Genomic DNA, 69,381 nt, shown 5'->3' on the forward strand with positions numbered 1-69,381 from the left:
TACCACCACTCCCTCACCCCAACCCTATCGCTCGATTTTCAATTAATCAGTGATTTTATCAGTAACTCGATGTGTAACTTCAGAAGTGCAAGATTTTTTTCAGTAAATATATATAGATATTGGACAATATGCGTGCTTTCGTGCAGCCGTCCGGCCGTCCGGCCGTCCGCTCGCCCGCCCGTCCGTCTAATTCTTTTCCAAGTTATAACTTTGTCACACATTGGGAAAATATATACTTTGTGCCTGCCTGGAATGTCACGAGCAAACATTAGATCCCTTTTTCAATGGTCAACGTAAAACTTTGCTGAGGGAGTTTGTCGAGGCTAATGTCAGACGTTATTGAGCAGTTACTTTAACACTCGTAGAGAAAATATTATTTGCTATTGTGGCTGTTTTTGCCATTGCTCTTTGTCTGTCTGTCTGTCTGTCTGTGTCTGTCTGTCATGAAAAATCTTGCTTTTTAAAAGTTACACAGTCATCGTGTCATTGAAAGATTCACTGATAGATTAAAGGAGATTAGGGTAGGGGCGAGGACATGGGGCGCAGATTTAATTAATACTAACATGTCATTTCGAAAGGCGAAAAGACGACGTTTAGCGAGGCTACGTTCGGCGGGGCGGCATTCGGCAGGGCGACGTTTAGCGGGACGACATTCGACAAGGCGACGTTTGGCGGGGCAACATTCAGCGGGGCGACGTTTGTCGGGGCGCCATAACGACATTCGGCGGGGCGACTTTTCGCATGGCAACGTTCGGCGGGGTAACATTTGACGGGACGCCATAACGACGTTTGTCGTGGTATTGCTGCGACAGAACGAACTAACGTAATGTCACAAATCAGCCACCATAGGCAATGGATGTTTTGGTGGTTGTAAAAAATTGTTGATGTACAGGGTCACATGAAGTAAACATAATGACATTCAACAAAATCATTAATGTAAGGGACTTAATCCAAATGTCAATTACACTGATATCAAACAATTACTTCCCATGAATATTAAGTGTCTGAAACCAAAAGAGGAAGTGATATTGTTTAGGGAAAATATAATCACCATCTTCGTAGACATTTAAATTTAAAACTTCTGTAAATGTACCAGGTAAGTTCTATTTTCATTAGAAATTTTCATTTTTAATATTCTATCAACTTATTTATCTAGTCAAAATAATTCGACGGTCAGATTATTTTATATTTTCGACGGGCAATCTAAGTGGAGATATTACCCATAGGAAAAATAACTCAATATTTCCTAGGATCGCGTGAAATCAGTTGGACTACTTATTAAGCCATCATATATAAGTTTTAATTTTATTTTAAACATTTAGATCTATAAAAAACTGGTCATATAAATAATGCAAAATATGTAATGTTTACAAAGCTGGACTTCTTCATACAGAATAAAAATAGATTGATTGAAAATACCAGTGCACAGGATATGTATCTATCAAGTTCGTCATGCTTAATATCACATTTCAGGATGTTTCATACGCCAGACTATTATCACAATATATCCATGAGACTATCTGAGGTCCTGGATGATATTGGAGTAAACGAAAATATGGTGTTGAAGAGGAGAAGGGCAACTTTATTATCTGAAGTCACAGGCACAATCACGGACAGAGCAACTGGTAGACAAGGGACTGTTTACAACTTCGGCAGCAAGTCTGAAGGTACAACAACAATAGGACTGAAGTCAGATACTGACACCCTTTACTGTCAAGATGATGCCATTGTGATACAGGACTGGTCTGAATGGACTCAAGGTAAAATTAACGTCCTGATGATTCAGAATAAAACAACCCCGCCTGGCTATTGTCATTTACAGGTTCTTAGATCTGATGCTCCACTTCCTGCTACAACTGAAATGGGCAATGTCTTTGTCAAGGATACAAGCGGACGGATATTGTGCAAGAATGCAGTAATTGATGCTGTTATGCCTGAAGGACTTCAGAGACAAGGACCATCGTCAGCATTAAAAGCACAACCAGGTTTTCTTGATAAGGACTTTATAACAGCATTTCTTTGTAAAGCATGGCCCCAGCCACAACAAGCTTGGCTGGACCAGCTAGAAACAAACACATGGCCAACAGCAGAAATGAAGAGATATGCTAAAACCACAACGTGTTTTGTTGTTGGTGTTGGCAGCAAAGTTAGTGAAAATGCAACATTTGAATGGAGAATTTCTACCTCACTAGCTGAACGTTGCTTTATGTTCAATTTAAATATTATTCAAATACAGTGTTATATCTTAATGAAAATGATTTTAAAAACATACATTAACATTGATAATGAAAGTTACATTTCAAGTTTCATGTGTAAAACTGTTTTATTTCATTGTATAGCAAGTAAACCTTCTAGTATTTGGAAGGAATGTTATATTTTAAACTGTTTAAGCCTCTGCATACTAACATTGAACCAGTGTATATTGTGTGGAACATGTCCTCATTTCATTGATCATGAGAACAATTTAATGGCAGGAAAAATTTCTGCTGAAGTCAAACATCAGTTACTTGAAAGAATGTCAAATTTGATACCATGTGACAGAATTTCACTTTTTGGAATTCAGATTGATGATCTTGGTGAAAGACTTCAGATTAAGCTTAATATGATAAATGGAATATATAATAATATTCTACAGCCAGACCAATACGCTATGGTCGTAGCAGGTACATTATTACGAAACTCAGCTTTAACTACTTTACGTAATACTAATTTTCTTATTCATAAAACAAGATATGAAAGTTTAGAAATGAAACTGAAAAGTTTGTTACAGATAGTGCTACGTTTGACAAGGTATTACATGGATGGTGGTATGTTAGAAAAGACGGCATGCGGACTTATAGCACCTCTATTTTGCACCTCAATAGGATCTCTCATAGCCTCACATAACATTCAAATATACAACACAGTTTCTCCTCAAGCTCTTTCCTGGCTTGAAGCAGGACAAGACTCAGATGTTGCTTCTGGCAGACTCAAACTTGCATCTATCATGTACTGTGTAGGCAACGTAGAAATGGCTTCTTTGATTCTGTCTCATGTCGAAGAACGATATAAAATTGAAGTTACTGAGCCTGTATGTGGCTGTTCAAGCTTCAGTAGACTTTACATCAAGAGTGGATTTGGTCGACTTACCAATCAATATGATGTAGAGATAGTAAAAGATACTGTTGCATTTTGTACAAGATTTTTTCCATTTGAAATAAATTGTGTATCACACGAACTTCAGTATGAAATGTTCAGATCAACACAGGAGGACGTTCAACATAGAGGTAGAGAGGATGACTGGATGGATTGTGCTGTTGCAGACTCACTTCCGCTCCTTTACTTTTTACAATACAAGACATGCGGCAATCTACAGAGACTCGAGCAACAGCAACAGGCATTAAACAAACTTGTTTGGGTCATTGAAACAGAAAACCTCAGCCACAGGGAAACGGCCCTGAATCTACTAGGACAGTGTATGGAGCAGAAGAACAGAACTGTCGATGCTTTAAAATGTTATATGCTTTCTCTACGCCTCAGGGAAAGAAACAATGCCGCTAAAATTCATATCTGCAGGTGTCTGGCTAACATATACTTGCCAACTTGAATTGACAGGCGATTCTTGTTTATCATTGCGTTACACAGTGATAGAAATAATTTCCATTTTGAGACAGTAGGTTTTTGCCTGCAGATAATGACAGTTATTATTCTGAACGAGTGTTATATTACCTACACATAATGGTAATAATTGCATGACGCATTTCTCCGTCTTATGCCTTGGTCACAAAACCGCACGTACGGTTTAAAAAAAATCGTAAGAGCAAAGAGTGTTAGAATTCTTACGGTCTCTGTACATTCGTAGCGTCTGGTCACAGTATCTACGGACCCCGTACGGTCTTTAGAGGCTGCAGTCGTAGGATATCCGTACGGACATCACAGACAAGTCATGTGGAGCTCGCAAGGAGCCCGGCCGTACCTAGTGCGCTGCTCGTGGGTTCGTACCGTCTGTGCGACAAGAATAAATCAGTTCGGCGACCACGCCCCGACAGTACTTAGTGGAACTAAAATTATATTCCTGTTTTTATACAACCTTGAATCACCAAGGAAGTCGTACGGAGCCCGTACGGCGATCGTAACACGCTGCGAGCCCCGTGCGGACACCGCACGTTCTCCGTACGGTGTCTTTAGTATCGTACGGACATCATACGTTGACCGTGCGAGATCCCTGCGATAGTCTTTTGAACATCGTCAAGCCTCGCAGTTTTCCAAATCCGCACGGACATCGTGCGATGCCCGTACAAGCTCTTCCGGGGCCGTGCGGTTCCCGTACGGTGCTCTTGCGAGCTGCTCCCGACTTCGAAAATCTCTACGAGCTCGTAAGAACTCGGGAGCTCGGTGAAACACTTTCACCGACTTTCCGAGTCCTCCACGAGTTCAAAAAATCCGTGCGACGCTCGTACGAGTCAACGACGTCCGAATGGAAGCCGTACGAGTTTTCCAAAATTTGACTGAAAACCTACTCGTACGGAGCTCGTAGCGTTCTTGTGACCAGGGTATTAGAAATAAATCTGTCACCTTTGCAATCAGCACATGAAACTGCACAAAAATACTGAGTACATCTTTAATCGGAGATAAAAAAAGATAATAATTGTAGTGTTTTAAACTTGTATTTAAAAATAAGTAAGTGTGGCCTTTGTCAAAACTCCCTGACACATGAGTTTTTATGAGTATAAAAGAAGTGACTTTAAAAGATGCTTTTGAGATCACAAATACAATCAAAATTCTGCATGCGATTTTACAAATATTTTTTATACTAATTTGTTTTAGCTCGATTGTGATGAAAGCTTCAAACTTATTGTAACCACACTCGAGTCCGCTTCCAGGAAAAACCAATACTGGTGTCATATGAAAAGTCATTGTCCTGACCCCAGTGGAGCTCGAACCCACGACTATTGGATTGAGCGGCAAGCACCTTCTCCACTAGACCACTGCCCCCCTTATATCATAACAGTTTCTTTTAACTTATTTTCCTCATGCCAGAATTACATTTATATCAAACTCTTTGTAAAATATTACGTGATCCAAGCAAGTTTTCAAACCCATGTTGGTGTGGGGCAAGTGAACCTGCGACACTATCAAATATAAAGAAAGTACTTTAGTCTTATGATATATTTACAATTTTGTATTACAATTTACAATTTGTTTTTAAATTATATATATAACTCAAAAATAAATAAATATTCCTGAGCATTTAAATGCTTTTTTTCGGATGCCTTACTTAAGGACTAACTGGTTTCAGAACTTGTTTATCCAGTACGATTCTCAATATTCGGTAATTCCCTGAGATGGTACATAAGTTATTGAATGGAAACCATTTTAAGTCTTAAGGCCACTGTAACCTTAGTCTTTGACCTACTGATCTCTAAAACAAAAGTGGCCATTTACCAGTCAAGGAAATATTCCTTTGAAATTTTGACAGCTGTAGACCAAAGTGTTATTTAGTTATTGAGCAGAAGCCGTTTTCAGTTTCAATGTCAGTGTGACCTTGACCTTTAACCTGACCCTTCCCTCCTCCCCCAACCCTAAAAAATAAAATAGGGCTCATCTACTGATCACAAGCAATCAGCGTATGAAGAATGACCATGGTAGGTCCAAACATTCTTTAATTATTGATGTTAAAACCAAAATAATGGGCTACAAATGGACAGACAAACAAATAGGCATACATGAGTGAAACAATATCCTCTCTTCTTCGAGCGGGTATAGCAAGCTAGGTATCCAACAGAATCAGTTTTTGTGCGCCATTGAAATACAGGGACTAGGAACGTAAGTTTGTTCCATGCAATAGAGTGTAGTTCACACTGTAGTTAGAATCAGCTGTGTTCATTTTAGATTCAGTTGCCGTTATTATAAAAGCTTGATTGATCCAGAAGACAAATTGAAGTTAGTAAGACAGCAACAAATAATGCATGATTGCAATCATATTTCTTGCATTTATTTCAAGCAGGCTGCATTTATTTCAAGTACTTGAATTACGAGTGTCAGAATTACTCAATTTTGACTTGACTATAAGGCCTACCAAGGACGATAATATATCAATTTACGTCTTTGACTATACTTATTGTATTACAAATCTTTTAGTATTATGTTTAATCTGTTAATGCATAGCTGATCACAATTCATTTGAATGACATAGTAAGTAGCGATATCAATTTAATTGTAATTAAAATGGTAAAACTGGCATGTCGCCAACGGAATTGTTCAATTAGTAATTACTTGTTTTTTTTGTCGTTGCAATGCTGAATTGTGATTTTTCACCGAAGACTTTAACTTTAATCAAAACTAACTACATCTATTTGTATATAACTTTTTATTGTCCATGAATTCAATCGTATATCGTCGCCAAAAACCTTTATCTGATACGTTACATTCATTTGGTAAATTAGTAGGAAGTGAAACAAAGGTGAAAACCTATTTTGAAAGTCTACTGAGGGTAGAAAAATAAAGTAATAGATGCCTATTACAGCCGTTGTTTATGACATAAATAAAATGTTACGATAAAAAAACCAGACATGTTACTGGAAGATTGCTTTATAATCATGCAATCAGGACCAAAATTCTCTTTTTCTCTCTCTCCCTCTTTCTCACACACGCACACACGCACGCACGCGCACACACACACACACACACACACACAGATGAAACTTTATCAGCATGTTTATATTAACATTAAATGTTGTACCTTTAATTTGAATTGTGATACCAGGTACGTGATGATCAGGTTAGTTACTAGTGTAACGATTACTGAATGCATAAAGGGAAGTAATTGCATTAATATGCAAATTTGTAAACCTGTCAATTGTCATTGGAGTAAAATGACAGTATATATGCACATTAAATCACCTTTGGTGATGAGCTAGCTTTTCACCGACGGGATTTGTGTGGCGAAAACGTTACAATTGGTGGCAGCGATGGGATGAAGTCAACTGCCGGACTGGAGTTGCCTTACCCATGTATTTCCTAGGCCAAATCTCGGGACGAGATTTCTCGGAGGGGAAAGTAATGTAACGATTACTGAATGCATAAAGGGAAGTAATTCCATTAATATGCAAATTTGCAAACCTGTCAGTTGTCACTGGAGTAAGATGACAGTATATATGCGCATTAAATCACCTTTGGTGATGAGCTAGCTTTTCACCGACGGGATTTGTGTGGCACTGAAACGTTACAAATGGTGGCAGCGGTGGGATGAAGTCAACTGCCGGACTGGAGTTGCCTTACCCATGTATTTCCTAGGCCAAATCTCGGGACGAGATTTCTCGGAGGGGAAAGTAATGTAACGATTACTGAATGCATAAAGGGAAGTAATTGCATTAATATGCAAATTTGTAAACCTGTCAATTGTCATTGGAGTAAAATGACAGTATATATGCACATTAAATCACCTTTGGTGATGAGCTAGCTTTTCACCGACGGGATTTGTGTGGCACTAAAACGTTACACTAGTTATGTTAAATTAAGAAAGTTCACTATGCTTTGTGAATGCATACGTGATGCATTTAAATGTCAAGTATTCCTTAAAGAGTAGTCTGTGTTCAGGCCCAGGAGATAATTCCTGAGGCTTTTCAACTTTAGTAAAGGTATGTCCCTTTTCTTCCCAAAACAATGGTAGATATCAGATCCAAGGAAGATCGGTTTGAATATAATAGAATAACGAGTGAAATTGCCTGTAATCGCCTGTAAGGTTTTTAACTTCGAGTATGAACACACGTATGTGTTACGTGTGGTAACCTGTAACGTAACATTTGATGATACATGTAGACAAAATGATCGGATGTGATCGATGTCAAAGCATGTTCGCAAGAAAAGACAAACTTGAACGGAAAAAGCTATTGTTCTATGCAAGTGTTACCTAAACATACGTTATTTTCAGTTCAATGTAGATTATTGTCATTAAGCTTTACACATTGAAATCATCGTTCATAATAAAATAACCAATACATATCAGCCCAGATCTTAAATCATTCTTATTCAATAAGCCTAAAGCTGATTCTACGTTTAGCTTTACCCAAGGTTAGTGTTAGTGTGATATTTTCTGTATTATGACATACAAGTACGCCTTTATCTTATTCCTTAAATGGAATAAATTAATGTGCTAATGTGCCAAGTCGTCGAATTATATTCCATGCAAGTACCTATCTTTTTTATAATATCATTCAGTACGCCGAAAACGGCCACTTTCTAAGCTCAGAATTAAGTAGTCATATTACTAGAATTCTCTTTCTTGTTTCGCATTTAATTTTTGGGAGTTAAGATATGATTTTTGTCTTCTTTTCTCAAGTATGTGATAAAAATATCACATTCATGCACACTACAGTTGCTTTAGTCTCTTAATAATAAACACATTTGATACCCTATAATTTGAGGTAAATCGAACTAGCCCGGCCTGAGGTCAACTAACTTCAACGTCCCGCCCCCTTAGCTCAATAGGGAGAGCGCAGATGTATGGATCGCGGGGTTGTGAGTTCGATCCGCGGGCGGGGCGTATGTTCTCCGTGACGATTGATAAAAGACATTGTGGCTTAATATATCATTCGTCATCTACCTCTGATTCATATGGGGGAAGTTGGTAGTTACTTGCGGTAACAGATTTGTACTGGTACAGAATCCAGGAACACTGGTTAGGTTAACTGCCCGTCGTTATATAACTGAAAACCTGTTGAAAAAAAAACGGCGTTAAACAAACAAAAACAACAACAACAACAAAAACAATTAACTTAATTCAAAATAGTCCGATCAAGAGTCGAACATTCACGGGCTAATGTATCAAAGCTGACTTTTTTAAGTCAATTTATTTCGAATAAGCTTAAAGGTAAATAACCATTATTGTAGGCGATAACAGTTGTTGAACATTTTTGTGATAATTGATGATGAGGGGTCAGTGGGGATCTCCCCTGTAAATTTTGAAATACAGGTATGAAATGGTGGCCTCTGGTGCATTTTTATGTCTAAAGTTTGAGGTAATGGAGGCGTTTCTCCACTTTTGATGTTGTGGGGTCAGGGGACTCTCCCCCTGGACAATTTTGAAATACAGGTATGAAATAGTGACCTCTTGTGCATTTACTGGTGATGGTAGTACCCTTAATCTTAAGTGGGAGGGGGGGGGGGGGTCAGGGGGCTCCCCCCTTTGAAATTTTTGCCCATACAGCCATGAAATGATAGCTTCTGGTGCATTTTAGGTTTAAATTTTGAGGTAATGGACGGGTTACTCCCTTCTTAATGGGGGCGGAGGGTCATGGGGCTGTCCCTTGGAAAAGTTTGAAATGCAGGTATGAAATGGTGGCCTCTGGTGCGTTTTCTGTGTCTAAAATTTGAGAAAATATTATTCCTTGCCAAAATAGTAGTGCATTTTGATGAGTTTAGGTCACTTCTCAGCCAGCTGGGTTGGGGGCGGGGGGAAGGGGCGGGAAACGGTCCAGTCCGGTCCAGGATCCTGGCCTGAAATGACTGTTCTGTAATTATTTTATGCCTATAATGGTATAGGTAGGTCGTAAACGTGATTGTTCTGTAACATTGATGCCATAATGATAAGTTGGCGTCGCAAGTTTGATTAATGATTTTTTGTTAGTTTTTATATAGATAGATATTATTTAAAATGGTTTTGCTAATAAAGAGATTACAGTTTCATACGTGTACAGATACGTGTAGAATTTCAATTTCTATTCTAGTAAACCTCTGAAGTTTCAGAATTCAGATATTAGTATTTTCAGTTTTGAAAATGTGGACTCGCATGTAACGATCAACTTAATTAAGTTATATGACACTGTTTAGCTGAAGCTCAGTATTTTGTATGTAGTCTTACTACACGCAAGCGTACAGATACACGTTTTGAACTAGAAATGTTTTTCTGGCTGGCCATTTCACTGAGTTTAAATGGATGCTGTACAGATGACTTTCCTATAGGCACTGCATAACATTGGTTCAAGCCGTCATGATTTGTATAGTTTGGAGATTGTCTGTATTTGACCATCGTATCACCCGTTCAGCTCGGCAGAGAGAGAGCGCAGATCTGCGGATGATAGAGCTATGAGTTCGATCCCATGGCGTGTGACGATTTGATAAAAGATATTGTGTCTGAAATCATTCGTCCTCCACTTCTTCTGGAACTCATGTATGTACTCCTACAGAATCCAGAAATACTGGACAGGTAAATTGTCTGCCCGCCATTACATAACAGAAATACTGTTGCAAAACGACGCAAATTGTCTAGACTGTAATTCAATGACTATAAAAAAGAGTGTTCTTTCGTTTCCTCCGTATATGAAACTAGACTTGGTGTAGCTTGAATGATGCGGTGGATTCAAATGAACAAAAATGAAACAACAAAATACTAAAGCTCTCTCAGTTTTACTTCTCTTTATTCAGCCTGTTTCACCTATCACAAAATAAAGTTGAAAGAAAATGGACCTATAAAACAAACATATTTCTGTATTTACTCGGTTACATGTAAATTTCTGTTATCCAAATTGTCATTATTAACCCTGATCTCTTCAGAATGTTAATATTTGACTCGTAGCACCCAAAAATACTTCTTTTCTCATGGGTCCATCTTATCTTTGTTTCCTGTCCTTGGCTTTCTCTGAGGCTTGGTCCATCATCTTCAAAGTCTGACAAACAAGTGGTTCCTGAAAAATATCTTCGCTATCTGAAATCTCTTTTCAGTCTTAAATATATCTACGTTAATTTTCTAACCATTTTTGTAGACAAAATGATATTAGTATATTCTTGAGCTTATAATAGCTATAGACACATCTATTGCTCTTCCTATTAGCTATAGTTCCTTCCGTTAATCTTTGTTCTCAGTATTAACATCTTATTATCATATATGGAGGATCAGAACTGAAAGTTTCTTTAACGTAACTGAGTATTTTAGATGAAATATTACCAATAAAAACACCAACGGAGCTTGAATCTTGGTTCGAATGACCTCATTACCTTCATACTGTATAAATTGTATTTAAAAACCTTAATCCAGTTGGCATACTTTTACTTTCATATACACTGTAAACTTCGGCGGAATCACCTACAGCTTCTACAATTGGATACACAGGCGCTCGTGATGTCCTCTTTTAAAAATACTCTGAAAATATGTGAAACACTTCTGAATATGTTAAAATTGTTACTAATGAAATTAAAATATGTATTTTCTCTAAAGTTTGTCGTCATATTATTTGAAAGCGGGACCATTATTCTATGAACGAGGTACTTTGAATGGAGGACAATGGTGTCATGATAATAAACAGTACGAGACTGAACAAAGATGAATAGTCATCACACTAGATTCTACTTGTGTTGACATTCTAGTTCAATAGTAAGATATAAATAAAATGGAAGCATAGAACGCAATGAAAAGTGCATTTACGAAAGTGGTTCTCGAACACCCTAACGTTGAATTTTAAAAAGTGCATTTCAAGGGCATAAGGAATACCACCGTCAAAAGTAAGTTCAGGAGCAACAATACTCTTGAATACAGAGTCTTTAGGTACCAGAGGATGGCTGGGTTACGTCGATATTGATAATGCGATGATAAAATATAAGCAATTTTGCATGTCTATTCTTCATTTAAACAGCACGCACCAAACTTTGTTGCGTTTTACTACGAAACCATTTGTTTTCTAGTAATATAATATATTTCGGCGAATGGAGAGATGGTGTCAATATTCCGTAAAACTAGTAATTTAAGTCGAATGTGTATACGATTGAAAATACAAGGGAAAAAATAAGCCTTACCTGAACTCCGTGGTCGAAATTCGCCATTTGGCGGTCAAATACGCTCGGTCTGACGTAACAACGCGAGTACTTATATCTCAGCTAAACGAAGATATATGTACTAAAAACGAACACGTACCAGGTGCACCCGTCGTTGTCATTTAATTCTGTATATAACGGGTAAACATTCCTACAAGTCCCGAAATATGCTATTTCGTCCATATTTTCCCGCTTGTTCTGCATAAAAACTTTACCACTCAAACAACGCTGGAACCATTTGATCTGTAAAGCTATGGCCAGTGGTGTGTGATCTGTAGTTGAAAGTTACTGTCTTGTCAAATATAAAGTACAATAAGAAGGTTGTTAGCATTACTCGTTCGGCTTATCGGGATGGCTTATTTCATGGTTGCAACCCCTTTGACGGAACAGCGACAGTCAGCAGTTATCACACAGACACTTGGGGTCAGAACCCCCTCCCACCCACTCTCAGCCGCACCTGCCTAAGTTTAGTGAATAGTTTTAGCATTTCAACATGTATTTAGCATAGGTGACGATCATAAAACCCATTTTGTGACAATATCAGCGTGTTTTAAAAATGCATTTTTACCATCAATGCTCTTAAAAATGCATTTTTAAAACACACTGAAAATGTTCAGTTACAAAATGCGTTTTATGATCGTCACATATCCTCAATACATGTTAAAATGCTAAAAATATTCGCTTAACCTAGATAGGGGCGGAGGAGAGTGGGGGTGGATGGGGTCCTGACCCCAAGTGTCTGTTAGTTATCACGTTTTCCCTAAATGTCCTATTATTTGGACTATTGTTTTGTAACCTCGCCAAAACTGCTTCAGGCATACTGAAGAAAAACCAGGCAGTCTTCAGAAAAAAAGGTTTTTTTTTTATATATTGGAAAGTAAACAAAAGGCGATAAGTAAAGATTCAGATAGTAATGGATGTTTTGGTGGTTGTAGAAAATTGTTGATGGAACAAACATATGAACCATTAATGTAAGGGACTGAATCCAAATGGTGGTAATTACATTAATAACAGACAATCACTTCCCTTGAAAATTAAAAAAGGAAGTGTGAAACCAAAAGAGGAAGTTATATTGTTAAGGCCTAAAAAAAAAAATTCTTTGTTTCCGGTAACATGCTGAAAAAAATTAGGGTAGGTAGGTCGGAATTTTTTTTTTTTTTGGAATTTTTTTTTATTAAGGGGGACTTTTCGGAAATTATTTTTTTTGTCAAAAAATGATTACAAATAAGGGGGTTATGCCTTTAGAGCATCAGTAAGTTGATTTCTAACATCACTGGCTATGTTTAAAGCATAAAAAGTGCAGTTTTGCATCTTTTTGTTAAAAAGTTTAAAAAAATATTCTCCAAGGCCATAAAAACATTTAGGGTCGGGCCAAAAATTTAGGGTAGGTCGGGATACCGGAAACAAATAATTTTTTTTTACGCCTAAGGAAAAATATAATCACCATATTCGTAGACATTTAAATTTCAGTTTTCTGTACACGTACTAGGTAAGTTATTCCATTTTTATATTTCTAATTTTCTGTCAACCTATATATAGCGATCCTATTTTAGTTTTAATTTTATTTAAAACATTTAGACCTATTAAAACTGGTCAAATTAAATAGAAAATCTTAACCTAATTTATCAAGGTTGTCATGTTAAAGGTCCATTACTAAAACCCGAACGAGTATTATATGAAAACCAGAGTTTGTAGCTGAGACTTCCTATTTACTGAAAATATGGCCCACTGCATCGGTTCTGACCAAATAGTCATGAATATGTTCAAGAATAACTAACAAATAAATAAAAAATGTTGCCTATGTCAAACCGAAAGTATGCTTTCCGACTGCTTACGAACCCGTCGAGCATCTTCGGACTTTTTCGGAAGAATCCTTCGAAACGAGGCTATAATTTATAAATAGATGCAAAATATATCATATGCCCAAACGATAACGTGATTTTTACAAACTTAGCACATGGAATTCAACAATTTTGTAACTCACAAAAACTTCATGAAAATCATTCTTATAATACAGGTAATATACAGCTATACTACAAGTTTTCATAAGGACAATTCAGGCCCTTCCCGAATAAAAGTGTTTTTACAACTTCGTCTGTAAACTTTTTCAGTTAATCTCTTTTCAGTATAATTTTAAGAATATAAATGAGTAACTGTCTTACACTGCAGAAACAAAGTATGATTGAAATTAACCTAAATACACTTATTTATGTACACATGGCTACATTAATTTAATAAGATTTTAGACATTAAACACATTGTCTTGGCCTAATATATGTCACTGTCAATTTTAAATTTAAATTTTGTACATCTCATATTTTTCGTGCACGTCGTGCATAATTACCATCATGGAAATACAGTTATTTTGTTGCGCGTCTTAAATGGATATTCGTTTGAAACAATTTTAAAATCACGTGATCCCGAAGAATTCCCGACCGATTACGGAAAAGCGATAAACACGAAAGTAGGACAAAATGACCCCCCATGTCAGTCTAAGAAAATACAGAAACAATCATTTGTTTCTCTGTACATGTGTTGATTTCAAGGGAATACTGCACGGCTATCGTAATGTTTAGTACTATATTTCAAAACGTGTAGTCTTTTTTTAAGATTTATGTCTATTCATTTGTCTTTATTTTGCACCTTTAATATATTTCAGGATGTTTCATACACCAGATCACTATCGCAATATATCCTTGAGACTTTCTGAGGTCCTGGCCGATATTGGAGTAAACGAAAATATGGTGCTGAAGAGGAGAAGGTCAACGTTACTAGCTGAAACCATTGAAACAATCAATGACAGAGCATCTGGTAAAGAATGGAATGTTTACCACTTAGGCAGCAGGTCTGAAGGTACAACAGCAATAGGACTTAAGTCAGATACTGACGTACTTTTCTTCCAAAATGGTAAAATAGTAATACAGGACTTGTCTGAAAGGACTCAAGGTTTAACTAACTATCTGATGATTCAGAATGAAACAACTCCGACTGGCTATTGTCTTCTACAGGTACTTAGACCTGTTACAAGTGACATGGACAATGTCTTTGTCAAGGATACAAGAGGACGAATATTGTGCAAGAATACAATAATTGATGTTTTAACGCTTGAAGGATTCCAGCGACAAGGACCATCACAGGTACCAGAGTCTAAACATGGTTTAGTTGATACAGACTTAATAATAGCATATCTTTGTAAATCATGGCCCCAGTCATCACGAGCTTGGCTGCACCAGGTAGAAACAAACATATGGCCAACAGCAGCAATGAAGAGATATGCTAAGACCACAGCGTGTTTTGTTGTTGGTGTTGGCAGCAAAGCTAGTGAAAATGCAGCATTTGAATGGAGAATTTCTACATCATTAGCCGAACGCTGCTTGATATTCAGTTTAAATATTACTCAAATACGATGCTATATCTTAATGAAAATGATTTTAAAAATATATATTAACATTGATAATGAAAGTCATATTTCAAGTTTCATATGTAAAACTGTTTTATTTCACTGTATAGCAAGCAAACCTTATAATATTTGGAAGGAATGTAATATTTTAAACTGTTTAAGCCTCTGCATACTAACACTGAACCAATGTATATTATGTGGAACCTGTCCTCATTTCATTGATCATGAAAACAATTTAATGGCAGGAAAAGTTTCAGCTGAAGTCAAACAGCAGTTACTTGAAAGAACGTCAAATTTGATACCATGTGACGGAATTTCACTTTTTGGAATTCGGTTTGATTATCTTGGTGAAAAACTTCAGCTTAATGTGATAAATGAAGTACCCCATACTTTTCTACAGCCAAACGAATACACTATGGTAATAGGAGCTTCGCTTTTACGAGACACAGCAATATATATTTTACAGAATTGTTACGTTTCTATTAGTAGGATAGGAGATGAAAGTTTAGAAATGAAACTGAAAAGTTTGTTACAGATAGTGCTACATTTGACAAGATACTTCATGGATGGTGATATGTTAGAAAAGACAGCAAGCAGACTTTTAGCACCTGTATTTTGCACTTTAGTAGGATCTCTCATAGCCTCACATAACATTCAATTTTACAACACAGTTTCTCCTGAAGCTCTTGCCTGGCTTGAAGCAGGACAAGACTTAGATGTTGCTTCTGGCAGACTCAAACTTGCATCTATCATGTACTGTGATGGCAATGCAGAAATGGCTGCTTTAATGCTTTCGGTTGTGGAAGAACTATATACCATAGAAATTACTGAGCCTGTATGTTGTTGCTCAAGCTTCAGAAATCTTCACTTCAATAGAAGATTTGGTCTACTTGCCAGTCAGTATGATGAGGAGCTATTTAAATATATTGTTGCATTATGTGTCACATTTTTTCCATTTGAAATTAATTGTGTACCACGTGAACTTAAGTATGAAATGTTTAGATCTACTCAGGAGGACCTTCAACATAGAGGTATAGATGATTATTGGATGAATTGTGCTGTTGCAGACTCACTTCCGTACCTTTACTTTCTACAATACAAGACATTCGGCAAACTACGGAGACCCGAGCCACAGCAACAGGCATTAAACAAACTTGTCTGGGTCATTGCAACAGATAGCCACCTCGCACACAGAGAAACGGCCCTGAATCTACTAGGACAGTGTATGGAGCAGGAGAACAAAACTGTTGAAGCTTTAAAATGTTACATGCTATCTCTACGCCTCAGGGAAAGAAACAATGCTGCAAAAATTCATATCTGCAGGTGTCTGGCTAATAGGCTTGCCAACTTGAATTGATATGCGATTCTGGTTTATCATCGTGTTACACAGTGATAGAAATAATTTCCATTTTGAGACAGTATCATATTGCCTACATATAATAATTGTTTTTATTATTGTCATGAACCAGTGTAATATTACCTACACATAATGGTAGTAAGTCTCATCGGTAAATTGCACGACACATTTCTCCACTCTAGAGGTAAATCACCTTTGCAATCAGCACATCAAACTTTACAAATACAGTGTACATCTCTAATCTGAGATAAAATGATAATAATTGTAGTGTTTTAAATTTGTATTTTGTAAAAGTGGACTTTGTCAAAATTCCCTGGCACATGTGTTTTTATGGGGTTTTTATGAGTATAAAAGAAGTGACTCTAAAAGATGCTTTTGAGATCACAAATCTAATCAACATTCTGCATGCAATTTTACAAATATTTCATTACAGTTTCTTTTCTACTTATTTTACAGAATTACATTCATATCAAACTATTTGTTAAAGATTAAGTGATCCAAGCGAGGTTTCGAGCCCATGTTGGTGTTGGGCTAGTGAGCCTGTGACACTATCAAATATCAAGAAAGTACTTTGGTCTTATGATATAGTACAAGTGTGTATTACAATTTACAATTTGTATTTAATTGTATATATAACCCAAAAATAATAATTGTTCCCGAGTTTTTAATGCTATTTTCGGATGCCCAACTTAAGGAAACTGGTTACAGAACCTGTGTATCCAGTATGACTGATTCTCAACATTCGATAATTCCCTGAAATGGTACCCAAATTATTGAATGGAAACAACTTTCAGTTTTAAGGCCACTGTGACCCTAATCTTTGACCTACAGACCTCTAAAACATCAGTGGTCATTTACTGGACAAGGCAATATATGAAAATTTGACAGCGGTAGACCCAATCTTTCTTTAGTTATTGGCCAGAAACCGTTTTCGGTTTAAACGCCAGTATGGTCTTGACCTTTGACCTACTGACCCCCCTAAAAATAAGCAATAGGGCTTTTCCACTGACAAGCTTATGAAGAATGAACTGACCAACATGAGTGAAACAATATACTCCTTCTTTTTTGAAGCGGGCATAATAAGTGAGATATCCAACAGAATCTAACAATACTTATTTAATGTTGCCCTTCAGTTTCTGTGCGCGAATCCATGCAACAGTGTGCAATCAGGTGTGTTCATTTCAGATGTAGCTGCCATAGACCACACAGCGGTCTTGAGTAAAAGAGCCCTTAAATGAACGCTTGAATTAATCCTGTAATCCCTTATTTAGTTCATATCATAAAACAAATTGAACTTAGCAAGACAGCAATAAATAATGCATGAACTCAATTGTATTTTTTGCATTTCCCTCAAATATTGAGTAATTCTCTTTCCAGAAAATTTACAATAGTGTAATTTTCAATTTCTGTTCATTTAATTTTATTAACAACATGACTGCAGGAACGAATCGCAACTGACATTACCCTTAGTTTCCAAATAAATAAAGATACTATTAAAAGTAACTATCATTCCGGAAAATTGTTTTAAAATGCTGACAATTTTACATATTTTCAGGCCCTGAAATATCAAAAGAAGCAGAAATTGATCATTCTTCAGTAGTGCATGTACTAACATGAATAATTATTAAATTTTACTTGTAAAGTCAGCACAGTAGGCTGAGCTGAAATTTGTTATATCACGGGTCAAGTGTTTGATCCGCTGGCAAGACGAACATTCTTCTTGACAATTTGACAGAAGACAGTAAGTCCAGAGTCATTCATTTCCATCTCTGATTCAAGTGAGGAAGTTGTCATTTACATTGAGGGGACAAATTAGTACTGATTTTGCTGATAATAAAGAAAATACCGTGGAATAAGTTTAAGTTCGTGAGATTAAACTTTTGTGATTTGGTCACCGTCAAGCAGCTATTTTGAGGAGATATGAATACCTGGATTACAATTAATGCATGTGATTTTAATTTGTTCATTAAGATTAAATTTCGTGATTGATTGAACCCAATTAATACTAATGATTTTACAGTACAAGTCTGTTCTAAATTGAAAATTCATCATGGTAAATCAAAGAGAATCAATTTCTAAATTAGTTAACAATTGATTTCTATTAAATTTGCAAATACCAAAATGAACAGAATTCTAGGGACATAGATATTACCGTGCTATTGTTCTTTATATAGAACTAAAATACTGCTTAATACCATTACATTTGATAAAAAAAAAGCAAACACAACTCAGCTCATCTTTGGCAAAAACATATAACATTACTTTCACCCTTGATTTCTGAGTGAATGCTAGTTTACAACACCCTGAACTGTTTTTCACCAGTGTTTTGATTACCTTGGTGTTAAGTAGATCTTTCATGTTTCAAGCAAAAATATACTGAACCTAAGAATACGTCCATCAGTCATGGGCGTGTCCTCTAAGATAACAGTCCAACGAAGAGGTGACAGTGTATACCTCTAGGTCAAGTTTGAATCTGTGTCATGTGAAGTCAAAAACTAGGTCACCCGGTCAAATCAAAGGAAAAGCTTTTTAATACTCTAGAGGCCACAGTTGTGACCAAATCTTCATGGAACTTAGTCTCTAAATAAAGTTTGAAACTGGGTTATGTGAAATAAGAACTAGGTCATTAGTCCAGATCAAAGGAAAAGCTTGTTAACACTCTAGAGGCTGCAGTTGTAACCCAATCTTTAAGAAACTTAGCAGAATGTTTGTCTTGATTACCTTTAAGTCAAGTTTGAATCTGGATTATGTGGGGTCAAAAACTAGGTGACTAGGCCAGATCAAAGGACAATCTTGCTAACACTCTAGAGACCACATTCAAGTTTGAAACAAATGAGAATTGATCAGATTGTTTTTCTTGATGAAATATAGGTCAAGTTTGAATATGGGTCATCTGGGAACGAAAACTAAGTCACCCGGTCAAATCAAAGAAAAAACTATGTGTGAAATAGGGGCTGCATTTTGACTGGATATTCGTAAAATTTAATCAGAATTATTTTCTTGGTGAAATCTAGGTCAAGTTCGAATCTGGGTCATCTGGGGTCAAAAACTAGGTCACCTGGCCAAATCAAAGAAAATCCTTATGTATGCACCAGGGGCTGCATTTGATGTGTATGAAACTTGGTTTGTTATCATAAAGTCTAGGAGCTTGTTTACATTCTAGAGGCCACTTTTTGCTACCATCTTCCCGAAACTTTGTTAGAATATTTGTTGTCAGAAAGTCTTAGACACATTTTAATCTGGGTCATGTGGGGTAAAAAACTAGGTCACTAAGTCAGATCAAAGAAAATGCTTGTTTACACCCAAGAGACCACATTTTTGGTTCAGTATTGATGAAAATTGGTCAGAAAATTTGTCTCCATGAAATCACTAGGTCAAATATGTTTACCCTGTTACTCAGATAAGCGACCTAGGGCTTTCTTGGTCCTCTTGTTTAACTGGTGTCTGGTGTTCCATTTAAGTGGTTGTGTCATACATATTTGTTTCCTATGACACTGTGTGTATTATCATACCCTCAGATAAAAGTATATTGGGGCTTTATTGGGGTCACATGCATCCATTTGTGTCTGCTCCAAAGCTTTTAAACCTGTTGAATGATTTTTGTAAACCAAGCATCAGTAGTGTACTTTATCAAGACCAAGTGCAGGGCGCACTGCCAATGTCTCATTTGGACTTCAAGTAGCAAAGCTTTATTTTGTGTCTACTCCATGTTCTCTAAACTACTGGAATGATTTTCATAAAACAAGAATATTATACCAGAAAGGGCAACAGTGTTTAGCCAACTATTTGTTGACATGCAGCCCATATGACTCAAATATTACAGTCAGTTAAAAATAAAAGCTCCCTACAAGTCAGAGTTACAGCACTAATAAGATCAGAAATCAGACGTTGGTTCCTTAATGACAAATTATTCTTGCCAAATATAAACAAGATTTCTGTGTGTGTGTCAAACATGCAGAATGCTTACCTTACCTGTAAGAAAGCATTTGTGGTATTGATCACCTTCAAAGATATTGCTTGTTTTATTAAGTGCACTTTAGTTATTCATAATATACATTAAGGCTTCGCCTAGAATGGGGATTTATCGTTAATATATCCCATTATATATCCACTTACAAAAAACACAAACTATTCACTACTCCAAAGAAAGTGAAAATTTTAGTGTTTCATGATATATGTTACAGCGATTATTATACTTTGAAAAGTTTACGGGAAGCCGGAGTCACGGTGACGTCATTCAACGCTTTTCGACTGTGACTCAATGCAGACTTGGAGCGCCGGTATAAATTACAGACTCCGGTACATACCGGATTAACTAAATTTGAACGAAAATATCTTAAATGTATATATTTTGTAACCATGGTGATACTAACCCTAACCTTTAGTCAGTATTTTATGCATATTGTACACTAAATGCATGCGGACATGCAAAAATATGCATATTTTTGCCGTGCGCTACAAATGATAATCACTTTCGGGCATGCGCAGAAGACCGCTCCAAGTCTGCAATGAGTTACATCGTTATTGGAGAGGTCTATCAAGACCTCTGCATAGTGTTGTCTTTCAAACTAGGAGGATTTAGACCATTGTGTACACTACGGTAGCGCTTTCATACTGTCGCACTGACCTGTGTACTTTCGCTCGGGGCATTATGGGTAAGAACTATTTTCAACATGGAGTCGTAAACAAGGAAGTGAAAGTGTGCTTTGCATTTTAAGTTGAATATTCACCATTGTTGTTTCCAGAGTATGATTAATTCTAGTGTATCCATTTTAGTATCATTTGAAATGATGAATTTAAGTTATCTGCAGTTGTGCAAATCGATTCATACATGAAAACGGCATCGTTTAGCTTGTTTACCTGCAAAATTGTACATGTATATTTCTGTACAGCTTTTTGATTGTTTGTTTTGGGTTTAAAGCCGTTTTTCAACAGTATTTCAGTCATGTTACGTCGGGGAGTTAACCTAACCAGTGTTCCTGATTTCTGTACCAGTACAGTGACTGGGAAACCCATGAGACATGAGCCATAGTCACATAAAAATGAAAAATGTCTCATAAGTTTTAAGTGCTGATGAGCCCTGTGTCACATGGCTAAATTGTATTGGATGCAAAAGGATGAAACTATTTAATAGTGCAAATCACAGGCACCAGTATCGGACCTGGGACAAAAATATGTTTGTTTTCATCCTAAATGAGTTAAAAATGAAAAATATGTAGTGAAATATGAGCCCCCTTCAAAACATACATATGTCTACTGAAGGCCAGAATCTCGAGAATCGAGCCTGCGAGCAATGGGTTCACTTCCCGGGCCGTTGTGAAATAAATTCTCTAGACAATTAAACAAACTGCCTATCACCATTTCACGTGTACATTTAGCTACAAAATGAGACCGACCCCAAGTCTCTAGCCCTACCCATTCATGAAATATCTATCAGAAAACGAGTGCCTTTCTGCTGAAAGTTCCAGGTAGACAGAAATGTGGCACAACGAAACGGTACGAAATCACGGACTAAAATATGTTTGCCAGCCAAGTAAGGGTCAAATTCAATAAAAAATACTAAATAGTATAAATAAATACATAAACTAGGGCCGCTCACAATCGTCAGTAGTATCTCAAACACGCGATATTGGCGTTTCAAATTTTTCCACGGTCTTTCAATTGAATGCTACGCCATTAAACAGAATTCGTAAGGTATTTTTAAACGCAATTTCTGATTGGTTAATAGCGACACACCTCCGACAGAACCGCATCGTTTCGCACAAAATTACTCCGATATTATCGTATCGGTTTCAATGGCGGATAATACAATTGAAAGACCGACGGAAAAATAAAAAAGTAAATATCGCGTGTAGCAGATGATACTGACGGTGGTGAGTGGCCATAATTTGCATATTTAGTAATACTTGTTATTAATGTCAAATGAATTTGACTCTTGCTAGGCCGACAAACATCTTTTAGTCCGTGATTTCGTACCGTTCCGTTGTGCCACATTTCAATCTACCTGGAACTTTCAACAGATAGGCACTCGTTTTCTGATAGATATTTCATGAACGGGTAGGGCTAGAGACTTGGGGTCGGTCTTATTTTGTAGCTTAATGTACACGTGAAATATTGATAGGTAGTTTGTTTAATTGTCTAGAGAATTTATTTCACAACGGCCCGAGAAGTGAACCCATTGCTCGCAGGCTCGATTCTCGAGATTCTGGCCTTCAGTAGACATATGTATATTTTGAAGGGGGCTCATATTTCACTACATATTTTTCATTTTTAACTCATTTAGGATGAAAATAAACATATTTTTGTCCCAGGTCCGATACTGGTGCCTGTGGTGCAAATCTTACACAAAGGAATGTATTCAGTGTGCAGATTCAAAGTGCTTCCAGTGTTTAAAAACATGTTTTAACATCGTATTTTATTCTAGACTTTCATTTTTTGTCAGTTTTCAATAATTTTCTTTATTGACAAGTTGTGAAGCTGTTACAGTTTTAGTTACTATATTTGTTTTTTACTGACAGCTTTTTTAATCTGAAATATGTACATACTACAATGCCAGTTCCTAGTTTACAAGTCGCAATTGTCCCATAGAAATTTCTGAATGTCACATAAAATTTTTAAATGTCACATAATTTATTGTGTATGACGAGCCATTGTCCCATGGACAAAATTTCTTTCCCAGTCACTGCCAGTACAAACCTGTTCTCTACAAGTAACTGCAAACTTCTCCACATGAATCGGAGGTGGAGGACAAATTTTTTCAAACACAAATATTGTTTATCAAATAGCCGCAAAGAACATTAGCCCCGCCCGAGGACCGAACTCACGATCCGTAGATCTACGCGCTACCTACTGAGCTGTACATACACATCATTCATTGTACGAATGTACAAAAGTATTGAACGTACCATTTTCGAATTGAGTATAACTATAAATTGAAATAATGTCAATCATACATTTTTTTTATTTTTTGCAGGACTAATTTCCAAAGTATCAGTTCGATGTAGTCCAGTAAGGCTAAATGTACAGTCTAGTCAGAAATGGTCCAGACTTAAAAGGCTAATTACCAGATGCACACTTTGTTTTCTTGTATTGTATTCTTGTTTTGTTAATTGATATTTTTTCTATACAAATTTGAATAAACAGTTGATAATTAGTACGAGTTTATATGATATCGGAATAGTAAAAATCTTATTCAATAAAGATTTCTCAGCTTGCTTCAAAATTGTAAAAAATCTCAGAATTTATTTCCCGGTGAGGACAGTCAGTGACAGGTAGCTCAGTTGGTTAGAGCACCCCAGACATAGAAGTACAATGTCATGGGGAGGTCTCAGGTTCGAATCCTGACCTGGCACTTGTCCACCTTATTACCTCCAATTATGTCAATTTACACTTCCAAATTTTAACACATAAATCTTCAATTCTTCATGTATGTACATTTGATCTTATGATATTTTTCATAACACAGCACATTTAGAAAGTGTTTCAAGCATTTTGCCATGGAAAACTTATGAGACTGATGCTTTAATTTATTGTTGTAAATTTTGTTGTTGAATACAATATCCTATTAACTTTGATATAATGTTACAGTTTAGATACATGAAATGGTAGGTATATACTAATGTAACATTTACATTTTTTCAACTGAGAAACAGGCATGTCCCATGTTTTATAACTGCAGGTCAATAGGTAATACAAACTAGGACATTTTTGTTTTATTTAGTAAAAATTGACTAGATGAATACTGACCAAGATACTAGTAACAGTATATTACATTACATATTTGTAAAGGTCACTATAAAAAATCCTTGCATATTTCTTAATCTGCTGCATGAACTGTCAGAAAGGTGTAGTGATAGAAATAATGGAATCTTTTGAAACTAAGTGACATTCTTATTTTTGTATCTGAATAAATTATGAATAAAATCCATTTCAGAAGAAAGGGACTTGATTTAAACATATTGCTTTGTGTTTTAAATGGTATGGTTGACATAATATTTACTAAAAGTTTTAGTTGGAAGATGTAAAAAAGATGGAGAGAATCTTTGGTCAAATATTGGAAATTAAACCTACTTTCTGAGAGAAGAATGAACCAAATATTTTACAACTAGCCTGGGAAATAGAATTTTTGTGTGAAATACTATCAAATTAAAACATTGAACAGAATCTAGAAACATTTTAAACATCTTTTATTGACTGTATATATATACACATTGTTAACATTTTAGTTAATATTTTCATTTAAGTTATGAGTGTATTACCCTTTTACCTCTTACTGATTTGATAAAATGTTTTAATGTGTGTACCAGTAATAATATTAATAATCATTAGTAATATTGCATGACTTCTTACATAAATATCTGGTCCATAGTTTGTGTTTTATGACATGTCTAATATTTGAGAATAATAGTTAATATTAATGTCTAAAGTCATGTTATATCCCACTTATTGAATGGCTTGCCAGTCAGTATTCATGACTTAGCCCTTTTTTACTATTGACCAGCAAATACTTCCATTAATAATTATATTGTATTGAAGTTGTCTGTGCTTAGGATTTTATATGTTTACCTTAAGTGTATTTGTTTGATATGTTCCCCATGTTTAAAAGGCCTGTTAATTAATAAAAAAAATAGACTGCAAAATAATGTGTAAGAACTTTAATATATGTACAAATAAAACTGGAATTTACAAAGGTGGTTGTTTTTCACTCATGATAGTGATGTTGAAAACTGAAATTCTGTCAGTATTACATTGTCCATGATTCATACGTTAACAACAAGTACTTTTTAGCATTTCCAGTTAGTAATAGCAGAGAAATTATTCTCTCTTTTGTCTGTCAGTGGTGCACCAAGGGAAGGACTAGACTATCAGAATTGCAATATGTAAACTTTGAGTAAGTGTTTGGTTATTAACACTTTGAACAGAATATGAATTATGATATACATGTACATTGACATGGGGTGCCAGCTGGTATATCAGGCCACACAGTATTCCTTCTTGTTGACATGACTTAAGCACTCTATTTGTGCATCATTTAGACGTTTAGGACATTGATCTTATGGTATCTAAGTCTCCAGATCAAAATTGAATATACCATAATTGCGTTGCAATACTATAGTTATATAGTATAGGAAAGTGAAAGTAGATTTTTCTTTTTGTCAAAAAATAATTCTATGACACGAGTCAGAACGATAACGGTTTAAAAAGTTTAAGTAATCACAATTACGCATATTTCTTGTAATAACATGCAAAAAATAAGTAGATTCTGAACATTTACCGTCCTCCGCGGGACTCTGTTTTAGTGTATGTACAATTATCCAAAATCGGCTAGTATAGAGGTTAGACGGAATGTGTGACGTCACGCTCTATGTATAGAATGGGATTTAGACTAATCTACTATGGGGGCAAGGGACAGTTAATTTGAAAATTCCACAAATCTGCGCTGATACCAGTGCGAAAAAAATCATGAAAAATCCAATTTTGACAAATTCAAGGCAAGTGTGGAGCGAATGTATTGCATAGACTTAGCACTTCATTGTGTGACATTTTCAGCCTGCCGATTCTGTTGCTTCTGTGATAAAAACGAGTAAAACGCAGGTTTCATGACACTAAATTTTGAGGCAAAAATGGCCCAAAATGCACACCTTGCGCGACCTGTACCGTATTATCTGCAAATGACTGACCTAAAACACATGCATATTTTTAAAGCATGTGGCCAGACGAAAATAATGATGGGAAGAAAAGTATCTAATAACCGTTTACTTTTTCCGCTATTTTGAGCTGAATCTGGATGGATGAATGACCGTTTCCATTTCGTCTGAATTCCGTTACCTCAGGTAAGACTTTAGACCCGGCCGTCTACACGGAGCTAGGAAAATCGATTCAAGTATTTACTTTACACAATAACTACTCGTACGCAGGAATCCTCAGTTCTATAAACATCATAAATAACCAGTTGTATAAATGCCTTTGAAGTGCATCTGTCTATTTTATTTAAAGAACGTATGCGAAACTGGCCCCTGCCACTTAATGTTACGGCGTTAGATATCACTTTCTAGCGCAAATTACGGTGAGCCAGTCTAAAATGGTCCAATGCGCTTTCGCACAAGTAAGTTTTGAAATCCTCTTAAACGAAAATAATTGATCGTTTAAAATAAAGAAATATAGTGTAATACTATTGTTTTATTTTATGTTTTTCGGTGGTTTATCGAAATATAACGGTGAATTATATCCTGATAAACTCACTGGCCACTCAGTGAAAATTATCAGATCTGATACCCGGATTAACGTCAAAAAGTTTACCGAGCGTACTGAAAGCCGGAAACAATATGACGATGACGTCGTTAAAATGACGTCATCTTTGCGATGTTTCCTGATAAAATTTCCCGCAAATTTCGACATTTTATTGAAATAAACACAACAAAAGTAGAGTTTTAGACATAAAATAAACAGAAAAATTGTTGGTATCAATGTAATATCACGGTAATTTCACTCGTGAACACCAAAAGTTGTTATTTTCACTCGTGGCTGCGCCACTCGTGAAAATATCACTTTTGGTGCCCACTCGGTGAAATTATAACGTGATATTACACCGAAACCAACAATTATCCTCTATACAAATGTTGGAAACGGTTCAGTTAACAAAAATTATATAGATATATATTTACTATTATTTGTTCAAAGATATTGCATATGAATTGAATAACGTTGAAATGTATTTCGTTCAATTAAATGAATTTATTATTTACTGACTGGCGGGTTCGTTTGTCCCGTTCGGAAGAGCTGCCGGAATAAGAAGTGTTCTTCCGAGCTTAGAACTGTGTGTCGGAGATTTTAATCACGTGATCAAAACATGGCGGCAATTCGACATATAAACCTTACAAATTGAGTAATAAACTAGAACAAATAAAATGTTTAATTTTTTTTTCAAATAGCACAATAACAATAAAAATCTCTGAAAAAATACATTTGAAAAATGAATCATATATTTTTGTCACTTCCGACAGACGTCCTTTCGATTGGGATTTTCTCCTAAGCTTTTCTACAGCTTCCCGAAAGCTATTCTGTTGGGCCCAAACGAACGGGGCAGTTGACAAACAAGCCTGTCAGGTGGGATTAAACACCAATATCTGCTCCATGGCCAAATTCTAGAATCTGTTTCTAATGCTAAATATCTCGGAGTAGATTAAGTTTAACACACACATATCTAGAGTAACTTTCAACGCAAACAGATCTCTTGGTTTCATTAAAAGGAGTGTAACAAACGAAAAATAAAAAAAAGTCAGAGAACTAGCATACAAGTCCCTGGTCCGGCCACATGTTGAATATGCGTCAACTATCTGGAGTCCCTACACTAAATCCAACATTCACAAGGTAGAAATGGCCCAGAGACGTGTAATACGACGGGTAAAGAGGGACTATACTCCCTCTCTCAAGTGTAACGGCCATGTAGGAAGACCTGGGCTGGCGTTTCCATGAACATCGCAGACTAGACTGCCGGCTCATCATGTTTGATAAAATATATCATAACCTAGTTGCAGTTAATCTCCCGCCATATATCCAATTCCCTCATAGGTTAACAAGACGCATGCACCCTTTATTTCTACGACAAATACAGGTTTCCTCTGATTACCACAAGTACTCCTTCTTTCCTCACAACATTGTACTTTAGAACAAATTCCCAAGTCACATTGCCACCCTGCCCGACCTCGATCAGTGTAAGCGGTCGGTTGTAAAGATGCAGTTTTAGTCTGGCTCTCGGTGTTTTTACTTTTTATCTTCACTTTTTTCTCACTTTTAACTTTTTAATTATGACTAGAACACTTTTCCAGTCTCACTTATCCTGATATAATTTCACCGTCAGGTTTTATCTCTCTATCGAAACAGAAAGCATGTTTACAAATAGAAGACCCTTTGTCGTTCGAACGAGGCTACGTAGTGGGAAAACTGGAATGTCCCCCTCTGTGATTCTGTAGTGTATTTCTTATATATGCTGATCCTATCACAGTTTTGTCTAATATATTAGCAAAAAGAGATAAATGTTTTTGTCACTTTGTAAACTAGAACAACCTTGATATTTTGTCTTATACAATGCGTATAATGCAGTGCAAAAAGACATAAATCATTTGATAAGTATGAACACGGTTGACACTCGGTTTGAATCAAGATAAGATAACAGAGATTCATCTCTGTTTTGACACTGTATATGATACATTGTGTATACTGATACAGTGCTATATTGATAAAGTGTCTTATCTCAAACAACTGCAATTCAGCTGTACCTTTTGGTAAGTTTTGTTTCTACATATAACACGTTGTTTCGATAATATTTAAAAAAAAAGATATTAAAAGCGGGAGTATTGTCAGTAGTTTCATTTACGCATTTGCATGACATATTATTATATATGATAATATACCGTTCAATGTACATTCATGTATTTGTGTGTCGGAAAAAAAAACAACAAAGAGAAAGTGTTACCACAGCCTCCATATGACATATAAAGGGGAGATAACATAAGAATTAACACAATGTTTTGGTCATAATGCAGTAATTCGGTCAAAAATGTGCTTCCGTGGTGTAGTCGAAAGAAGTCCCTAATAAACAGATCCTAATTTTGCCATTTTTCGCGCATTTGCGCGTAAATCGGGGGCCAAATGGGCATTATTTCACTCGTGGAATGAATTTTACATAAAATAGGACACTTTTCATGCTCATATTCGCATGTTTTCGAGTTGTTTACTTGAAAACGAAAGTAGGGTGTTTATTCTGCGGACCGCTTTCTGAAATGCGGCAGTATGAGGGTACCTGACTTCAGTTGACTTGCATTGACTTGCATTTCACTGCATACTATTCAACATCCCTTTTTCTTTTCGTTTTCTTGAAGCAAATGTATGGATATCTTGTGGAAAATAGGTCTATGACGGAGTGAAAATCTAGAAACTGTAACAAAATTGTTCTGAAGTAGCTGAATTTTATATGAAACAAAGAACAATTTCTTTTATTGGTATATAGCCTATAAGAGCTGAAATAAGATATTTCTCGAAACACATCACCATTAGACTTAATAGTCATAAATCGATTGTATATGTTATAAAATGATGATTTCAATGCAAAATAACCATTAAATTTGAAAAATTTTGCATTTTGACCATATTTTGTGTAGATGCGCCTATTTCTGCAGCAATTTCTGCGATAGAAAGGCTAATATTTTGTCTCCAGAATGTGTGAAAATGCACAAAATGCATTTATTTGAGTCATATTCATGACGGAATGAATGATATTTCAGAATCAGAGTAAAAAATAATGCATACAGGTGAAACTTTTACCAAAATTTACAATTAAGCGACCCTAGAGCCTAAATTTAGCCCAGAAAATGGGTAGGGGTGGCCTCACTTAAATGTCTATATTTCTCTAAAACCTCGAATTTTCACAATGAAACTTGTTAACATGTTCGGTATTACATCTTTCTTGAAAATAGGGATGAAAATGTTATGAAATTTGACAAAAGATATTTCTTATAGGTCATAATGCAGTAATTCGGTCAAAAATGTGCTTTTCGTGGTGTAGTCGAAAGAAGTCCCTAATAAATAGATCCTAATTTTTCCATTTTTCGCGCATTTTACATAAAATAGGACACTTTTCATGCTCATATTCGCATGTTTTTGAGTTGTTTACTTGAAAACGAAAGTAGGGTGTTTATTCTGCGGACCGCTTTCTGAAATGCGGCAATATGAGGGTACCTGACTTCAGTTGACTTGCATTTCACTGCATACTATTCAACACCCCTTTTTCTTTTCGTTTTCTTGAAGCAAATGTATGGATATCTTGTGGAAAATAGGTCTACGACGGAGTGAAAATCTAGAAACTGTAACAAAATTGTTCTGAAGTAGCTGAATTTTATATGAAACAAAGAACAATTTCTTTTATTGGTATATAGCCTTTTATGTTGAATAACTCTCATTGAGTTGGGAATTAAGTCAAATTCATTACCAGTCAATGACAAAAGACTGGTCGCGTGATCCGTTTCGTCAATTTACATGCTACTATTTGTATTTGTAGGCTATATCATCAAAGCAGTTAATTTCGTCAGAGATTTGTTTAGAATGGACACCGACCTTAGTTATGCGAACGCACCAAATTCGAGACCGTACGTGTACAAAACCAATATGCAGATGCTCACACAATGGGCGCAGTCATTTCCAGAGAAAGAAGCATTTGTTGAATATGATGCGAATGCAAAGAGACATTCCATAACATGTCAAGAATTGTTAGAGAAAAGTAAAAAATTCGGGCATTATGTGGCCAGTATTGGGATCCGGAAAGGCGATACTGTCGCGTTCTGCATGAAAAATTCTTTAAACATGCTTATTTCAATGTTTGGTGTACAATTTGCTGGAGGAATACCAATATCGACAATGCAAAGTATGGCAGACAGAAGTGACGTCATAGACACAATCCGTAACCACAATTCCAAACTGTTAGTAATGGACGCAAAAGAAGGGGACCAAAGCTGGAATATGTTTGAAAACGTTCGTTCATCTGAAGATACCTCACTTCTTGGAATCATATACAATAACACATCGACCGAACTATTCCATCATAACTTCAAAGAGAATGCAAATTGTGTTGTCAATTTAACAAATACACCGGAAGTACAACTACCGGATGTGTATCCTGAAGATACTGCGGTATATTTCAAAACATCTGGAAGCACCGGTAAACCGAAACTTGTAGGGCGTAGTCATTTTGTATTTTTTAACAGTACGTACTTATAATCAACGATTGTCTTGGAATAGACAGTAAGTCCCGTTTCTTTTGCGACAGACCGTTCGGGTGGGGCGTAGGATCTCCAAGGACGTTCCTTGCCTCTGGAGCAACTCGAGTATTCGTTGATAGTTTCTTGTCGATGCAGCAAAAAAGCATTGGTAACAACATTTTAGTAATTTATTAGTATTTCTGTTTTAAAAGTGCGCGTATTCATTTTTACAAAAAATGTACACATTGAATTTCCAATATCGCCATTGACGTTTGTTGAAATAAACACAATATCTTCAGTCAATGCACGTAATATTGATAATGATACTTTACAGATCTGCTTTCTGATATCATTCACCAAGAGAAATGTACTCACGTGTATCTACCCGGCTATCTCATCTCAGACTTACTTAAAAGTCAGGGAAATGAAGCAAAGTTTTCAAATGTCAGAGCTATCAAATATTCCGGAGAAAGGTATATGTGTTCAATGTTTTATTTAACTACTATATTGAATAAAGATGTCTCTTCTGTTCACAAAAGATAAGAAACCATTTGTTAAGGGTGCCAACGATTTAATTAACACAACATTGTAAAGGTGTCAAAGATGAAAACACATCATCGAGAAGTTATTTCATGATTTGTCGACGTCGAGATAAATCAGCGGATCACTTGTAATTGGCATGAACTGGCCCCAACTTATGTAATTGCTAAGCTAAGTCTGTTATTTCAATGCTTGCTTTTGCCCTTTATGTGTCTTCAAAGTTGGCAAAAGTCCCTTCTAGGGCACATCTGTATAAATATCATCTTGTAAAATTTTGGTTGCAATGTCTGTTTTAAATATTGGTCATCAGTGTGTGGAACACCAAGATCAGACACAAGGACAAGACCATTCTACTTTATTGACATTCCGTATCTCCCCACCCCTCGTTTAAGCGCCACCGGGGCCGTTACATTTTGCACCAAGGGTGTGTTTATTTCTGTACCAAAATACAAAAAAAACCCTAAAATTTTGAAAAAGAACTATGTTGTTTTCTACTGCCTAAAAATGTCAAGTCCGCTATTTCCAAAGAATAATTAGAACAATTAAGAAACACTGGCTATATACATTGACCCGGTCAGCCGATGTCTACATGTAGTGTACCATTCGATGCGTGTATTTGTTGTGCACAATTAGAGAGTCGTAATGGGGGTTGTTTCTCATATTGACCATGCATTCGAAGGTAACGACGTATGTCAACCTTTGTGACAAATGAGATGTTTTGGCATGTTCTGACAAAGCCACTTTTCCATCTTCGGGTTTAGTAATATGTAATCCGCGGAGCGCGTTCAGTCAGAGAGTCGCCTCAATTAGGAAATAATAATCTTAACGTCAGAGGTTATTTCTAAGGTCACGGAGTTTGATTGACCAGCTTGTTATGACAACAGCTTTCGTGGTCAGTTGCCCAGTCAAGTGTGATTTGCCAATTTTAAGTGTTCTTTCTCAAGAGAAGGAATATTAATATTTCTTATGTATAAATTCACGATAGATTCCAAAAGCAGTATACAAAATTATTGGGACGTTTTTGTAAAGAACTTGTTATATGGTACGGGTCAGCAGAGACAGCTGGAGTATCAGCATTTTCCTCCCAGAATTCCGAGGAATACGAAGATGGAATCATTGGGAAACCTCTGCCCGGTATAATCTTAACTTCAATTTTCATTACTCATAGGCGTTTTGTTTAAAAAAACACACACTACCAGATATAATGAAAAGTTAATTAGTTTACATTTTGTAATGCATCATTTACATTGAAACAAATAAATTCACTTCTTTGTAATTAATAGTTGCCATGTACACGATTGTATGCGCGTATAAAATTTACCACGCCGGGCTACCGAAAAACTAGACGTGCTATTAACTGATGTCAATAAACTTGAAACTTCTATACTTCTTTTATCAAAATGTTGTGTCTGCTTGTGATTTATCTTGTTATATAACTTTATAGTTAACTTCATTGTATTGTCATTTTAGATCACATCTTTTATAATATTTAAATGTTTTAGACATTTCCTTGAAAAACGAAGTTTATTAGCGAATGAAATACGTCATATAAGAATGTGACAGTTATATTTGTTGGCTTAGTGTTTTCTCGCTTATTGAATTGCGTAAATGTCTAGACTACCTTCATTGTGAATTTTAAAGTTTTAGTTGTATTCAACAGCATTTTTTACGACAGCATTGTCAGAGGGTGTTGTTTTTCAAACTACAGTCAAATCTCATATATTCAAAGTCAATATTTGTTTATTTTTGGTAAGAAAACAGGTTATACCAATCAGCTAAGTGTATGATTTTCATATCATTAAATGCTTTTAATTACTACAAATGATTGATATTTCAAGATCAAATGAAAATTAGGAACTGAATAAATATAATGTAACCTGTATAAATTATATACTAAAGTGGTTTTATTTTTTAATAGTAGTAAATTCTGTGGTTGAAATTATGAAGATAATTTCTTGTTTTAGGAATTGAGATGAAACTTATTGGCGAGAATGGTAATGTTGTACCGATGGGACAGAGTGGAGAGTTGCATGTTCGGAGCGTTTACAGATTCCTGGAGTACAAAAACATGCGGGAAAAGTTTCTTGACACAGTTGACAATGGAAACTACGAACTGGTGATCTGGCACATATACGAGCAGACGGCAATTTTGTATTGGCTGGTCGAACAAGTGACCAAATGTCTGTTGGCAGCATGAAGATTTTTCCTCAAGAAGTCGAGAAAGTCTTACTAAATTGCCCGGAAGTAGACGCCGTGATAGTCGTTCCGGTTCCAGATGAAAGACTTCACCATGCGATATGCGCATGTATCGTTATTTCAAAGACAAAAACTGTGGATACGGACAATATGCACGAGCACTTTGCCCATCTGTGGACGGACAATGCTTTATTCAAGCCGAAGTACTATATACCGTTTGAGAAATTACCGGCAAATGCGAGTGGTAAAACTGACAGAAAAATGATTGCCAAGATGGCGGCTTCTGAACTGAATCTGTGTTGAAAATTATCTAACAGGATACATAGATGAGGAGGGCACGGATCAGTTAAAATGTTACAGATTATTAATGTTATAATATTATTAATGAAGCAATTTCTTATTAGCCTTGATATTTGACCAAGGGTTGTCGTATTGGCCCGAGGCCGTAGGTACTTGAGAATAATTTTGAGAGATATTTTTGATGCGACATAATCAAGAGTAACTAGAACTTACCTTATTTTTTGGAATTCCTGTTTATTTTCTTTAGTGAGTATCTTATCATTTGGACAGTGATAAAAACTGCTTTAAAAGTCATTTCCTTTTAGGCTGCAGGCAACGAGACACAAAATTGTACACATATGTGTTGATCAAGATAACAGAACCAACCAAGCACATATTATACACCCCCATGCCTCGTTTAATTCTTATCCGAAATTGTTTGCAGTTTACAACTGACACTCGTGTTCAGATATGTTTTTGGGCCATATATGCTCGTGTTCGCCAATTTATTTATCCCATTTCCAGCATGTGAATCGCTATTTATCATTGCACAAATAGTCCACACTGTCAAAATATCTGTTAAAGATAAGTCTCGTCCTTTTAATTAATCTGAGATCCGCATATTTTCTCATTATTTTCCTTGAAAATTGCCAGAATTTCTGACAGGAAACACTTGTTTGTACCAAAGAGGTTCGGCACGATGAGTGATCAGCCGAGAAATGAGAGAGAAATCTCATCCGATTATCATACTACATATATAATAAGTACACAATATCGAATAAGCGAAAGTATCGTTGTAATCTATAAAGAAGTACATCGACATCGGATGTCCGCTCAGTCATACTTGGTTATTACAAGAACATGTTAGATGACTTTTTTTGTCAAAAATGTGAACAATTGTAATCAATAACTCTGATGTAAAACAAAATGGCGTCATTTAAAACTCTAACGGAAGTGACCTCTGTACTGGCCCTCTCTTTTGAACCAATCAAATTGCTTGAATTATGTATTGGCCCTTTTTTTTCGTATTGGCCCTGTTTTTCTCATATTGGCTCAGTCATGTTTTGTATAAGCTCTATCTGTTTCATAACTATGTTGTTTGCAGTTGGTCTAATACCGTGTGTAATATTGTAAAGTTGAATAATAAATATTTATATTATATATTTCTCCGTGGTGTATTGGTATACAAACAGCGGGAAAGTTTTCATTGCGGCGGCGGTCCAGGTCAGTCGATTTCCGACTCTGGTTTATTGTATTTTATTCGGATTTGTTTAGATAGTTTAGAAATAAAATCTCTTATGAGCATAATATGATAAAACTTCAATTTCAAAGAAAGATCCTTTAGCCAAATTCTGGAGGCCAGTGCCTATAAGCTCATTTGTCCTTTTTAACATTAATTTTGGCATTCTTCGAATTGTCCATTTAGATCATTTTGCAAAATATAAGTTTAGAATGTTAATCAAATTTGGTTGGTTTTCAAACTTATTTAGTATTTGTGTTATTATTTTCCCTTTCGAAGTAAATGATGGTGTCATCCTGACGTATCAGTAGGTCTGACGTAACAATTTACTTCTAGTAAATTGCTAGACCACTGCTTCCAGGCACACTATTAAACGAACATATGGAATAAACAGTTTGGCTAGATCTTTTTATTCCCACAACAATCGTGTCACGGGATTTTAAAGTCGAGCCGCGCACATACAGATTAAAGAAAAGACAAAATTGCAACTTCCACATGACTTTAGCACAGTGTTGTATGCGCCAAGGATGTTGCACATTTCATTTACTCTCCTGAACAGATTCAATCAAACCAAATCTGCCATTTATTTTGCTTTGTTGCGTTCTATGCCTCCACCATATGTGAATATTAGACCCATCGTGAAAATATGATAAGTCAGCTGTAGAGACTGTTCGGCAGTTTTCGGTCTACTCCGTTATTTGCGGCCGGTGGCAAACAGGTAATCCCTTCTTCGCTAATATACCGTTCTATTAATATTTTTGATCACATGGATTAAACAAATATTATAAAGTCTAATTTACAGTGGTTGCAAAGATGATTGAGAACATAAATTGGTCAACCAATTGGAAAATATATGTTATTTGGTAGATTAATCACAATGCCTTTATAACGGTATTTTCAACAAACACATTACTAGGTTTAGCAGTATATCACAAAACCACAGACATTTTTAGAAAACGAACAACATCTTTAAAAACAATCTGTCCAATACATTTTACCCGTAGAATTGGATACTTAAAATATTCTAAAAGAGTTGTTCCCCTTTAAAAAGGAATGCCATTTGCAAAGAAATAAAACAATGAATGTTTCTCATTGCAGAGTTGGTGCAGCCGTTCTGCGCAGGCGCGGAATTATTATCCATTGGAGCGCACGGCAAAATTACTCATTTTTTTTGCATGTCCGCATGCATTTAGTGTATCAAATGCATAATATACTGACTAGAGGTTAGGGTTAGTATCACCATGGTTACAAAATATATACATTTAAGATATTTTCTTTCAAATTTAGTTAATCCGGTATATACCGGAGTCTGTAATATATCACAGGTGCACCAACTCTGTATTTAGTCACAGCCTAAAACAATTGGCAAACGATGTTTAACCCACAGACGCTTGGTTAGAGGTTACTTAAACCTCTGAATGGTCAAAATCATGATGAAACATAACAAAATAATGGGTTTTACCGACAGTCCCCAAATCAGACTAGCTTACATATACATATACATATACATATACATGTAAGCTAGTCTGATTTGGGGACTGTCGGTAAAACCCATTATTTTGTTACTTTCTGGGCATTTTCGGTCTATATGCATGCTTAGTCGAATATTTCATCATGATTCTGACCATTCAGAGGTTTAATTAAGTAACCTCTAACCAAGCGTCTGTGGTTTAACCTAGTCATGTAAAGTTTAAGCACTGGTACATTGCTGCATCAAAACGGAGACATGTAACAGCTTTTTAAAAAATTGTAAGTTTTTAAAGGCGTTAAACTGTCCAGAAGTGTGGCCCCTTCATTAAGTCCCTTTCTGGAATTCAATTTATATGAGTAAATTGACAATGGTTTTGTAGAATAATATAAATGCTTTATATGCTGTAAAATGTTCATGTAAAACAATTCTTTCTTTCGTTGGAACTTTTTTCTCCGAAACATGGACCTAACTCTTAACAACGGAATAATCACTTTGCAAAAATAATTTCTACTATCTGAGGATCAGATAGAAGCTTGCTATTATAATACTTTGTTTGATAATCATGATTTTGAAATAAGGGTTTTAAATAGTTTTGTGTGCAATCAAATAACTGCACATTTGTCATTATGTCATGAGCCGTGACACTGCCTTCAATTACTAACTAGCTTAGAATCTAATTTCACTTCTATGACTTCATACTTAGCGTTGAAGTTGGCTCGAAAATGGATTTTTTTTATAATTTCTAGCAAGCTGGAAGATCTTTTTGAAAACTTGAATTTCGCCCGAAATTCAAAGCTAGCACGAAATCATAGACGTCTGATGTTGAATTTCGATCTTCGAGCTGGCTCGAAGTTCAAAGCTTGCTAGAAATTAAATTTAAATGTTCGATCTTCGATTTCAGTGCCAACTTTTCGACGCTTGATAACTTGTCAAATTTTGATGTCAAGCTACCCCTGAAGATCGAAATTGAATTTTCAAAAAGTCTTTTATTAAAATAGTATTTATTTTTGAGCCAGCTCAATGATTGAAAGTAATAATATTCCAAAAGCCGAATTTCGACCTTGTGTTGAATTAACAGCCTGTTCAGTGATACTGAATTTCGAATATCTAGCTAGCATTGAGTGTCGAGCCAGCTCGAAAATCGTTCTTCAAATTTTGAAAAGCTGAATTTCAATGTAATACTGAAACTGGGATCTTTTATGGACGCTGAATAAAAATCTTTTATACGATGTCGCACGATTACAGTTAAATCTGTTAATTTACATTTTTAGAAATAGGGCCCTCGCCAGCACCATTTACTTTATGTACCCCCGTATAGAATCACATGATGTCGACACTGGCCCATTATGCACAGATGACTTACGTTACAAAGGTTTCTTTCAGGAACAACACCCTAGTATTTCCATCTTGAATCTGTATGATGCTAGTATATTGTTTTCGGTAAGACCGGTGTTAGATAATCTGAACATTTTGCAACATGCATATAGCAGCAGATAAAATATTTTTTCTCATAGTTCGTGATAAATTGAAATAATTAGATCTGCTTCAATTAAGTTAAAACAAAGCTTAAAACGGACAATTCGAATGATTACATTTAATTAACATTAAATACAAACAACAACAAAAATGTACGTCTGATAAAGCAACAGAAGTACATATATTTTCAAGATGTCAAGGGACACTCAGTGAAATCTATGATAGCTGAATGAATGATTGCATAGCGTATTTAAAAAATACACATTTAGAATTGAGCTAAAGTTGCCGCAAAATGTCTGGCATTAATATGTTATATGCGAGTGCATTCCCGCAGGGTGTATAAAAGTAGATATTACAGGATTATAACGTTCGAAAAACTCAGGTTAGTGCCGAAAGGGCGCTGCATGCAGTGTCTTTAAGACGTCAAAAGTGCTAATCCAAACACTTTTTTTAACCCATTGAAAATAACAAAATCTATAATGGTTTTGATAACAAACTAAATAACCATTCGATAGCTAAGTAATAAAATACTTTCAGCAAAACTAGTTTTTTTTTTATAAAAAAGAAATAATTATACGATCTCTACTGACCACCATATTTCATTGTACTTATATTAAAACCTGGGTCAACCCACTGGCACCAGATCAAAAAAGAAAATACCATTGTACATGTTATGCCAAACAAGTTTCTACATACACTTTTGACCCATTCTTATCTTCTGAACAAAGAAAATTTATCTGAATGTGTATCATCACACTGGCCATAGCTTTCGCTGAAGCGGTGGTTCCAACGCCGTGGCGGTGGAGGATTCGTCGCAGAAGCGGTGGATAAATATGGCCGGGTGACTGTATTTCCGCTGTCATCGGTAAGTTTTCTAATGAGTTTTTCTTTATTTGTTCACATTTGGCTGGAAACAACAAGTGAGACAGGAGACCACATATTTACTCTACCAGGCACAAACTCTTGTTCAGTGCAATTTCTTGCCATTAATGTAAACAGTTCCGTACAGTTTGATGAGGGACTGCTGATTTTGTAGAATTTTGATCAAAATTATGATATTTTTTATACAAAACGGCCCATGATTACGTTTGAATTATAGCGTAAGTATGACAGTATTAAACATCACCCATTCCCTCGTATTCCGTGAATTGGCAATGCTAGTATATGAAATAATTGACCAAACAATGATTCCAACACAGTGAGCGGCGGATACAGTTGCAACGCGTTACGGTGTGCCCGATTCCTTTAATGTCCGTTCTGGGCTTTAAACTTACATTAACTTTTTAACATTTTCCAGGATTTGAGTTGGTAACGACCATTACATCACACTGGCTAATAACTCAAGACTCCGTATATAAATCACCGATCCATAGCTGTGCAATATAGCCGGTCTGTTTTCAACATTTACTTATAGGGCTATTAAGTCAAAGATTTAAATACTATTTTGCGCAGAGTAACATAAGTTTTCAGAGTGAATTTGATATTTCCTCATCATCTTAGTTTTAAAACTGATTTTGGTACTCTAAAACACGTTACCCCATCTTTTTTTTTTGTTTTAAATTGGTATGCATACATTTTAGTTGGAGCTTATTGCCTTTTCAGGGTTTCATCACGGATGAAACTGAAAGACAAAGAAATAAACAGAATAAAGGACCTTCGATCACTGTGTGTAATCACATGGATTTTGCATAGTTTCTGCGCAACTACGGATATACTTGCTTGTCCATTCGCTTAAAAGCTGTTTTTTTGTTAAAACGATTGCCGGAATGCTTAAATTTCTTTATTGTCAATATTCTTATTCACTGATGATATACATAGAACAACTTGATATAATTATACCATATTATTATTATACCACATTTATATAGCACTCTTTTCATACAAAATATGTGCGTTCATAAGTGCTTTACAAAGACATAAAGAACACATACATACATATATATACATGTAAATACATTGGTAAAATATTAAAAGGAATAGTGATTAAAACAAGATCATCCATAAATTATGTTCAACGTTAAATAACATTACATACACTATTAAAGGAGAACAATCCCTTTCTCAACACAAAACAAACAAATATCAGTCAGAATATTTTTTCACACCCTATTCCCAAATTGACGCCGACTTACTACGATGTTTTTGCTAAATTCTTCCTGCCACAGAGCATGGAGAAACTTATTTCAATTAATTATTCATACTAGTATTATCCATACATTTTGATAGATTCGGACTGCGTCGTTGTCCGGTGTAACATTAAATTTTGACCCCGTTGAAAATTGACCCCAAGGGTCATTTTTCAACGGATTACTGATCAATTTTTAACGTTGAAAATTGACCCTTCCCGTTATTTAATGACCCACCCACGCGTAAATATTTGACCCTCGTTGAAAAGTGATCAACTAAAGTCAGGTCATATTTCAACGTTGAAAATTGACCCTTCCCGTTATTTAATGACCGACCCACGCGTAAAAATTTGACCCTCGTTGAAAAGTGATCAACTATAGTCTGGTCATATTTCAATGTTGAAAATTGACCCTTCCAGTTATTTAATGACCAACCCACGCGTAAAAATTTGACCCTCGTTGAAAAGTGATCAACTATAGTCAGGTCATATTTCAACGTTGAAAACTGATCCTAATAATCTTATGCAATATGCCTATTACCATACAGATGAAAAATTAATATTTCTGTATTTTTTTTCTCGGAACTTTAAGTAATGAACGTTTAGTTATACATTCGGGCGCGCCACGAGCTACATTGATACATAATTATTCATCGGCAATAACCCTGACTCTGCAGATACTGGTCAGAAATAGATGTTTTAACCCAGTTACACATCTTTGAATGCTTATTAATGAACTAATCATCTACAGATGGGTCATTTTCAATGTTAAGTTCAAAAGCTCTCGTCGATTTGTGGCCGTTGGTTCGAGTGACAGTACTGACCTGGTTGTTAATTACTCATAATTGTATCACTTGTGTGTCAGACAAAAAGAAAGTATTTGTTTTCGTATTTAACAAGAGAAATTGCCTAGTGTAAGGTAAGACACTATATCAGTTTTTGGTGAGCAATTTGGCAAAATATTTGGAAAACATTTCTCTAGTTAGATCAAACGAAACATAAAAACCCTTTTCAGATTTTGAAGAAATTATCCGATCGGACACCTTTAATTCCATGCATTCAGCGGAAGGTAGGACACTTTATAACTTTAGCCGTTTTGTGACGTGGGCAGTCTCGGTAATCGGATGAGGGGGATTATATTACCGACAAGTACGAAAGTTGCTGCAAGAACTCCGCACCAAACAAAGCAGTGTATGTAGTACTGACAGAACTTGAGATGATATAACGATACTTGTGTCTTTGTTGTAGACCATAAGCAAACAGACATTCTGATGGGGTTTCATGAATGTTGGAGAAAAAATATTGTCTTTATAGAGTGAGCAGGATTTATATTGTTGTCAATACATCGGATGTAAAAGCTTGCTAACATTAATAATTCAACGCTCTGAGTGGGGCTCGAACCTACATCGGTGTATGGCAAGTGATTCGAAGTCAGGCATGTCATTTTGCGCAGTCTTGAAAAGATGACGTTAGTGGTCTTGTTGGAAAATATCAGGGGCATAAATAGATACACTTTTCCTGAAGATATACAGCAGATATATTGAGAATAAAAACACCCTTAGAAATATATGTTAAAATTTTTCAACAGTCCGTTAGAAATGAGGGGTGGTGCATTCAGGCTTCCATAAACGAGAAAACTATAATACCCTTATTACACATATATTTGTTTTCGACTTTATGTTATTTGTTAAGACAGTGACTAGGCATCAGTAACTGATTCTTGCAACTTAGTGTCACATACGTAGGGGTTTTATGACTATGGACTATGAATACCTTAAGTAATTTTCGTGTGAATGTGATGACCCTCTGTTTAAATCGTCGGCAAGGCGGGAGAAATTCGTCTGATAAATTTTTTTTGTGACAAGTAAAATTTGAAATAGATAACTATAAAATGCATGTGGTCATTCTGAACAGAATTAAGAAACTTATCTAAAAGCCATATCTTACATTCTATAAATGAATTAAAACCGTAGATTATACACATTTGTAAAGTTAAACATTCTAATCAACCAGGCATTAGGACGCATAAAGACAAGATTTTTCAATGTAAAAGAATAAATCTCTATGTGTTACAGAAATATCACTTACTAATATCTTGTTATGATAGGAAAAGGTGCTCCTGTGTGGAAGTCTCGATGTGCCTACACCCAACCACCTGTCGAAAATCATTTTATTATATACCTATATAAATTCTGTAAAAAATCTGCTTGTATTTCAAAATTAAATATGAACAGACAGACAAAAATTCCGTATTGTACCTTCCGTATTGTATGCTGCCGGATTATTTTCATTAATATGCATTACCAGACACATTTCTATAAAATGCGCACATAAAAAACTTCACTATGTTCCATTTAATATCGATAAACATTGAAGATTTCGTTCAAGAACGTAACAAGAATCAAAATGGTAAAGGTATATAATAAAAGGGTCATTATAACAGTAGCTAGATCTGGGACTTTGTATTCGGCTCTCGTGGATTTTGCAAGGTCGGATCACACTCGGCGCTTGCGCGCCTCGTGAGATCCGATCTGGCAAAATCCACTCGAGCCGAATACTGCATCCCAGATCAAGCTACTGTTATAATAACCCTATTGTGTTAAACTTTCGCTGTCCAACCGCTCACCGTGGCCCAGTGGCTAAGGCGTCCGCCTTGGGATCGGGAGGTCGAAGGTTCGAGCCCCATGGGGACCGTTCGTCCGAGGAATGTTTGTCATGCGACTGGTTCCGAAAAGGCCGGTTCGTGAGCCGCGAGCTAGTTAAATGAATGGTTACCGACTTCTATCCGCCTGGCGCCTGGCATAGTGGTATAGGAGCTGGGAGGTAATTGGTACGCACTATAAAGGTGTCTTATAAGCCAAATTGGCCGGCCCTTTCAATAGGGGTGACACTATAATAAACAAGACCTTTACCTTTTTATAGATGATGAATTTAATGTTGAAATGTTGACAAGATCAACTCTCAACGTTGAAAAATGACACGTGGGGTCAATTTTCAACGGGGTCAAAATTTAATGTTACAGGTCGTCATATGAGGTACAGCAAATGAGTCTGAAGCGCAACTAATGGTCAAAGTCTATCAGTCATGGGATTTAATCGGCATTTGTGTGAACTTTCCCCCAAAAATAATGTAACATGCAAAAATCTCAACTTGGTCTCATTTCGGAATGTTTATCATATATATTGCTACACAGAACAGTGGTGCGGCGCAATGACCCGGCAACTTAAATGAACTCGTACAAAACATGTTTGACACAGTCTTACACAATTCACTCAACCTTTGTGATTTAATCAACGCGTTATTCCCGAGGCACTGTTCATGCTCAGTTCACTTAGCACGTGACTTTCGTGACAACATATTGTTATTGTCATAGCCAGTCCGGGTCTTCAGAGAGGCGAGTCAACAAAATGGTATGTAATTTTTTTATTCTGTGTTTTCTTTTCTATTTTCTTTCTATTGCTGTCGTATTTCTTTTCTCATTTCTTCAAGATTCATTTTGTGGTTTTCGCCCATCTTAACCTGTGATTATCATTCAAATTCCTGTAAACGCAAGAAACTACTTCTAGAGAAATATCTAATACAACAGTTTGTTTTCTTTACACTGATTATAAAGATTGATTCCAAAGAATATTCATTAGCTTTAATGTATTTTAAATACTGGGGGTGAAAAGCCAGTCGTCCTCGAGATTTTTTCAGCACGCATTCATTCCGTATAGGGACCGATGCCATTATTATGCACAAACTAGATAGGTATGATGGAATTTTCGCCTATACTTTTTGCTATTGCCTGAAGTGAACGGTTGCTATAGAAACAATCAAATTATGTATTGTGCACGTATTTTTTTTTACTGGGAACATGTTTTATAAGTCTTATTTATATGACTGTGACAACAACTTGGCATCCATGAAAAATTGTGCAAAAAGGGACGCATGGCGTGGCTTACAACAGACTTCCGCTCTACCATTTAAACTAAGAATTAATTTGATAATATTGATTTAAAATAAAGTTATATACTGTTCTATTACGCCATATGTTGTCAAACCATTATCTACATCTACATCTACGGAGATTCTCCGAACAATCAATTTCTGATCATAACTGGGAGGTCGGGGCAGTTGTTAAAAAACATGTTGCAATGTTACATGATACATGATATTCATGTTGTTAAAAGGGTAAGAGCAGTAATATATACAGCTTGTTAAAAATAAAAACAGGATGATGACATTAGTACAATACAAGTCTAGGTCAGATGTGAAGCACTGAAGGTTCACACTGTTCTTGATATTATAAGGTAAGGCGTTCCAGTATCTGATTGTGCGGGGAAAGAAGGAGTTCATATGATATTGTGTTCTTGAAGATGGAATGATAAAGTTTAAATTTCTAGAGGTTGTCAGGTGGTTATGATCTACAGAGAAGAGGTTGTGTGATATTTTATACAACATAATTAAAGATGCATGTATTCTCCTTTGTTCTAATGTCTGCCATTTAAGAGTTTCAAGCATTGATGTTACGCTGCTTTGGTATGAGTAGTCATTCATAACATATCTGGCTGCGGCTCTTTGTACCTTTTCTATCTCATAAGTTACGTTTTTCTGCCATGGATGCCATATGGTGTTACAGTATTCTAATTGTGGCCGGTTGTTTTGTAGGCAGTTTCTTTAATATTACGGTTATTACATTGTACATTTCTTTTTATAAATCTGAGGGTATTACTAGCTTTTGAAGATGTAAATTCAATATGTTTTTCCAACAAATAGACAAATATCGTTAATTGGTTTATATTAGGGCCAACTTTTAACGGTAGTCATATCCTGGAATACAGATTCCGGGTCTTTCTATCGATTGCAAAGTATCATACAAGTATAAACAAATATTTTAAAACTGCCTTCATAGCTTTAACTGCAGGTAAGACATTTACGTTTAACAAATCATGTTTTACTTTTTGCAGTTTTCCAGTTGCTATGGGGGCATTATTGCATAGATGAGAGACCATCCATAATTCAGTCACAACATCGACTGACGTGGTTTCAGATTTGGAGCAGGAAGGGTGTGTATTTTTTCCTTTTTGTTTGTCGGATTTTTGAGAAAAAGTCTACGCGGTATTGTCGTCACTTGATCGTCGGCGTCGGCGTTTGTTAATTTTTTGTTTAGGTCCGCCTTTTCTGGTAAACCATAAGATCTACAGCTTGAAACTTTGCGCTATTGTTTGTCATCATTAGGTGACTGTGTAGGCCAAGAACCACAGCTGTGATATGCATTTTGTCAAAATTATGGCCCTTTTTGTAATTTCTTAGTTAAAATTTTTGTTTAGGTCCCCCTTAAAACTGTACCAACTACAGCTTTGAATCTTTGCACACTTGTTTATCATCATTAGGTGACCGTGTGTAGGCCAAGAATCATAACATAACTCTGATATGCATTTTATCAGAATTATGGCCCTTTTTGTACTTCAAAAATTTGAGTTTCTTGGTTAAAACTTTTATTTAGGTCCACCTTTTCTTAAAACTATACGAGCTACAGCTTTGAATCTTTGCACATTTGTTTATCATCATTAGGTGACCGTGTGTACATACAGATCATGGACTAAGGTATTGTCAGATCTGGAGTATAAATGGTGTGTATGTTTTCATATTTTCTTTGTCTGGAATATCTAAGGTACCCCTAGAATTAATATAGGTTTCTGTTTTTACACATAAGTTTCAGATTTTTTCCTAAATACTAAAATGGGTAGCCACGGAAACATACGTCTAGGCAATGAAATAAATGGATGGCAGCTGTTCAGATGTAAAATGTTATATATTTTGGAAAATACAGGGAGTGTACATGTATGTTTACTTTTTATCCCTCGACGAAAGTCGGAGGGATATAGTTTTGGCGTTGTCCGTCCGTCCTTCCGTCCGTCCGTCCGGAGCCATATCTAGGAAATGGTTGGGACTATTTATATAAAACTTCATATACATGTTTACCACTATGATTTTTTGCGGCCCGCCAAGTTTCAGTCAGATTGCCTTAGTAACACCAGAGTTATGGCCCTTAAAAGTTTCTAGTATTAACTATATAGGGTACTATAAATATGGCAATTTCTGCATCTTAACTTTTGATATATTTGACCTAGAACTATGAAACTTAAACAGAATTTAGTTCACCATAATATGGTTGTGTACACACAATTTCGTTCTGATTTGTTCTGTAAATTAAGAGTTATTGCCCTTTAATTGTATAAAAATCCACATATTTGTACATAACAAACTTACCATTTGGCAGAATTTCATTAAATTTCTTTCATTCTTTTCCATGAACATTTATTGTAAACACGTGTTGTGTACCCACACATGGTCACCCCCTTACCTTGATCACCCCCCGCCCCCCCCCCCCCCCCCCCAACAAAAAAATCATTCCTTATTTTAGATTTTTTTTCAAACAAACTTCATATACATGTTCACCACTTTGGGGTTATGGGGCCCATCAAGTTTCAGTCAGATTGCCCAAGTAACACCAGAGTTATGGCCCTTAGAAGGTTCTAGTGTTAACTATATATTATAGGGTACTATAGGTATGGCAATTTCTGCATCATAACTTTTGATATATTTGGCCTTGAACTATGAAACTTAAACAGAATTTAGAGCACTATAATGTAGTTGTGCACACAACATTTCGCATGGATTTCTTTTGTAACTTCAGAGTTATTGCCCTTTAATTGTCTTCCAGGCTAAGGAATAGTCATGTTAGTACAAAAATGCAGCATTTGAGCCTGACTAGGTCAAAAGGGACTGTTACAAGAAAATGTTTATCCTGATGAGATTTAATGTGTATGCCTATGTGCTCTATGTCAAAACATGATCATATCATTTTACAATGGTACTCAGGTGAGCGATACAGGGCCATCATGGCCCTCTTGTTTATTTTCTGTGGCAACAAATTTGATATATTTGTTTCTCTTTTTACACATGCCTCCCTGTATCTATACATTTAACAGGGTTACTGTGAACACTTACCACCACATCTTGGCAATGGTATGTATGGATGACCGACGTTTAGATGTTCAAAGTTTTACAACGATTTTGGAGCATATAGGGTGGGTATGTTTACTTTTTCTTACATGTGGCAACACTTTGGTATATTTGTTTCTCTTTTCACACATGCCTCTCTATATGTAAACACGCAACAGGGTCACCATGGGAACGTACCGCCACAAAATACATATAGACAATGACTGACGTTCAGATGAGCAGATTTTAGAGCATATACGGTTAGTACATGTATGTCTACATTTCCTTTTATGTGGCGACAATTTGATACATTTGTTTTTGTTTTTACACATGCCTTTCTGTATTTATACATTCAACTTTAACAGGGTTACCATGGAAACGTACATCAATACCTAGGCAATGGTATATTGGATGGGTAACGTTCAGATGTACAAAGTCATACAACAGATTTTAGAGCACTAACATCTACATCTAGGCAAAGGGACGTCTAAACCAACAAACAGCTGTGAGAGAAATCCTGCAACCGATAACGATCACGTGACAAGCGCTTAGCTTTAAATTGTCTAAGCTTTGCTAGGACCTGTAAATGAATTCAGACAAAACTTGAATATAAACAAACATCTGGATAATATGTGCGGTTATTGAAACTTAATCTACCTTGCATGTGTTTTGCTGCGTAATTCTTGGTGTTCGGTGTTTGCTTTTTTGTCAGGGATTTGTTTGGCTATTTGATGGTGTTTGTGGTGGTTTTGGTGTTTGTTGTGGTGTTTGTAGTGGTGTTTTGGTGTTTGTTGTGTTGTTGGTGTCTTCCATGTGGTCTTCTCGGTTGTATTCGATCATGTTTGTGTTGTTTTGTTAAAATGGGCGTTTGGTGCGAATTGTATGTCGCATTTAGTTCTTCATCGTTCGTTCCGTTACAAGGTGAATTTCTTTTTGCCACTAGCAGTACATTATAAATAGATTTATTCATGTACACAAAAACTGCTTTTTGATTAATTTGTTTTACGTTTCCCATCAGTTTTAGATAGCTGCAAAGACATGTCATGAAATTTGCAGACGACAGATATTGGGTGCAGGCGAGATCTGGGTTGAACGCGCGAAAGCTGCAAAGACATGCCATGAAATATGCAGACGACAGACATGCGGTGCAGACGAGATCTGGGTTGAACGCGCGAAATTGTTTTGTTTTATTTCTGCATTTTACGCTTTTTGTTTTGTATTTCTTTTTTTCTACTAGAATGCTGGGGTATGTGTACTTGAAGAAAAAAAGACGCAGACGGACAGGACATGGAGATGCAGACCAAGCAAAATGTGCGTTTCTCTTTATGATGAACAGGTATTATATTGCTACTTATGTTATCCTTTTTTTGTATGCATTTTATCAACTTTTTGTCTGATGTTTACAAGCACGTGTGAATATATCATGTTGTAGACAATGCAATGGTTTAGTGGATGGTGCAGCTCTGGTACATGATATTGACTACAAGCACGTGCGTGGATGTCATGTTGTAGATTTCACAGTGGTTAAGTCAGTGCTGCAACTTGATCCTTTTTCTAAGGTATGTAATTTTTCTGACAGGTACAATTAGATAATTTCGTTTGATAGCTTTTTTGCAGTTTATATTTTCTGGTTATCGTATGGTCGTACATGGTTTTAATTTTTTTTATTTTTAACTCATTACTGTTAATTGTTAGATAATGACTACCAGTATTCAGTTAAGCAGTGCATAACTTTAAACCTTTAGAAAGCAAAGAACTATTTTTCTCGTAATTCTGGAGCGTAGGAATGTGCATTCAACTTATGGCTATGGTGAAAGAAAAGCTCGAAGTATCGGACAAGAAACTCAAAACTATTCGATAAGAAACTCAGGCTATCAGACGAGGAACCCGAACTGTCCGACAAGAAGCAGTTTCCTGTACCATACACGTAAGGACTTGCTTATAATTTATATTGCACTTTGAATAGAGGTCGGTAAATCAGTTTAATTACACCAAATAGGTTTTCATGATTGGTGTAATTGTACGTCGGGCTCATTGCTGTGCTGCGGTCTAAACAGGCAAGCGTTTGCTACCGCATAAGCCGGAGACGTGGTTCGAATTGATGATTTTTAGTGTGTGAGTTTGAAACCCATTTTCTTCTTTAAAACGTGTCAAAGCTTTTATAACAAACTTTTGTTTTCTGTCAGTAAAAAGAAAACGAGGATATAACTATCTTTCCATATGTGACTTTTTTGTAAGTGTTGGTTTCTGAAAAACAGTGTGGCTGTTTATCTTATTGTATTAACAGGAAGAAAAATTTAGTTGATGGAACTACGGTTGTCGTGGAATTGCCTTGCTGGTACTAAAAAGATGCCGATAACCAGGGGGACACTGGTAACCAATCGATGTCGCTAATCAGAGGTGTTCTGGGTCCCTTATGTCAACATAGTAATCATTTGTTCTCGACAAGGTGGGCTACTAAATCACTTTAGAATTGCTATTTACGCGCTTGTATTACATCTAAGGTTTCTGACTTATCTGAAACAATGTTAAATGTGACAGGCACAGCAAAAAGCTATTGTTGACATCTGGTTCTGTGACATAACTTTCCTTTTTTCCTGAACATATTGAGAGATTTGTCAAGTTATATATTCGCTAGTAGTTATTTAAATTTTACAAAATAACAATTTCGGTAACTGAACTTAAGGATTATATATCCATATGTAATAAGAGGATTTATAACATGACAGTTAGTTGCCAATTGTATCTAGCAGACGACACTTGCTGCTTCTACCAGATGAAGCCAGTGGCGGAAGAAGGGACCCGATGCCTGGAATAACTTTGCAGTATAAAATTTTGGTAAAATATTTGAATTTGTTTGTCGTCATACTTTCCAATATAAAACTTTCATAAAATAATTTCACTTTTATATTGTCGTCATTATGTACACTGATACTGGCTTGTATAACTTGTAGACCCTAAAGGTGATGTATTTATGATGCGTTTGTTCCGGAAATGAAAAAAAATACCAACCTTAAACTGAAGAGTGTATAATTTTGCAAATCACGGATCGACTGTTTCACAAGATTAACTGACTTGAAAAATAATTATTCTAATAGTGCAATAAAACTTATAAATGTAGGACTTATAGGTTATTAGATTTGTATCGAGAAATATGCATGAGTTATGCAGCGGAATTATTGCACACTTCAAGGCGCAATATTTCGCGAAAGAACGAGTGCATATTATCGATACAAACCCAATAATCTCTATATTACATACGCATCAAAAGAAATAATAGTTATATAAACGATATGAATTAGTTTTTAACATGAGCAAAATTAATCTTTTTTTTTTTTTGAGGCCCCAGCTGGGTAACCCCGTTTATTTTTCTTTGCAGAACATACATATGACATACAATTTTATATACAATGTCAATGATATATATAGTCAAAAACAAACATGAACTTAACCTGTTTCGAATCAAAATCACGTCGGATTCAATACGAATATTATGCAAAGAGTTTTGGAAGGTAAGAAAAAAAAGGAAGGAAGGAGAAGGAAGTAGAGAAGAAAGAAAAGAATTATGTCGCTTGGGAGTTCTAACTTTGATTAATGAAAAAGTAGATTAAAAATGAGGAATAAGGGGTGATCGTTTCCTGGTTTCAGTAGTAAGTACTCAATACTAGTATGTGCACGAGAGTTTTAGGGGTTGTAAAGTTTAGTGTAGTCAGCTATTATATTTCATCGAACTTTGACCATTTTTCTTCATGTCTATCTAACTTGTTTTGCATTAATGCGATTTCTTTTTCAATTTTTATCCTAGCTTTCAAGTATTGTACAAAGCAGTCAAACATTGGAATGTTTTTGCTGTACTTAGATTTAAATATAAAATATTTACATAATATTATTATAAAGTTTAGAACATCATTTTTCTTATTGTTTTGTGTTACACCGAAACATATGTCTTTGATATTCAGTTTCACGTCAATTCCTTTAGTAGTCAATAGATTTTGAATATTGTTCCAAAAGGCTTGTACTTTGGGGCATTCCCATATTATGTGTTCAATTGTTTCTGTATTCATGCAGCAGAAGTCACATAGGTTACTGGGGGCCAGCTTACAGATAAATAGATATTTATTTGTGGGCAACAGACGCATTAAAAATTTGTATTGAAAACTGCGTAGATTTGTATCAATGGTAGAAAGGAATGGTACGCTAAAAATATTCTTCCAATTTAGGTTTTCATTTTCAAATAAAATTTCCCATTTCACAGCAGCAGTTGGTTTTTCATATGGTACATTGGTTGCTTGTAATTTATAAAGATACTGGTTGGGTGTTTTACAAACTTTTAGTTTTTCTATATGAATGTTTGTTTTATTTCCGTACAGAAAATTTTCAGAGATGCTTTCTATTAATATTTTCGGTATCTTTGTAACCAACTGGTAGTATTTGAGATAATCACTTTTTTCCAAGTTAAGTATTCGTTGTGCTTCTTCAAACTTATAAAACCTGTTTGTTCGGAAATCAAATAATTGATCAATATATTTTATTCCCTTTCTGTTCCAATTGTCCCAATATATTGTATTTTGTTGTAATTTAATGTCGGAGTTGTTCCATATTATATGTTTTTTCACTTCATTATTTGTGTTTGAAGAATTCATGATTGTAAACCACGAAGTTAAAATATCTTTCAAAAATTTGTGATTTTTGCAAATTCTAGCAATATCTTGTGTGTGTAAATTACATTCGAAAATTAAATTGCCCCCAAAGTTTTTAAGGAATTTCTTATACAGTATTTTCCAAAAGCCATTATTTTCATTCGAAATTATTCTTTTAACCCAACATGCTTTGATCGAGTACAGAAAAGCTTTAATGTCTGTGAGTTTAAGTCCTCCCAGATCATAGTTATTTACTAATGTTTTGCGCTTTATTTTTTCATTTTTTCCGTCCCATAAAAATTTGAAAATAGTTGACGTGATATCTTTGATAGTATCTTCCGGTGGGTTTTCAAGCACCGTAAATGAATAAACAAGTTTCGGTAGAGCATATGTTTTAATCACATTTACTTTACCCAATGGGGTTAGTTTTCGATGTTGCCACTTTTTCAGAAATTTTTTGAATTCTTGCAATTAGGTTCGGGGTTTGATTTATTTTTTTGATCTAAATCGTATAAAATGTCTTTTCCAAGTTTTTCTAGCTTGTTAGAAGCCAAAAAATTTCATGTTTTCAGCATATTTTAATTCCCTGTTTAAGTAACCACCTTTAAAAAAAATAGATTTGTTGTTTTAAATGTGAGTCCAGAATTTTGCCAAATCATTTATAACTTTCTAAAAGTCTTCAAAAATTCTTTCAAAATTAATCTTATGTCTTTTAAAGCATTTAAAATGGAGGGACATACGTAAAAATTACATCACAAATTTGCCAGCATTCGCGGAAATGTAAAACACTGACGTTTTTTTAGGGATTTTTATAACTGGTATGAAAATTGAGATGTAATAAAAAATTCAGCACTGTTCGAATGGTAAAGATAGAGTGGTTTTGTGGAATACAGTTTTTGAGGGACAATCGTCGTTTTGCCCGGGCCTGCGATGGTAAGAGCCTTCCACACCTCGGCACAAATCAAATGCGAGGTGGGGCGACAATTTATTCGGTAAAGAGAAAGATACTTCAAAACGTTTTGTTTTCTTTTATTTGAAAGTTATTTTTCTGCTTTGTATCAATGATGAAATTAGTTCCTAAACAGGCATTGGGGAAAACAATTCTTCTGGAAATTTTATTTTTAAAAATTTTTTTGCCACATAAATTCGTGACATGGGTGCTCCCCCGGGCAAAAGGGGTAGATCAGGGAACCTTGTTTTGACGCGATTCAAACCCCCATTTGACAGAATTTTTGACCGCAGTTTTGATGGGGTGCGATACATTAGAAACCACTACAAAATCAGAAAATAAACGATTTCAAAAACTACTTTCATAATCTTTTAAAAATTCGTTCAACAAATCTTTAAAAATTTAGCGAGCAAGTCTCTTGAAATTAAACCCTTATTTTATATTCACCACGGATGCCCGGAAAAATAACACATGTTTTTTTGAAAATTGTTCACCTCAAGAACTTTCAAGGGAAAAAGAAAATAATTTTTTTTGCCTGCAATAGGTAAACTATGAACACGTAAATTTTAGATATATTTTATTACCAAAGATATGTTTAAAAAATCTGCCCGTCTGTCAGCCCTTTTAGTCACTTTTCTTGTATCTCACTGCTCTTACATTTTAAAATTAACGAAATAACTTAGAAATACCCCCTTTTTACATTGAAATGCCATATTGGGGGGATTTTCGTGTACTATTTTTTTGGGGGTAAGGGCCCTTTTAACGACTTTGAAATGTTACATCTTAAAAACATTGGTGCCCTTTTTCCAACAGTTTTTACCCTTTTTAAAAAACGTAACATAAGTGACATGTGATTAACGAAACTTCCATGCGTTTTTCTGCTCGGTTAACCCTTCTCGACGCAAATTTTTACAAAAACACAGAACACATTTAAAACTTAATCTTTACACCAAATGAAACTTTAAACATTACTTAAAGAAGACATTTTTTTTTTCTGGAATTTGGTGACCGATGTTTTTTTTTGATTTCCCCGCCTTTTTTAAATTTCTAGCTTTATTCATTGAATTTTTCGGGGGAGTGTATACAATTGGGGACAAAAAATTTTTTCCCTTTTTAGACTTTACTAACGACAGAAAATTTATCTCGATACTTTAATTTTATACTGTTTCTTTATTGTTTTTTTTCTCAGTTTTAAAACATTGTGCGGGGGGGTCTTAAAATTTCTGCATTTTGTAATGATGCTTTTTTTTCCCTCCGGTGAGAGATAAAGCAACTTTTTTGCACAAGGAATAGTTTTGGGTGAATACATAGTGCACAGTAACATTGCGAAATGGACTCTTTTCAGGGGGTTTAAACACTTACTCGACTTATCACGAATCCCGTTTGAAACCTCAAATCAAATTTTTTAAATAAAAGCAACAAAAGTTTTCAAATTAAACTTTAAAACGTATTTTTTTTAGCATCCGTAAACATGTGAGATTAAAACTAAACCTTGATTTCTAGATTACTGCAGTCAACCTGTTCATTGAAAAACTGGAAAAGCCGAATTTGAAAATGATCTTCTGATTAGTCTTTAAATTTTCTGACCTGCAAATTTTTGGGCCATTTATTTTGTATAAACAGTGCCAAAAATTAACGATATTAGCATATTTTCATTGTTGCATAATTTTTCGCTTTTACGTTATAATATGATTTTTTTTCGGGTTTAAAACGACAGGAAGACAGTGTTTTACTTGTTGAAAGACAAAGAAAAAAAAATCGTTCCAGAACTGCCGCCCTGGTTTTTGTTTCGCGGTTGAGGGTGACTGGTGCATGCCAGATACTATCGTAAAAATTTTATGATTAATTTTGTACCTTTATTCTGAAATAGTTTTTTTAGACAAAATTATACACATTATGTATAAGCTATCCTACTCGGTGTCCGTGGCCATTCTCAGTTTCTTGCAAAAGATTTTTTTTATTTTTATTTCACTATTCGGAGAATGGGGGATTCTACTCGCCCGCGTGGGCGTTGGCGTGGGCTTGAGCCTTTTTGGTTAAAAATTTTTCGCAACCTTTTTTTTCTTCATATCTTGTTACTTTGCTTATATTTTACTGTAATTCACAAAACTTGTCCAGCATAAAAACAAAGTATATCGGGGGCTTGCCCATTATCCCCAAAGGTAAAGCACCAAGATGTTTATTTTTTATTTTTAAGGGTTAAAAGTTTTTGGGGCAACCTTTGTTTTTCTGTAATACTTTGTTACTTTTGTTTATTTTTACTGTAACTTCACAAAACTTGTCCACTACAAACAAAGTGGGCAGGACGGCCCATAATACCCAAATAAGGCATAAAGGGGGGGGAAACTTAGATTTTTTAAAGGTTAAATTTTTTTGGAAACCTTTTTTTTTCATGCATATCTGGTTATTTTTTGTTTTATATCTTGCGTAATTCACACAGACATGTCCAACATACAAACAAAGTATTGCGGGGGCTGGGCCCATTATACCCAAATCAAGGCACAATGTTTTATATTGGAAAATTTCCATTTTAAATTTTTTAAAAAGCTTGTTTAGAGAAAAATTTTTGTTTTTTAAAAGAAATGCTAAAATTTAAAAAAATATTTTTTTGAAATGGTTAAAATTCCCCTAACCAATGTATTTTTTTACGAATTATGCCCCTTTCTACTTAATTTTTTTTTTTATATTATGCTCCATTTTGTGCCCCCGAAGGTTGGCAATTAAAATCGCACTGTCCGCCGCCGTCCGTGTATGCTCCGGTAAATTCTTGTCCGGGGTTAAATCTTCCATCCAGAAGGGATTTTGAAAGAAAATGGTATAAATATTTACCATAATGAACGATGTTCAAGGGGCCCAAAATCCGACCCCTAGCTCCAAGGTCAAGGCACATTTTCAAGTCAAAGGTAACAGGGGAGTTTTTGGTCCTCCAAACTCGCCATTCATGAGGGAATTTTTTAAATTCTTTGCAGAAATGTTCACCATAAAGACGACGTGTTTTTACAGACCCAACCCCTACTCTAAGGCAAGGTCACACTTACAGGGCAAAGGGTTTCATATCTTTTCTTGTCCGGTCCATAATTTTTCCATTGATGAAGGGGAAATTTGAAATAAGATAAAAGTTCCCATAAAAAGTTTGGTGCATGTAAGACCCCCCACCCTAGCTTCAAAGGGGCAATGTCACACTTAGAAGTCAAAATTTTTTTTTCTGGGCCAAACTCTGCCCTATATCAAGGGGTTTGAAAATAATTTTACACAAATTTTTAACCATATTAAAGATTGTCAAACCAATTTAAAAGTGTCACACTTACGACCCAGGCCTTTTTAGGACAAGGTTACAAAAATATGGATTTTTTTTGCGAAACAGCTGTGCATTCTTGGGGTTACTTCGGGGCATTTGTGACCAATAGTGACAGCTCTTTTTTTAACAATAACACACAGCTTTTTGTATTCATCTTTCTACCTTTCCATTCATTCAAACAAAACTTGGGGCACTTCATAATTTAACATGAACGTTCTGTGGTTTTTTTCCCCATTTTAATGTCCGATAAATTTTTTTTGTCAGCCCCGGTTTTAACATTCGTATTTCTATTTTTTTTTAAAAGGTATTCATATATCCATATTTTCCCCCCAACTTCAATACAGCTTATTTTTATCATCAACCTGAAAGGGACGTGCGCATAATTTATAGTCTGGGCTTTTTCCCATTTTTAAATTTTTTTATTTTACAAAAATATTAAAACTCTGTACCTTTTATATCAGTTCAAAGGAAACTGGATACGTCATCAAAATAAGTGGGGATGGGCATTGGTTGGGATTTTAATGTATTGATTTTTTTTTAGTATTAAATATGTCCCATTTTGCCACTCCGTGTTGGTTCGAGTTTACTCGGCGTTGAATTCTTTATGTAGTAGCCATCCCGCGGCTTACGGGAAGGGCGGTGTTCACCAGGGGCCCGCTCATGATGAAATAATGCAATTTTTTCCAAAACCACTGAATGATTTTTGATGTAACTTGACCTGGATGTTCCTTGCTTAGTTCTTCCAAAAATTTTTCAAGGTTACGCTAAGTTCACTATACCAGAGATAACAAAGAATTCTTCAAACGCCCTCCCCTAAACCGCTGGAAATTTTGAAAGAAGTTCACACAAATGGCCTTTCGTAATTCTCTACCAAATTGTTCAATTTTTCCGATTCGTTAAAAACACGCGCCGGGGGTGGTCACTTTTTCCCCATACGTATACGGGATGGAAAATGCGGCTGATTTTAAATAAATTCACACAAAGGCCTTGTGTGACTGTCACCATATTGTTCAAAATTTAATTTTTTTTTGTTTTCAAAAAGTCTTTATTCAGAAATAGCAACCAGATTTTAAATCTTGTAAAACTGGACCCCCTTTTCTAAATTGTACAAATAACATTTTTTAAAATTTTTTCACAGACTTTTTCCCTTTCGTTATTTCTTTCCAAAACTTTCAAGCAAGCATGAACCAACTAATGGTTTAGGGACAACAACCCTTGCTTTTTGAAAAGCGTTGAAGAGAAAACGTTGCTGTCCCAACAGCCTTGTTTATTACCCTTGCCGAGGGAGGGATATAATTTTGGGGTTGTCCATCCGCCCGTCCCTTTCCCACCGCCCCTTTCCCTGCTCCTCCGTCCGGAGCCATATCAGGAATATTTAAATCAGACTTTAATAATTTCACCACATTTTAAAATGCTAAAGGGACTATAAATATGACAATTTCTGGGTGTTGGCAAAATTACCAAAACTATAAACTGAAAAGAATATTTAATCACCAAATGTGGTAGTGCACCAATTTCGTCAGATTTTTTTGAGTAACTTTAAAAGTTATTTCCCTTTTAATTTTTTAAAAAATCCACATAATTTTTACATAAAAAAATAAACTTGGTAATATTTTAACAAACTTTTTTCATTTTTTTTTTTTCCCTGAATATTATACAACTGGAAGTTGTGTACCCCACCCCTCACTCCCACCTCCTTGTCACACCCCCCCCCCCCCCCATAAATTTTTTTTTATTTTTTAAACCTTAAACCTTCCAGAATATTTACAACATGCAAACAGTAACCGCTCCTCCACATTTCACCCCACCCCCCCGATCAAGCAAGAAACCCAACAAAAATTTTTTTTATTTCATTTTTTTTAATTTTCCATCAGTATTTTTTTCAAAATGTAAATTTTTTCCCCCTCACCGGTCACCCCAGTCCGCCCCCCCCACCTGCCCCCCCCCCCCCACCAACCACATACACACCAAAAATACCAACTAAAACACTTTGTTTTAATTTTTAAAATTTCCTAAAGATGTGAAGTTAAAACCCCTTCTCCCCACCCGTTCAAATGTATGAAATGAATAAAATTATTTGTTCCTGCATAGCCTTAACTTTTTGCCGGATATATTTCTTTGCCATCTTACAATTTCGGGGGGGGATCCCAGTTCTCAAATTTTGCTTTGCTATCAAAAAGTGAGAAGTGGTATAAACCTAACGGTTTTGCAAGATGCCCCCCCCCCCCCCCCCCCCCCCCCCGGGGGGGGGGAGGGGGGGGGGGGGGTCGTGGCTCTTGTTATTAAAAGTTAAATTTTGAAAAATAATAACTGATTTGTTTTACATTGCATTTTCGTTTTTATGCACACTTAAAGTCTTCTTAGCTCGACTTTACGAAGTGTACGGAGAGCATCCTATTAACCCCGGTTCCGTCCTCTTAGCGTCCGTCCGTGTCCACCCCTTTTGGGAAATATTTGATGCATTTTTTAATTATCTCTTTTTCCCTTTGATAGATTTTGCTTCAAATTTAATTTTTTGTGTCTTTACCCCAAAACATATTTCCAAGGCCATAACTTGGCACAATGTTTATTAATTATCCCCCTTTTTACTAAACTTTCATTTAAAAGTTTTGATACAATTTAACTCTTTCTCTGTCTTTAAAAATGGTTTTTATTCAGCTTAGATCTTTTTATAAATTATGTCCCTTTTTTTTAAAAGTTGATGCTTTTTTTCTTTCTTATTTATTATTAAGGTTTTATTAAAACTTAAAGTGATTATTCCACAAAACTAACCGCTTTTAATATGAAAATGTGTATAATCTTGCAGAAGTTTTCCGTAAATCGTGTCCCTTTTATACCTAGTTAATGTTCACCCTATCTTGATTTACAAAATAATTTGATCGGGCTTAAACACTGAAAAAATAGTCCCCTGGATACGTTTTTTAAATTCTTATTCATTGTTCCGATTTTGTGTTGAATTTTTTAGCAGGCTCTTTTATTAATTTGTCAAAATGTGTAAGAAAGTCGCAAGGCGTTGTGAAATTACTACGAAGGGCTATACTTTTGAAAGTATTAAAAAGCGCCAGAGCTTTCAAACGTACGCCAGTGCTAAAAAACACACTTTCGTCTATTTGTTTTGCTTCTTTTTGTCAAAATTATTTTGTTGTTAATTGCTGATTTTTTTCAAATATTCTACCCCAACTTTTAGTCGACTTTACAAAGTTTTGGGAGAGCTTCCTACTAAACCCCGGCGTCGGTCCCCGGCCCCCCTTTGGGTTTAAAGTTTTTATTTTGTTGCAAATTAAATAGTTATTCTTCATCACCCCCTCATATGGCCAAAGGGCCAAAACCCCACCCCAATTTTTCTGATTATCCCCTTTTTTACTTGAAGATAAAGTTTTGAGCACTTTCTTATCTTATCATTACTACATGGTTTGTTTCAGACTGAAAGCAGTTGTTCCCAATCATCTCAACAATATGCACAAGGTCCATAACTCTGGTCATTTTTAAATATTTACCCCCCACTTTTATTAGAATTTCAGGTTAAGTTTTGGTCACTATACTCTATTCTTTTATTACAAAATGGATTTGTTCAAACTTAAACTAGTTGTTCTACCTTTCATTCACATCGTATGCCCAAAAGATGATAACTCTTGCCCCAATTTTTCTGATTATGCCCTTTTACTTAGTTTTAAAGGGGTTTTTTTTGATCCCTTTTCCATATTTTTGTTTTATAATGATTTGATTAAAACTTAAAAGTAGTTGTTCAGATATCCTCACTCATATTACACAAGGCCGAAAATCTTGCACCGTTTTCTGAATTATCTCCTTTTTAGCTCAAACTTTTATAAGAAAAAGTAAAGGTATTGCACTGCCCGGCGTCGGCGTCGGCGTCCCCTTTGGGTTGAATTTTTTGAAAAAGTCAATATCTCTGTTACTATCAAAGGTATGACTTAAAAACTTAAAATAGTTTTTTCTATCAAAGTTAACCCAGGAGAAAAAATCCCATAACTTGATTTAAATTTTTGAAGAATTATCCCCCTTTTTAACTTAGAATTTTTTTTTAAAAGTTTTGGAAAAAAATCAAATACTCTGTTATATCAAAGCTATTGACTTGAAAAAAAAAGTTTTTACTATCAAAGTCTGCCCGGGACACAATACCCATAGCTCTGATTTGATTTTTAACAGGTTTGTCCTTTTTAATTTGGGATTTTTTTTTCTGGCAAAGCTCTATTCTGGTCAAGACTGAGAAAAGTCTGCGCGCTGTCTTACGGAAGCTCTTGTTACTTAAAATTTCGGGTTTAAAAGTTTTGGTGCATGTCCTCTTACTCAGTTTTACTAAACGATTTGAATTTTTATGCCCCTTTTTGTTATAATTATACTGATTTAGTGTTTTGATACACTTTATTTTTATCTTTCTTATAATTTGGTTTTTGACACAGACTCAGGCAAAAGTGCAATATCACATCCCCCCTTGGAGTCATTTAACCACTCAAGTGACAGCTCCGCTTCCTCGATTGCCCCTTTTTCACTATGCGCATCAAAATAGCGAGGTGCTGTCTCCTGTGACAGCTTTGGCGTTTTTTTTCCCCTGCAAAGGAAGGGGAGTATATGTTTAGAAATTCTGAAAAAAAAAAAAAAAAGGAAGATTTGTTTAGTTGTTTTTCCCCTTTAGTTACATTTGAAATTTTTTTTATCTAATTATTTGTCATCTTTTTAGTTGTTTTCAACACTAGGGGGAAAATATGGAAAAAAGAACCAAGTTGAGCCCGAAAGACCGGGCCCCAAAAGATATAGTATGACAAATACGGGCCCCTGAAAAAACATATTAAAAAAATTAGAAAAAGAACATATATTTAATTTACCCCAACGTAAAAAGTTATTGGGCTTATTGGGTCACGCATGTCCGTCCACCCGCCCGCCCGTTCATTTGCCCACCATGCCGTGGGTGATTTTCATAAGACTGAATAAATTAAAAACCAATAAAGACTGTACAGAGCGCTCAACCCCTAGGTCAAAAGGCCCGGGGGTAAGTTTATCGTGGAGGTCAAAGGTAAAAATAGTTTAGTTTCATGTCCGCTCTTATTGTCAAAAACGGCTTTGAAAATATTTAGCTGATGTTTGAAGATAAGGAGGATTCGTACTTTCCTTGGCGTCTGTGTCATTTTCCTTTGCATTGAAGTTAAAATTTTAGGAAAGCTTCTTGGTCCATATTTTCTTACTACTCCCCTTTATTAACATCAAACTTCACAAAAGGGTTTTGGGTTTGGGAAGGAAGCATCTACATGTATTTTTTTGGGAAAAACAAGTTCTAAATGTCGAGTCACTGACTTAAATATTGTGATAGTGGGGTTTAAAAGTTCATGAAAGTTTCTAAATTTACAATATAACCTCCATAAGGGGATTTTGGGAACGTGGCAGAAATTTTTTGTTTAGGTCAGGTTGCTCAAAGGTCAAGGTTCTGGGTTCGTTTTGAAACAGTGTTGGGTTAAAGTCTTGTGGCGATTTCTAATTTTGATTATTCTCTAACTTTTTCTTAGAACGGTATCCCTCATTCCTACCCTTTTTTTGATACCCACACTTCATCTCTTCCCTCCCGACACCCACCAAAAATGCTTCCGTCAAAAATTTATTCAGTTTCCATAAATTTCCCTTTTTCGATCTCCCACACTTCTTTAATAACAAAAATATTTTGTTAAACATTTTCCTTATAGTCGGCAGAAAAATTAACTCAGATACAGGCCAGGTAAAGGGTCACCCCTAAAAATCAAAAGTCATGATGACAAATTTATTTCCCTTTATCAAAGTGAGGTCTGGGGCTATTAATCGACTTCAGTGATAGCCTTAGTTGATCAAGTGTTAGTGGTAAATGTGTAACTTTTGTTTTTTGGGGGGGGGGGATAGGAATGGTTTCCCTTTCGCCCGTCTGTCGTCTTTCCCCCGCCCGCAACACTTTCGTGTCCAGGATACCCCTAAACCCTTAAAGGGATTTTCATGAAACTTGGGTCAAATTATCAATCTAAAGTGATGTGCGAATTTTAATAGTATGTGTTTTGTTGGGGTCAAGCTCAAGGAAAAAGGGTTCAAGTTACCCTTTCATATCCATAAAGTGGGGGGGGGTTTATGTTTTCCCCTTTCCCATTTTGGCCCGCTTTGTATCCCCTAAACCCTTGAAAGATTTTCATGAAATGGTCAATTTTCAACTCATAAAAGATGATGTGCAGAATTCAAAAATCAGTCAGGTCATTTTATTTTTAAAGGTCACAGCTAAAGGTAAAAGGTTCGTTACCTTTCCTATCCAAAAGTGCTGGCGTGGGTTTTGCTGTTTTTCAGATCCCTTAATAATTGTTTTTTGGGGGGGAAATATTGTTTGTTTCGTGAAAGATCGACAAATCATTCTAAATACACCGCGAAAATGTAAATCTAGTGTTCAAGCGAAAAAATAATAAATTTTATTAATAAAAGAAATTTTATTATGCAATTAAATATAGGTGTACTTTTATCAAGAAATTTTTAGATGCGTTAATGTTGCTCTAAAAAATCAAAGAATTTTATTTTATGCAATTAAATATTGTTTTCTTTTAAATAAAAGAAATTTTATATTTGCAGTTAAATGATGTGTACAAAAAAATAAAGAAATTTTATATTATGCTTTAAAAATTATGTGTACTAAATTGTACAATTTTACAAGTATCATCCCCCCCCAAAACGCGAAACTTTAGTTAAAAAATTTGGGCAATAATATTTTGGAAAAAGTTATAAGTTTACTAGATTGATTTCTTTCATTTTAATAAAATTTTTTTTTAATTTTTTTTTTCTAAAAAAAACAGATTATATATAATTCATATTCTTTCGCGTTTAAATTGATGTTGCGGAAAGTGAAAACTGTTTTGGTTTTTATTTCTGAAACAGGGGGTTTTATCAGGGTTATCTTTTTTTTTTTTTTTTCAACAATATCTGAAAATTGGAAAAAATTCAATAAAACTTTAAAAATGTAGCGAAAAAATCATAGCTCTTTTATTTTTTAAAACACACTTTCTACTGCACTTTGTTGGTAAGTAGCTTTTAAAAGAAAATTTTAGCTCATTTCTTGTTCAGATTTTTACATGTTTGGTAAACTCTTAATCGACACCCAACTTTATGCATAACTTAACTTTGCGGCTAAAAGTTTTTAAAAAGCAATTCTGTCTATTTCAGGAACAAGTGTTAAATGGTAAATCTTTAGGAACGAGGGGTAAAAAGTTTAAATGATAAATTTTTAGTAGAATTGTTGGAAAAGTTTTTAGAGAAAAACCCAAAAATAGTTTTTCCCACTAGTAGGACAACACTTGAACCAAAAGTTAAAAACGATGAAAGGCTAAAATTTTGTTTTCAAATAGAAAAGGTATAATACTGCTTACAAAAACACTAAATTAATACTCGCCAAACTATTAAAACAAAAAGAAACTAATTTTTAACGATTTTGGCGTCAGAAAATAGCGTGAATTACGCATGGCGCAGGTCTCACGCGTTTGAAAAAGAAAACAGGGAAAAATTTATTTTATCTGAAAGATAATAAAGCAGTACAAAATAAGCGAGATTTTTTAAAATAGTTAAGAAAAAAGAATTAAAATGAAGTGCAAAAATATTAATTATAAATCTGGTAAAATTTGTTGGCAAGTTTTAGAGAAAAACCAAAATATGTTTTTCACTAGTACGGAAAAACTTAAACGAAAAAAGGATATGAACTGTATGTAGGACTAAAATTTTGCTTAAAAACAGAAAAAAATGTTAAACTGGTACAAAAACATAAATAATACTCGCCAAACTATTAAAAAATCAAAAAGAAACTAATTTTTCCCAACGCATTTTGGCGTCATAAAATATAGCGGAATTACGCGGGCGCAGGTCCAGGCGGTTTGAATAAGTAAATGAGTAAATTTATTTTAACTGCAAGATAAAAAAGCAGTACAAATAAGCGAGAGTTTTTCAAATAGTTAAGAAATAAGAAAAAAAGAACGTGCAATACATATATACATATTAAATCGGGTTTTAATAATAATAATAAGATGATGATAATAAAAATAATAGATAAGTTTTTAAATTTAAAATTAAACATTAAGAAAAAAAAATAAAGTGAAATACATATATAAATTGGGTAAAATAAAAATAAAAAAATAATCAATAATATAATAAAAATGAATCAACTTTCACGAAATCCCGAATTAACTTTCATGGGGAACACCATTTTTAGTTTTTGGTGAAAAAAATTTTGATTTTATAGGGAAAACCAACCATGCCCCATTTCTATAAATTTTTAAGCAATGTGGTAACAACTAAATATTTTGAGGGTAGGTTTAAAATAAGGGTTACAAACCTGGAAATCTTTTTTAATGTTAGATATTTTTGTCACCGTCACATAGTGCAAGGTGAGTTTTTGTGATCACACTTCGTCGTCGTCCGTACGTGCGTCTCGTGCGTCAACAATTTCTTGTCTGACGATAGGGGTTTTCTTTTATGTTTTGTTTTCCCCCCAAATTTGCACAAAACTTGTATCACCTAAGGGCTGGGGCCCCTTTTGAACTGGCCGATCTCATTACAGGGTTTCCCGGTTTGGCCCCCGAAAGGGTCAAAAATTTGCATTTTGACCTTGTCTCACAATGCAGCTTTTTTTATAATTTGATTTTTACCAAATGGACACACTTGTATCCCTAAGATCTTGGCTCCTTTCTTGAACTGGTCAGATTCCATTAGGGTTCCAGAGCCGAATTAGCTATTTTGACCTTGTCTGCCAATGAGCTTATATATGTTTTTTTTAAACCAAATTGCACACAACTTGATCACCTATGATCTTGGTTCCCTTTTTTTTAACTGCCAGATTCCATTATGGGTTCCAGAGTGATGGCCCCCGAAAGGGCAGGAAATTGCTATTTTGCCTTGTTGACAAAAGCAGCTTCATTTAGATTTTAATTTAATCGAAATTGCACACAATTGTGTCACCATAGTCTAGGTTCCTTTTTTGAACTGGCAGACCCCTAATGGATTCCAGGTTATGCCTCTGAAAGGGGCCCAAAAATTTGCTGTTTTTACCTTGTCTGCACAAAAGCAGCTTCATTTATGATTTGATTTTAACCAAACTTGCACAAAAATTGTATCACCACAAAAATTTGGTTTTTTCTTGAATGGCCGATTCCTTCATGGGTTCCCAAAATTATGGCCCTTAAAAGGGCCAAAATTGGCTCTTTTGGGGTTTTGCAGCCTATAGAGACTTCATTTATGGGTTTTTTTGATACAAACTTTCCAAAAAATATTCAACAAAAATAAAAACTTGGATTCCCTGGGCAAAAAAGATCCTTGTAGGTTCCGAGTTTTTTGATTGATTCCCCCCCGATTGTAAACAAAAAGGATTTTATAGAAGTATTTTATGACTTATTTGAATTTCTTATTGTTTGTTGGAGCGGTCATGAGGGTAGTTTAAATATGGACTGAATTTTTGTCGAAAAACCTTTTATTTTAAATTTAAAATGGGTATATCTCCGTAACTAATGAAGTATGATCTGAAATTTATTTTTGTCAAAGATTTATTTGCAGTCCTTTTTTTGTTAACTTACAGTCTTTTTTTAAATTACTTCCCATTTCGTTACTTAAATGCTTTTTTTTAGTAACTTTTTATTTTTGGCCGTAGGGAAAAACCCCAGACCACTTTTTTGGTACAACATGGGTGGTACCCCCAATTTTTAGGTGTATTTTTACATATCTGAACCTTGTAAAAAAATTTTTTTTTTTTTTGGGTTTTTTTTCTTCCCTTTTTTGTTTCCGTCCCTTTTTACTTAGATATTTTTTTTGAGGACTTCTTTTTCAAATGCAAAGATAAAAGGTGAGCGATTAGGGCCTCATGGCCCTCTTGTTTGTTTTGTGTTCCAAAAATATTCCCCTGAAAAATTTTTCTTCACTTATTATTCCTCAAGACCAGATGACTGTTTAAACATCACCTTGCCTGAGGTCAAAGGCCCTGGCCAATTCAAGGTCAAACGTCAGATATTTGGGATTGCTCCCTAAATTCTGTGCCCGAAGGGTTTTTTACTTTTGGTTTTATTCAAAATTTAAAAAAGTTGTTCAACTATCACCATATCAATGACCAAAGGTTTATAACCTTGCACCAATATTACATTAAAAAATGCCCCCCTTTTTACTTGAAATTTTGGTTAAAGTTTTTTTAAACTCACTCTCGTTATTACTAAAAAGGGTTTTTTTCAAAATTAAAATAGTGTTCCCCTTATCAACCACATTGGAACAAGGGGTAACTTGACACATTTTTCATGAATTTTGTCCCCCTTTTACTTAGAATTTAAGGTTTTTTGATGAATTTTTCATATATCTCTATACAAATGTATTAAAATTTGTGCTGGAAGGGTTTTATTGCTTAAAGGGTTGATTCAAACTTAAAAATAGTGTTCCACCACACCAATAAATGACCAAGGGGCATAACTCTTGCACCCGTATTTTTGAAAAATTTTTCCCCTTTTTGGTTAGAATTTTACTTATATAGTGTTTTTTTTTACATTTATCTGTACCTCTCTTAAATTTATTTTTTAAACAGATCAGGTAGTGCAAATTTTCATTCACCATTGGGTCAAATCAAACGATTCAGTGACAAATTATTGACAATTTAAAAGTTTTGGTAACGGTGTAACATCATAAAATACAGGGCAAATTCGATTTAAATTGACCCTTTTTTTGGCCCTGTCTTTCTTATGATTGCCATTCTTCTGTGACAAGACGTATTGTGAGGGTATTCGCCTCCTGTGACAGTTTAGTTCTGTTTTTGGTGTTTCAAAGACAGTCAAAAAATTTTATATATTCTTTGATTAAATTTTTTTTCTGACGGAGTTTTTTCGTTTTGTGAAAGAAGTTCAAAGCAATGATTTTTTTTTTAAAGTATTAAAATTTTAAAATTTTAGATTGAAAATTTTCTTTGATTTTACTTTCAATGTCATTTGTGACTACGGTGCTATTTTTGCAGCTTGAGAAAAGAATAAAAACCATACGTTTTGTTGTTTATTTTGTTTAAATAAAATAGGCATTCAGTTGCATTGTTATTGTGCCTTTTCCTTTTAAAGGTTTTTCCTTTTACCATTTTCAAAATGCAGGTATGTTCAATGGTCATACTTTAAAACAGTATTCTTAACAACTAGCCTTTTTATCAATAGTTACCTTTTTCATGACGTCATTTGTAAATGCAGGTTCAAATTTTTACCTTGTACTGTCAGGTTACCCCATGTCGCGTATCCCCGTTATTTCCCCTTCCCATATTGGCGCCACCTGCAAAAACCCCCATTTATATTACTTGCCCCCCTTTATCCTTTGCATTATAAACGAAAGTTTAAATACTTCTTTTTCAGTCAAAAAATTTTTTTAATATAATTTTATATAACCGACCTTTTCCCTCCCAGTTCTTAATTACCCTAGTAATTTGTGGGGTTTTTTTGTACTGCATTTTCAAAAAATGGGGGGGGTTACGTTTCATCTATTCCATAAAAGGGGGGGTTAATGACTTACACTTTTCTCCAAAATTACGTCCTTACCCAACAGAGCCTCATGCAAAGTTTCTTTCCCTATCCCCCTTTATTTCAAAAAAAGTTTTTTTTAGAAATTATTCCCCCACCCTCTTTCGTATTTGGAAAAAAAAGGGGGGGTCCCGACCTTTTTTCCCTTAAGGTTACTTCCCCAACCCCATGAGGGGAGGTTACAAACCCACATTGTTTTTTCCTTAAAAATTACCTCCCCCTTCCCGCCCTGACGTCTTGCAAAAATAAAAGGGGAGGTCCCCTTCGGGGGTTTTTCATTAAAATTTATTCCCCTTCCCAGTTTACGCTTTTTTCAAAAAAAAGGGGGGTCACTAACCCCCAGGTTTTATTTCCATTAAAATTTACTTCCCCTACCCCCTTTACGTCATTTTCAAAAAAAAGGGGAGGGCATAAACCCACCCGGGGTTTTTTCCTTTCGGTTTCTTCCCTACCCCCCTTGCGCATTTGCAAAATAGGGGGGTTACTAACCACCCTTTTTTTCCTTAAGAGTTACTTCCCCCCCCGCCTTACGCCATTTTGGGAAATTAAGGGGAGGTCACTAACAGACCTTTTTTTCCCTTTAAGAGTTCTTCCCTACCCGCCTTGAAAATTTGCAAATTTAAGGGGAGGTCACTCTAACCCAATTGGCTTTCTTCCCTTAAGAGTTACTTCCCTCTCGCCTTTACGAAATTTTTAAATTAAGGGGGGGGTCATAACCGTCCTGGTTTTTTTTCATTAAGGTTTTTCCCCTACCCCCCTTTACGCCATTTGCAAAATTAAAGGGAGGTCATAACCAACCTTGGTTTGTTTTTTTCATTAAAAGTTACTTCCCCCACCGACTTTTACGCATTTTCAAAATTAAGGGGGGGTTTTTTCTAACCGACCTTGGTTTTTTTTCATTAGAGTTTTTTCCCTACCCCCATTGAGCCATTTGCAAAATTAAGGGGAGGCCACTAAAGACCTTTGGCTTTTTTTCATAAAGAGTTATTCCCCTAACGCCTTGACGCCATTGCAAAATTAAGGTGAGGTCATCTAACCCACCCTTGGGTTTTTCTTAAGAGTTACTTCCCTACCCCCCCTTTACGCCATTTTCAAAATTAAAGGGAGGTCCTCTAACCGACCTTGGTTTTTTTTCATTAAGGTTACTTCCCCCACCCCCCTTTCCCATTTGCAAAAAAAAAAGGGGAAAGGCAAACCCATTTTTTTTTTTTCATTAAAGTTATTTTTCCCCACCCCCCTTGATGCCATTTTTCAAAAAATTTAAAGGGGGGGTCCTCTCACCCACCCTTGGGGTTTTCATTAATAGTTACTTCCCCCCCGCTTGCGCCCTCTGCAAAATGAAGGGGAGGTCATCA

The 69,381-nt window shown here is 35.4% G+C and overlaps 2 protein-coding genes and 1 long non-coding RNA gene across 4 annotated transcripts; all 3 read left to right on the top strand.

Annotated features, from left to right (window-relative positions):
• Positions 1-13,212: 13,212 nt before the first annotated feature.
• LOC123550131 (uncharacterized) lies at positions 13,213-16,544 on the top strand. Its single transcript, XM_053546809.1, has 2 exons — positions 13,213-13,276; positions 14,447-16,544. The coding sequence occupies exon 2, from the start codon at positions 14,448-14,450 to the stop codon at positions 16,542-16,544; it is 2,097 nt and encodes a 698-aa protein (XP_053402784.1). The 5' UTR covers positions 13,213-13,276; position 14,447.
• Positions 16,545-30,604: 14,060 nt separating this feature from the next.
• LOC128557739 (long-chain-fatty-acid--CoA ligase-like) lies at positions 30,605-35,713 on the top strand. Its single transcript, XM_053545901.1, has 4 exons — positions 30,605-31,466; positions 31,632-31,770; positions 32,823-32,971; positions 33,802-35,713. The coding sequence occupies exons 1-4, from the start codon at positions 31,448-31,450 to the stop codon at positions 34,032-34,034; spliced, it is 540 nt and encodes a 179-aa protein (XP_053401876.1). The 5' UTR covers positions 30,605-31,447; the 3' UTR covers positions 34,035-35,713.
• A 12,614-nt stretch (positions 35,714-48,327) lies between these two features.
• On the top strand, positions 48,328-50,248 carry LOC128558131 (uncharacterized). Of its 2 annotated transcripts, XR_008371537.1 has the most exons (4): positions 48,328-48,950; positions 49,047-49,173; positions 49,399-49,541; positions 49,902-50,248. It is a non-coding gene; the product is annotated as an uncharacterized LOC128558131 (long non-coding RNA). The 2 variants fall into 2 exon arrangements; XR_008371536.1 differs by having other exon boundaries at positions 49,047-49,541; positions 49,902-50,245.
• Positions 50,249-69,381: the final 19,133 nt, after the last annotated feature.

Source organism: Mercenaria mercenaria, chromosome 6 (assembly GCF_021730395.1).
Source record: "Mercenaria mercenaria strain notata chromosome 6, MADL_Memer_1, whole genome shotgun sequence".
NCBI classification, from domain to species: Eukaryota; Metazoa; Mollusca; class Bivalvia; order Venerida; family Veneridae; genus Mercenaria; species Mercenaria mercenaria.

Coding starts and splice junctions, on each gene's coding strand:
- LOC123550131 (XM_053546809.1), top strand. CDS start 14,448: ATGTTTCATACACCAGATCACTATCGCAATATATCCTTGAGACTTTCT.
- LOC128557739 (XM_053545901.1), top strand. Junction 31,771..32,822: donor ATCAAATATTCCGGAGAAAG/GTATATGTGTTC, acceptor AATTCACGATAG/ATTCCAAAAGCAGTATACAA. Junction 32,972..33,801: donor CATTGGGAAACCTCTGCCCG/GTATAATCTTAA, acceptor TTCTTGTTTTAG/GAATTGAGATGAAACTTATT.